This window comes from Paramacrobiotus metropolitanus, unplaced genomic scaffold (assembly GCF_019649055.1).
Source record: "Paramacrobiotus metropolitanus isolate TYO unplaced genomic scaffold, Prichtersi_v1.0 Parri_scaffold0000069, whole genome shotgun sequence".
NCBI lineage: Eukaryota > Metazoa > Tardigrada > Eutardigrada > Parachela > Macrobiotidae > Paramacrobiotus > Paramacrobiotus metropolitanus.
In genome coordinates this window covers 656,354-725,506 of record NW_026570289.1, presented here as the reverse complement: position 1 = coordinate 725,506, position 69,153 = coordinate 656,354, and the positions used below count along the sequence as shown (strand labels likewise).

Sequence of the window (69,153 nt, the reverse complement as noted above, 5' to 3'; positions counted from 1 at the left end):
CACGTTGCCAGTATTCGAGTTTACCCGTGGCCTTTATATCTTTATATCGGGGAATCGTTTCATTTTGGATAACATTTCCACAACCTCATTCTGAACATTTTACACCACCGGAAGTGCTAGTGGCACTCGCAGAGCAGAATTTCGTTAATATCTCCAGCGTCTGAAGCTCATTAAGTGAAGCCTTTTATGAAGGCCTCGTCCCGAATTCAAAGCGAATCTCGTTGCGATACAGCAACTCCACCTCGCGAGGTGGCTTCGCGTACCGTATCTGTAGGCGTGGCCACTGCATACAGCCACCTCGTGCGGTTGAGCAACCGTACCATAGCGAGATTCGCTTTGAATTCGGGACAAGGCCTAAGTACATTTTATAATACCTAGCCGGTTCGATTACAAAGATTTTTAAAAGTCGAACGAACGAACAAATGCCAAGCAGCAAATCTCCACTGCGTAAAGCGATGTTCAGTTGCCTGATGTGGTAAATTCCTCGGCGCAATTTCCGAATCTTCCTAAAAACCGCGAAATGGTGTGTACGTATACCAGCCGATCCCAGCCAGGTGCTTAATGTCTGGTTGCAGGCACCAGTCAACTGGAGGATAAGCCTGTCTGCATGCTTGACGTACACTTGCTGAAAGGCTTGTGTAAATTTTTTAGTAAAATCTCATTCAGGAACTTGTGAGTGTCAGGCTGAGTCTCTCTATCCTCCCAGTAAGCCCGCGGTATTGCGTTCAGAGAGTCCAGACAACAACTATATCAGTCAAAACCCAAATTTGCATTATGTTGCCTATGTGTCATCTATGGAAAACATGCTTACAAAGTTACCACAATATGCGCGCTAGGCTACCTGTTTTTCCATAAACACAGTAGTCTATGGGAACCCGCCGTTTTTACGTGATGACCGCTTGAGCACGATTATTTTGTCAAGCTTAAAACGGACACCTCTTATGACTCTCAATAATTTACTGTAGCCGCTAGATGAAATGGCACCACGTTTAGATCCGGCCGTAGCCTGCCACCTGCTGGATATCGCACCCGCTACGTAGAACATCGAGCAGCGTGTGCGTCGTTATCCGTACACAAGACTCTGTGGTGCCATTTAATCTAGCGGCTACAGTATCTAAAGCGCAGTTTTAAAGGGGCAGTTTTTATAGGGGCAATGAAACCAATCAACACACTGTCTACTAAATCACCGCTTGCCTCGCTTCTGCCACATGTGAAAGTAGCGGTTTCGACAGTTCTGAATTCGTGATAACAGTAACACTAGCAGTGTTCGAAAACAAAAACAAAACGGTGCATGCAACTCAGCATCATGCAAGAAGTTTATAATCTGTTTTATACAACTGTCTCCACTTGGCGCAGCATGGCCGTAAACCTCTAATTCTATGGACACCTTTGATATTGACATTCAACGGAAAAATTCGAGTACCCAGTAGTAATAATAGAGAAAGCTCGTGAAACATCTTATGGCTCTTTTTTGTTCTTCGGATACCTCGACGACTGCAAAGACATCTCCTTGGCGCTCTACAGATTTTGCCAAGGTGACAATCCTGCCGCTATTAAACAGATTGCATAAGGACAACCAGGCGTAATATGACCTTATGAACCACAGTGATTTACCACACCCATAACACGCTGTGCAACCTGCGCGATTTCCAAAGGCATACCGAACCCCTTCCTTTATTTCTTCCCACCTGTTTTTATCCAAAAACACTCCCTTTCTTGTATTCTTACTTCCTCTTTTTGACAGCCGCACGACTACGCAGTCTTCCGTCCCGGTCTTGAGGGCGAGGGGGAAAACAATATATGCACTACTGTCTTATTTCTTCGATCATTCTTTTGCCGTTAATGATTCATCTCTTTCCATTAACGATTAGATGATGAATTGATGATCCGCTATCCATGGACTGGTGCACACTGCGCAGTATCAATCGACTGGTATGCCGTACTGGTGCGCAGTTCATTCACCTAAACTTGATAATGCTCCAGAGTCCATCTCTGTTGGTATGGCCTTTCAATAGTTTAATAGTACATGTAGAACAGTTGCTCAGGCTGATGAGCGAGTTCTCTGTCGAGCAGCCACAAAAGAGGGCAAGAGATGAAATAACCTGTAAATCAACGATTCCCCAAGGCGAGTAACGTTGATGGATGAGCTAAGCTTCTTACTGAATCAGCAAAAGGAGTATAGTTCATAGAAAATTCGAGCTGTTGCTGGCAAGTGTATTTGCAAAACGGTACTTGCATTTGTAAGCAAATGCAAATGCCGTTTTAAATTGACGCAGACAGCTATACGTACTGTACAAGCAGCTCATAAAAATCGACTTGTGCCACAAGAATTTCTTGCATCGTACATGAAACATTTTCTTTCTATCAAGCGTTACCAGAGGCACGAAGAAAGCTGGAAGTTTGTCGCAGTTGGCTGAAAAATCCAAACGCCGGACTTATTCGCTTTTGGAAAACATATACCTTTTCGATCCGCTGGTTATTGAGACACTGGGAGTTTTTGGCCCTGCTTTGAGTGAAATGCTGCATTTAAATGGCCGCAGGATTCGGGACATAACCGGCGAAGCTTCTTTGAGCAGTGTTTTAGTTCAGCTGTCGTCAAGGAAATGCTTCGGCTGTTTTGAGTACATTGCCTTTAACCCGAGAGAGGACGTGGATTTTGGTTGTTTTTTTAATGTCTAATATTTAACTATACGTAGTGTACCAGCGCTTGCAATTATTGTTATCTGGTGGTGGCTAATGGCTATTGCCAATAAAATACATCGAAGTTAACCATCAGGTTATCCTTTGTTCAATAATAATGGGTTAAAACAGTACAGTGTAATCCCTAGACGGCAATGTGCAAATAACAGTCCGAAAAAATTAGTCTTGTCAGCAAGTTTCGCTCAAGGGCATCCCTGACCATGCTGGCTGCACGGGATGACTGCTTAAATCGTACATCTTACATCCATACTTTTCACTCGGCTGATGCCGAAGATTTCCGCAGACCAAAATTGCTGGCATTGACTTGTTAAATTTTGCTATTGACTTATAACTACGAGCACGGCTCAGGTCGTGAATAGCGGTTTTATCGTGAAAGAGTGAAATAGTGCTTTAATTTTGCGCGTAATCACCCAAGATCCTTTGGCTCTCCCGGTACCCTAATTTTATGCCATAATGCGTTCCTTCGTCAATGCACGTCTGAAGCTTGTGAGGTACTGGATGTCATCAGTTTCCTTCTGGAAAGCACTGGCTCAGCCCAGCTTGATCGCAGCCTCAGCTTTCGGCGTTTTCCGCACCAGGGCGAACGACACCAGAACCGGCATCCGCATCTTGTCCTTATTTTGGTCGGCATTCTACATCGTTTTCTTATCGCTGTACGTCGTCACCCGCTTCGCTTACCGTAATCCCGCTCCAGTGCAAAATCTGCAGGATTTCGTGGAAAAAGTGTGTTTGTATTATGTCGTCGATTCACTTTTTTACCTCATCGTGATTCTCTACCTAAACGCTTCAACCAACACCGGTGCCGTTCTGCAGCGAATCCTGCCGCTGATCCATAAAAACGCCGCCATCGCGGATGGTGCGTTGGTACTGGCGATGGTGGCCGTTTTCACAGCTTGTCTATTCGTGCACATAGCGCTGCAGATTCACATTATCGTCGCCGGGAAAATGGTCATCGGGGAAAGCGTCATCGAGTCGCCGGTGTTACTGGCGCTCTCTGTTGACCGCAGCCTACGGTATGAATTAGCGCGGTTTTTGTACATTGTGCTACTTGTTTTCCAGATCGGTATTCATTCCGTTAATCAGTTCCTGGCGTACATTTGCTTCGCAACCGCTGTGACCTTCCGCAGAATGAAAGATGGTCTGCGCTGCGAGAAAACACGAGACGGCGCGCTGCGTGATGTACAGCATTTGCGTTACCAATTTTTGTCTCTGGCTGACCTTTTCGAAATGCCGCTCGCACTGCAGTTTTTGGTGGAGTTCATCTACTGGATTTACGATCTGCTGCTGGTGCGCGGGATGGTTACGACGATGGGACCGGTGTTTGCTGTGTATATGGGTTTTAGTTTGGTTTATGTTACTCTGACGGTGACTGCATCTATCGCGTGTTGCGATCAGGTACAAATTATAAGCCAGTATTTCGTTTCGCTTATGTATTTGGTAACGAAATAAATTAAGTCATTTTATGGCTAAAATATTCTAACTAAATAAATCAAATCAGTCAGTGACAGAACAAGGGACGATAATTTTGATTTGAAGCATGTTGCACAAAAAGCACAAACAGCGCTCAAACAAATTGCTGAGGATTTATTCCCAATCATGCGCGCTGGATGATACCCTATAAAGTATTTTATGACATAATGGGACAGACAGTGTCTTGGGCAAGGAATCCCTTGAGTAGACTTATGTTGTCACCCGGGCTGGGGTTATGCAATACATAATAATCATGGATAAATCAGGCGCGGTTTAAGCAACATGTAAGAGTACAACGTCTAACACCAGCCGGGTGATGGCAACAAATAAGTACAGGAAGTCCTTGCCTAAGCAACGGTCAGCCCTTTATGTACTGTATTGTTTGCTACTGCGATGAAAGTTATTAACAAGGCCCGATTCAAAGCTTTCAGTTTTCTGGAGTCACGCACGAATTATTACAAAAATTCCATCGGGTAATGAAGCGTACATGGCCCATATAAAGGGCAAACGTAAACGCGATACACCGTTCTTGTTTACTCCTGCCATTTCACGCGGCTGGAGTATGAAGAAGTGCCTTTACTTCAGGTTGAAACCTAAGCGCTAATTTAGCCAAAACGTCACACTTCAGTCGGGTGACAGCACCAGCACACGGGACGGCAGAATGCGTTTAATTTTGTCCCTATACACGTGTTAGTCGGCGCGTGAGAATCCTTTTTAAAAAAAGAATAGGTCTTATTTTCTGAACAAACTCACCAAAGTCAGCTTCGGTTTCGCCGATGCAGTTTTAGTTTATAACCAGCTGTTCTAAACTGGCCTGGCGACGGCGCACGGAGAAGGGGTTCTTGAGTTACTTAAACTTGTACCAACCTGTGATGGTTGATGTGGAAAGGGTTCTAACTGACCGCAATTAGTGGAGCGGTTTGAACAGGTGTCACCACAAAGTCTGTGCACGAGAAAGTGTTACACGGAAGTTCATACGTTCGCAGTATGTATGTTCACGCGTTCTTGCTTGCAGTGCACCCCGTGCATGTACTGATTTCCCGTGCACAAGACTCTGCGATGACACTTAAGCCAGTTGCTAAAGCGTATTTATGCAGGCTAAGGGCATGGAGTTAGTGCTTGAAGAGATTTTGGACCAGACGAGCGAGCCGGCGCAGCGGAATGTGCTTTTGTGGGAGCAGCATAAGGTGCGCAATGTCAGCGTGGCGCTGAATCTGGCCGGATGTGTGACGCTGGATCGGCAGTTCGTCTTATCGGTACAAATTGCTTCGAGTCTCTAAAAATGCCACAGTGTTTTACGTCGTGTTTTATGTGTCTGCATAGGTGCTAGGCCTCATGGCTACCTACGTCATTCTGATTTGGGACGATAAGGGCGGTGACGCTTTCCGCGGAGGTTGTGACGTTATCGCCGCCTGCCTTAATAACCACACATACCCGGCAACTTCACCGGTGCTAAAACAGGCTGATGTTACTGGGTAGCAGAACGAAATGGCGGTTCAACTTTCACTTAGTTTCTTAAGGATCTTCAGCCGTACCGTGAACTATCTGTACTTTGGCTCGTTCGATGCCAGAATCAACAAGTACTGTTTCTAAAAAAGAATAGCAATGCCCTTGAGCAATGATGACAACAAACACCGTGTGTAAAATTTTTCGTGTCCCGTCTCGCAAAATCTAGAATCTCGTGGCATTTCTTTCTCTGAATTACTTTTTTGAATACATATTTTCAGCAGGTTGTCAAGGCTGCGAACTGCGAAACCAACGTCGGTACCCAATATTGCGCTACTGATAACTCATTCGCTAATTAGGCAGGGCGATTTGTCTTCACCTCATGATCAGTATAAACAGTTAAGCAAGCATTATAACTGTGCTGTGAACTGTTCGTAAAGAGGCGTTTAACTTCCTTCAGTGTGTCCTCTTTGTGGAATAGTAATGAGCATCACATCACGTGTACATTGATTAGCCGGAAGGCTGAATGAGAATTTTATTGACATTTCACCAAATGATTTTAATGTGACTTTAGCTAGTTCTGCGGAAGACGATTTTGTTACGAGAATCCGACCGGAAAAACAGAGTACATGAACCGGCATGCGGAAGCACAGTCTTGCAAGATGTACTGTAGAGTAACCCTGCACTTGACAGCTTTTTTTACAGCTCAGAGAGACGTACGCTGTACGAGCACATTCACCATTCACATGTGCTGCTTGTGACTAGGCAGGCAGCACATGTGAGTGCAGTGCAGTCGGCTCTGAACCAGGTGAACGTTTGCCAGTACTACAGTGCCGTACAGCTCATATCGTACGAAAAAAGCTGTCAAGTGCAGGGTTACTCTACACTCTACAGTATATATAACACCTCGTTTTACCTATAAACTTCGCAGTATTGCCGCTCCCACAGGGTGATGATATTAATCTCATTAGTAGGGTCAGTGATTGACTTCATATAGGCATAGTTCAGTTAGGTACACCTTTCGCTAGACCTTTTCTGCTTCAACCGGCAGTTCGGTAAATTTACTGGCTGATTAGGAGGGATTGTGACTGTGTCAGGCAGTGTGTAGTGGCCTTGATGCGCTGTTACCCCGTCTTTCGTTCACTTTTCCGGGTTTGAGTGACCCCATTCGGCTTAATCTTACTAACAAACATTGTTCCATATAATAAGCTGTAGTAGTCAATAATGCGCGAACCATAAGCGACCTCGAAGTCGTTATCATTTTGTTACAGTTAGATGTGAAAAGGCATAATTCTGGTTTCACTCAGTGTTTATCGAAATTGTAATTCAGGGTGTTAACCAACGGATGAAATACGGTTTGCACCTTTCATTTAGCCGGACCTAAGGATGAACCAACAATCTGTCCAACAAACTTAAGAAACATAAACTTTATCTAAAAATCTGACGTTTTTGCGCTTGTAATACATCTTGCATTGTTAAAATGCCTGACTGGTCGCTGTCCTTATGGAATGGAACGCAGTGGAATAATCGATCAACCTTCGTCCTTGACAACGCTCATTTTGCAACGTACATGGCGGTATCCTGCCCGGCTTGCCTGTTCACCATTACAGTCTACGTTCTCCTCGTTGCGCTGAACATTCGCCAGCGTTTCTCCCTGTCCGGTCCTCGTTTCCTTTTATCTCACCAATTCCTGACGGAAATGCTAATGGTCGCTGTGCACTGGCCACTCCTTCTGTTGCAGATGTTGTTATCTCGCCACGGAATTTTCACCAGCAACATTTTCTGCCGGCACTTCTACTTCTTCCATGAGATCAGTATGACGACCGCGTTATGGGGACTCTCCGCCTTGGCTTTTAACCGCTTCATCGCCATTATCTACCCGCATCACTACGCTCGCATTGCTCACCGACGATTTCTTGTAGCGCAAGTGTTGTCCTTCTGGATCCTAGGAATCGGGGCCCATCTGCCGTTCTACGTGGACCCGAGCGGCTTCATTGCGGAACCGCCCTGGACATTGTGTAATCGCCCATCAAGGCGGCTGGCTGTTCGACACAGCGGTGACGTTGCGCGTTTACCCCCGTTGGCCGTAGCCGGCATCCTGCATATCTTTGTCCTGTGGCATGTGACTGCTTCCCGGCGGCGCACACAGCGCAATGCAGCAGACGTAGTGGTTACTACAGCGCCGGGTAGTGCCACCTACCGAAAGCGCGTGCTGCTAGCCAAGACGCTCTTCGCTAACTGGATTGTTCACTGCGTGTGTTTTGCATCGCCGCCAATTTTGAAGTCGCTGCTGCCGCAATGGACGTTCAGTCAACCGATGGCGTTGCCGAGGCTGCGTGATATTTTCTTCTCCGGATATTTGTCCACACCGGTACAGTTATTTTTCTCGACTTTCTTCTTTGAAACTATGGCAGTCACAACAACTAAGAATTTACTACTTAAAATTTCGCGCAGGTGCTATTCTACGCAATGAATATGGAATGCCGGGAGGCGGTCAACAGTGTAGTAATGAGTGTACTGATGTGCACTCAGACAGCCTTGGCAAAGCCCAGTGTATCCATGAGCTATTCAAAAAATCGTAGAGACCAAAAGGGAGCAGCCGTCTCTACGTCCGCTGGGAGATGATTAGGACGGTTAATGCAATCGATAGACCATGACTGATGCCAAATTCAGTGATCTATTAACTAAATTATTCTGACATTTTAATATGCCTGGGAAATCGAATTATTCTATCCTTGATTATTATTTGTTAAAACTGTTTCTCATCCGGGAACACATGTTGTTGTTTAAATTAGTGCTCTCTCCATCTACTATCCAGTTATTTAAAGAGAAATATTAGGTTAATTAAAATGCTTCATTATGACGCAAGTAATTAAACCACCCAACCTCTTTAAGCACGCAGAATTTCCACCGGAAATATAGATGATGATCACATACACCAACATGCGGAAACTGGAAGCCAACAGCGCCGGTGTTCGCGGTAACATCCGCCATTCTCATTATGGAGAAAATGCGCAGTCGTTCATGTTGACCCGGTGATGGGGCTGATCACATCAGCATAGCTCCCCAAGGTCGTTCATTCGCCAAACAGAACGCCCTGGTGGGTTCAATTTTCGTTAGACTGTCTGCGTATAAATTACGGTTTCACCGGTGCAACTGCTAGCATAAACAAGGTTTTGCGTTCGGCGTAAGTACTTGGATAGTTGGATTTGTCTCACATTTTGATCACTTTAAGTTTACGGTTTCATATTTTGGTCACCCAGTGCTAAGGTTCCCTAACAACCTAAAACACCAGAAATGAACAGCTTTCATAGTAAAGCTTCGCCCATGAATTTCGAAGCATGGAAAAAATTCCCCTAAGTAAACCAACTGAAGAACAGAAATTGGGCAGGGTGCCATGTATAAGAACCGCTCTTCCACGTTTAATAATTTCAGTAATTTAAAATTCCAACATTATCAATCTGTTCTGATGACTACAGATCATGAAACGCTAATCAAGGAGAACATAGTGCGATCAGCAGCTGTTCATGTAGTATGCCAGAATGGGGGGGGGGGTTCGAAGAAGCACAAACTAATTTACGTTTAAGAAGGGCAAAGTGGCGTTATTACTCGTGGAAAAGTCACACATACAGTACCTTGGGCACTGCATGACTGCATTAACACAGCAACTGTTAATGACGGGTGAATTTATATCGCCGAACTGTAGTGACCTTTGCACAGCCGGATCCGATTAATTTGTAACAGTGTTGCTATGGACAGAAATGTGATTTAACGAAATATTTCTTGAAAATTCCCCAAGCATCCGAAGCATGGCAGCGCAGTCGTCAGGTTTTTCACGGTCAGCCATCTCAGAAAACAACAAAATGTAACTGACAACGGCTCCGGCTGCCTGCAAAATATTGTGAATTTGTGTCACTGAGTTATCAACAAATAACGAAAACGTTTATTTTTATTTACGGTTGTTCAAAATCCACTCACAGCTGCAAGTGACTCCCTTGATACCAAAACACCCCCGATAGTGCTCACGGCCGGATTTCGTTGGTACATGTCTGTGTATGCATGGAACGCTTCATTATGTCCATAGGGAAGCCGTAGGATCAATGACGCCTACGATATAATTATGAACTGATCAGTTCAAGCGATAGCCAAGCAAGGAACGTATACCGGAATGTGACTAAACCATCGTGCTACCGAAGACCACTTACTTGCTCATTAACAAACACCTGCGCACAACCGCTGACTGTTAAGAGGTAGATATTCTCCGCAACCAGTAAAACATGCTCCATCTTAACGGCATGGTTAGCGTTGTAATCAGCTGCCGCTTCGTGGGCGAAATAAACGGTCATCGTTAAGTACTGCAGGAACAAAACGGCATTCACCGGTGACATGATTGAATCGAATTTCCGGACCAAATTCGCTGCCTCCCCGTGTTCTACCAGCAACGAATGAACTTTTTTATCTGACTGTGGTGACTTCAGTTCTTCCTTGAGGTGTTCGGTGATTTTTCGACATAATTTGCCGGCGAGCACAGCAAAAGAAATTTCAAAGCTCAGCAGAAGCGATCGACCAGCATGTTGCATTTGATAGAGGAAACAGTAAAGAACATACAGGAATTTGTATGCACTGAAACTGATGTAAGGCCTCACCAAGGCGTAATCTTCGTAGAAGTCACTTCTCACCACGGAAGGAATTTCGATGCTCACGACATATACTGCCACAAAAGCCACTGCGACGCAAATGTTGGCTGCAATAACAGTGTATAAGTGAAATTTGTCCCGTTTATCAAGAAAAAAGGCACCTTTTGAAGCAACACTCATCGCACACTCTCGAATAGGTTTGCTGGCTCGCCAAAAAATCACGAAACAAAACAATGCAGAACCGATCTCAGACACGTACGTAAGGAAAAACAGAATCGCGGCGCTAAACGAAGTATCAAGATCGAAGTCTTTGTAGATTTCGTTGTAAAAGGAATATATCAAGGCCGCAACTTGTGATGTGCCGAGTACAACCGTTAAAACTTTTCGGGCGCATGAACCGAATGCCGATTCGTGGGGGGAATGGTTGAGGAAACCAAATATCTGCAGCGTAACAAGCCAGAAATTCCAAAGTAGATACATTATAAATTGCAGGAGTTCCTGAACGATTTTGCACGAATGTGCACAGATGCTAATTGACCTTGTACAGTTGTGGCTTTCAGTATGCGCGGTGATGATTCTATGCAATTTCACTTTAGCCAGCTTGGGAGATCCGCATCGGTCAAACTTTTGGCCCTACATATCTCTAGAGAAATTTTGTTATCAAAATAAGCGTGAATTCCATGTAGAAATGTGATTCTGTCTCTCCACCGTGTCTCCACACCCATTACAGCAATACGTCCTGCTCGGCTCTGAGGGAATGCGACAGACATTCTGTGAATCATTGTGGGCACATGGTGCAGGTGGAAAACCAATGCGACTAATATTCTTGACTGATTGCTGATCGCACATCAGCTGATTACATCACTGGACACTTGGCGCAATGGCAGCGCAAACGCACCCTTTTGTGGTTCGCGCTGAGCGAGCAGGTGGATTTGATGTTTTGTCACTCGTTAAACACTTCAGAATTTCCCAAAACCGATTACCTATGGTAGACCCCATAATTTGGGTTGTAAACTTGTAGGTAAACAAAGCAGCTTAGCAGTACGGAAATTGTCTATTGTTTGAAATGTACTTACATATGGCGAAGCGATCAGTTGTTAAAAATTGCTGTATTGGCAATCAAGAATTGTTACGTCTTTCATGGGCTGCGAAAGCCAACCTACGCATCGCCTTCTACTTGATGTCACACTACACTTTGGGTATTTATAATGGTATCTAGATTAGACTGCTAATGCGCTTTTCCCTGTTGAGTTCCTCTACTACAGCTTCTACTGGTGAAAGTAGCAACGTTGCAGATTGCATGAAACACCAATTGTCGATACTTTTCATATCCTGAAACTTATTGCTTGGTTATTATTAACCTACTCGTAGTAAAAGGTCTCATACTCCCTTAATGCGAGCGGTCGGTTGTCTTGTATTTTGCACTTATACGGCATACACGGCACGTGGGATTAGCATGTGAACACTGAAGCTGCAGAATTAGCGGCGGTAATCAAACTCGTATTTTTTAAGATATTCAATACGACAGTACAGTGGTGTGAAGACCTACCAACACGTTTAGACAGTAAACGCATACAGATTACTTCCCTACAAATTTCTTCGCGCAAAATCGCAACTGTTTAGCGGAGGGGAGGGAGCAAGATGAAAAAAGCGGCAAAAGAGGTGAAGGAAATACGGTTTTTAAAAGATGGGAAGGGAATGAAAAAAAAACGGGGGATAATTTTTTTTTGTTCCTGAACAGGAACACACCAAACCGCACCGTTTAAGCACCAGAAAATTGTTTTTTTTGCGCTCTGTGCAATTTTAAAACCAACATTACGTCAGTTTTAGTAAAAGCCGGAAACTGGTTTCGCCCAGTGCGGATCTCGTACGCGTACAGGCTTGGCCGACTCCTATACTCACGCAGTTCAAGACATTTAAGTCCATCATTAAACTCAACACCAAAATTAGTGGTTGATTTCAAAAAAGGAGTGATGATAGCCCGCAAAGGTGAGATGGGCTAAAAGTTGAACTAGCCGGGGATGGGCAGGGCTGAAACTTACTTACACGGTGCAGGTGAAATGGGATAAAACATCAAAAATTTGAAAATCAAGTTTGAGTCCGTTTACTTACAGCGTGATTTGCAGCTACTTTTGCTTCTGTTTACCGGCTTCATTCCTGCTCTCCATCCTGCTCCTAACTGCAAAGCTTGCAAAAGGAAATATCTGTACCATTTTTTATCGAATCTCTAGCAATTTAACCCGTCAATCTGCCCGTTGGCTTTGCGCTTCGCGCGAAGTGGTCATACGGTCGAATTTACCACGTGTGTATAAAGATGTCGTTTCTCCAGACAACTTCTACGAACGTCATCTCGAAACAACCATCCAGAAATTCGGCAAAATTTAAGTATCTTCGGATGGATGAACATTGTCTTCGGACGGACGAACATTCCAAAGTGTGTCTTTGCATGGACAAACATTCCCAAGTGAGAGGACTAGGAGCTTCGCATTCCTTACGGCTTTGGAACGAAATTAAACTTCCCGTGGAGTCGTACTCGAGCATCGTTGCGTTCTGCTCCAGTTTGGACTGTGTCAATTGGACAGCTTTAAACTGGACTAAACGTTTTGTAAATGCTGACCACCATTCTTTACTGTAAATTATTATTTTTTAACTATTCAGAACGAGCGATGTGCCATATCGCTGGTACACCTCCGCGCGTTTAAACATTTGCAGTTTTATTTCACTAATAACTCCCGAACCGGATGTTGCGCGCGCGAACGGATTTCACGCCTACGTATACAAATCCTTTGGTTATAAAATGTAATACAGCAATCCAAAAAAGTATTTAGATGGTCTGAAGGTGCCGATTGAGTCGCGATGGAAAGCTGGTTTGAGCGAGAAATGTGGAAAAAACCGGTACTATTTTCCGTTAACATCCGCAGATTTATTTGATGCCAGACCGATGATCAGAATGACGATGACGGATCAGAAACTAACAAAATGCATAAAAAGAACCAGGAGCGAATAGCCAAAATAAGACTTCAAGGCGGAGGCGATTGTCACCAAGTAGAACTGAGATTGAATCTTAGAGATTCATTTTAAGTAGGGTCTAAAGGTGGTGAGAGGTGGTGGGAAAAGCCACACACAATTATTAATGGTCGCGAAATAATTTCAAAATAACTAAGCAAGGAATTGTAGTGACGGCAAAGTGTCGACGGTAATTTATGTTTTAACAGCTAATTAACGGTAAATGCTTTTCGAACGGCGTTTTTAACGGTAAACTGGGACGGTAAAAGTATTCACTGCGGCAAAGGTAAAGGCAAATTTTGAAAAAGGTAAAGTAAAAAGGCAAGGGGGCGGCAAAGGTAAAGTTGGCCGACCCATTCGCGCTTCGATGGAATGTGTTGCGGTGCTGCTGTATACATTGGAAAAACGAAAGGTCACAGTAACCTGGTCATCAGATCCAGGTATATTTGCAGCTAGCGGAATCAACAAAACACCAGATCGCGGGCTTAGTTTATTAAAAGTCGTTCTGAACAGAAAACACGAAGCAAAACTACAGTAGAGACAGATTAGTAACACAATATAAATAATTACAAGTTGTCAGCACCCATGAATCATAATAAAGGCGATATCAGCAGTTGAAATCCATTGATTTTTATTTTCATTAACAACCACGTAGTAGCTTGTATACTCGTATGTTTTTTAGATGATTACGCATTAATTCGCAGTACGATAATTAGTATTTTTGTTTCCAAAAGTAATTAAACATTGTCATTACTATTATCATTATTGGTCTTATTTTTATTATTATAAAATAGATCCCGTAAGGATTGTCGTTCCAGTCGTTCCGGGTGATGGGTTCATCCCACTGAATTGGCGCATGGTTCTAAAATCCACCAGAACAATGGAAAAGAGCGCACTAAACTGACTGACAATTATTTACCTGTTTTCAATAAGTTTAGCATTTCATGGGCCGAACTTCTGGTTTCCGGCTTAACGAGCAAACATTTTGCAATGCATTCTGCTAGACGCGTCGGAACAGCAGGATCAACATACATAGAGTAGCCTTCCTCCAGCAATAATTTAGCGTATGCCCATGTTGTCATGTTTGCCCCGATTATTTTCAGGTCGGTACCGTCCTGGTCCATTTTGCATAAATACCTATTGCTTTCTCCAATAATACCCTCAGCTAAATCCAAAATAATGCAGCCAAAGCTCCAGATATCCACTTTGCGTCCCAGTATCTGATCTATCGGAAGCGTGAGAACTTTCCGAAGAACCTCTGGAGCCATGTAGTGAAGACTGCCATAGAGATTCTCCGCGTCAGCCGCACAGGAAATATACCGCTGCATAGGTATACTACCGTCTAGGTCGCCAATCACTAACCGATTGGAATGGACCAACACATTTGAAGGTTTCAGATCTCCGTGTATAATGTTGTTGTAATGCAGAAACGATAAACCGTCGGCGATCTCCGTTGCATAACTTATAGCTGCTTGTAATTCCAGCCGTGAATCGTTGTTCCTGTATTGTTTCAATAATTTTGAAAGGTCACCACCATCTGAAAATAACATGACGTTAAAAATTGTACATCAACACAAAAAAATTATTAAGGGCTCGTCCCGAATTCGAAGCGAATCTCGTTTCGATACAGCAACTCCACCTCGCGAGGTGGCTTCGCGTACCGTATCTGTAGGCGTGGCCACTGCATACAGCCACCTCGTGCGGTTGAGCAACCGTACCATAGCGAGATTCGCTTTGAAATCGGGACGAGGCCTAAGTAACAGAACATAAACGATAAATTAGAACAATTCTAAATGTAAACAATACTCACATAAATAAAAATTTGATAATTACAGTATTCATAGAAATAAATTGAGCAATAATTATATTTTCGACAAATTTTTATCTATGAAATTTCGTAACATTTTATTTAACAACAGTTGTGCTTATGATGCATGACGTGATTTGCATCTTACTTTACTTATTTTTATTGTAACAAATAACTCCTTTGAAATATCATAATTTTGATTTTTTTCTTTAATTCAGTTGTAGAAGATTTAAAGCGACAACCTTATGCCTTTTGTACCGCAAAGATGCATGACAATTTGAACTTGTCTTTCGCTGCTAGCGGAGACTACAGCGATTTTATGGTAGCGAACGAGATTCAAATGCGAGAGTTCCGATAGTATTCGCAGTCGTCGGCACCAACTAATCCAGGCTGCTGTATCCTCCATATCTGCTCGTAGCGGGAAAACCTTTACGGCAACGGATGACATTAGTGGTTCAACAGCGCCATCAGTTGTTTTTGCACTGAACACGTTTCCAAAGGCGCCGTTTCCAAGTAGGCCATGGAAGTTGTAACGGCAATGCTTGCGACCATACAAGCACACTTCCTGGTTCCCCATGTTTTGCACTGAGCTCTGAAACAAATTTCAGAAAAAAATTAGCACGTGTTCCGGTGTGCGCACTTAATGTTATTAATATTTATTCCGGCATACAGCATTACTATCTAACTGATTACGTAATTACTTCTTTACTATAAAAAGATTATCTGTGTTGTTGAAATTTTAGTATTTTTATTGCTGTCAAAATTATACCCTATCTGTATTTACTTGTTGATGTACAATTTGAATTTAACAAAACACGAATAAAAAATAAAATATAAAAAAATATAATGAGTAAAAAAATAAATAGAAAAAAAAGGAAACTAGCTTCATACAAAAAGACAAATGCTATTCGGACACTGCAAAGGTTGTACCAAACATGACACCCTGCCTAAGGAAACCATTCCGCTGTAAATGAATTACTGCTTACTAGAAGTTGTATGTAACGCGCTACAAACGGATGTTCGCAGATTTCCAGGTAAACATCGATGGTTTCTTGGCCGAGATCCATGAGCATTTCGTAAGCACTGCGCACCTGATCCGCATCGGCCGCTGCACCTTGCCGTCGCTTATCCATCATATTGTTTCGCACTTTATTACGAATTTCTTCATGATAAACGATGTTATCCCGAAAGATCCGAATCCCTAAATCTTTTATATTGTCCAAATTCGCAATCTTTACGTATACTCTATTCTGCAAGAAATATTTTCGAGGGATTTCTGAGAAAATCAATAGTTTCCGTTAGGGCTCTCGACATCTAAAAGTAACGAACTTACGAGGTATTCAAAAATACCATGAATGATCAAGTTACAATATTTAAAATGGTTCCACGAGGCACTCAGTGCGGCAAGGAATTCGTCTTCCGAAAGCCGAGCAATATTTTCGCGGACCTGTTTAAATCAGCATATTGATTGCCAGAATGCCTCTCTACGAAATAACCTCTCTATTACTGCCTCTCTATGAGAAAGCTTCATGCATTCGAGCAGTGCTACATACCTACCTGTCCGAGATGTTCAGTTATTAGGCTTTGCAGCTGCCCGTACAAATTCTTGCAGTCGCGCAGAAACATTCTCACCATTAACCCCTCAGCAATACGACCCGTTGACACCCGATTACATTCCGTAAACATTGCGTAAACGAGACTATGCTTGCTCATGGCTTCGCGCCCAGTCATGCGCGCACCCTCAGCCAGTAGCAGCTGACGGAGGCGATCCATTAACTGCAAAAAATTGACGTTTTTCTGCTTGTTTTTTCAAAGTTAAACCACCATACTTCTACTGTCGTCTTTCGTGGAACATATTTTTTATTTATACAATACATCGGCTAGTAATACTGAAAGCACTACAAACGCCTTATTTCCACTCGTAGTTGTACGCACCATAGACAAAAAAACTCCGACGTTTTCACGGGCGCAGATGTTATAGATCGCTTACGAAGGCGATCGTAATTTTGATTATCAAAAATTGCTTGTTATTTTATATACATATTATTATATTGTTATACATATTATATATATTTAATGATTCCTACCGCTGGCAGCTCGTTCATCCAAAGATCTTTCTTTGATCTATTTGCGAGGCTCATTGTGAAATACACAGTTTTATAAGGATGCGTTCTGTGATACCACACACAAAAATTAACAAATTTGTAGCCAGCGCTTATGTGATTCCTTTCTGCACGCTCAGCGAACCAGTCAGCCGGGGATCATAGCAATCGGATTTTGTTTTCTGATAAAAGCCATGTGCGAAGTACCACCTGAAACTGGCATAAGTGCTATGTCATAAAACTGTTGCCGAAGCGCAGTCCGCTATAATTTATGCTACATGAAATAGATTTTTCTTGGCCTGCACAGACTGCAAAACGACACATCACACTACTATGATTCATATTTTGCCATGCGGTGCAGAAACAGTCATGCCTTCTTCGAATCGATTGATTCACTCGATTGATTAGTCAGCAATGACAAGCAGCGTATTACAGTTTACTAAATCACGAAGACAACAACAAAATCTGATTTTGCGTGTCTTTGGCACAAACATTCAGTCCGTTTCCTAATTTTTGGTTCCGGCTTATACTGTAGCGATTGTGACTGTATGCGCAGCAGTACACTGTGCAGTGTGACAGCAGTACACTGTGCTTGTTGTACTGCTGCTGCACACTGATCTTAAACCGAAATTTTTATTCTTATTATAAATGCAAAGTAGTTCTACTTTCTTAGCTACAGTCATATCGTTTAACTGGCAGTTGTCGGCACGAGTTTTTCCATGTTGAGGGTTCATTTTGCACTTCAGCACGCAACAGGAATACTTTCACTGCAACGGAGGCAGTTTCCAGCTTGTTAAGACCGATTAGCTACATTTGCCTTGAACTCTCTTCCCAAAGTGCCGCTCCCATGGCAGTCGAATGAATTGTACCGATACTCCTTGTGACTATATAAGCAGACTTCTTTTCTCCCCATGTTTCAAACCGAACTCTGAAATTAATCCCAGATTAAATAAGGAGAAAAAACTTTAAAGTCGTAGCGATATCCGCCTGGAACAATTTTGTAGCGGTTTATATCAAGAAAGGCTAAGTCAATGCTTTACAATTTTTCTAACATTAAGAGAAAATAAACGTAAGCAGGTAGCACCACTTCAGTTAAAGTCAAGCTAGACAACCACTAGTCACTACCCTCGTTTTCATGCATACCAACAACTGGGCACAATGCACAAAGTAAGGGCGTTCGCAATGAAAAAAGCAACGCATGTCTAAAGCAGTTTGAAGGGACTGGGCGTAGCTGCATACCGATGACAATATTTTGTTAGCATGTATACAGTGTTGTATTTACTATTGGTCCCGCGGCTTGGCCTAGACTCCAACTCTGACTCTGACTCTGATTCTGACCACTCAAACTCTGACTCTGACTACTCAAAGTCTGACTCTGACTACTCAAAGTCTGACTCTGACCGCTCAAAGTCTGACTCTGACTCTGAAGGTTTCTTAGGTTTCATAGGTTTCTTAGGATTCTTAGGTTTCTCAGTTTTCTTAGGTTTCTTAGGTTTCTTAGGTTTCTTAGGTTTCTTAGGTTTCTTAGGTTTCTTAGGTTTCTTAGGTTTCTCAAGTTATTCTTAGTTTATTCAGTCAGAGTCAGAGTTTGGACAGTCAGAGTCAGACTTTGAGTAGTCAGGGTCAGAGCTTGAGCGCGGGCCCCGCGGCTTACTTACTTTTTACTTTTCGTCCTGCCGTCGATGTTACCATTTACTTTCCTTTTTACTTTTCATAATCTTCCGGTATTACTATAACTTACTTTTTACTTTTCTGTCGATGCCTTAACTTACTTTTTACTTACTTAGTAATTACTAGTAAAATAGTATTTACTATTCGTGTTAGGCTTTTACATGAACCGCGTACGCAGTAAAGATTTTAATAAATGCAGTCTTTGTTTTCACAGAGCGGTAAATATAAAAATCATTAGTTGAACTCCCATTTTAATAGAACGCAGAAATATGGTACTTCGACTATAGTATTTTTCCGTCGAATTGATTTTGTTTTTCTTAAAGTTACCGTGTTTGACAAATCGACTTATACTTGTAAAATAATGCATGGCACCACGATAGTGAATAAATTAGCAACATTTCATTAATAATCGAACGCATTTACTATACGAGCACGGATTATTATTGATACAGTCCATCCGACAGTCACGTATTAAACTCGAGCATCAAGCGCTTGATAGCGTCAGCGCTGCAGCGAAAATTTAGCGCTGCAGAAGTAAACCTGCATTGCCAAACGTAAATTTCACGAAAATTTGACTGTCACAGAGTTTTGGTACTGTCGGCAGCCTTTTATTTGTTACCTTGGTGAAGTAATCGGCGGCTGCTGTCCCCAGTATTTTTTGTAGGTTCGTTCCAAATTGTTGGCGGCTAGACGACATGTGGTAAAATGCGGAGAAACGCACTCCTGACGCTAGTTTATCCAGGTGGACTAGAATACGAAATGAGTCAGCAGGTAGGAAGATAGCTACAGCGTCTTCGAAACTGAAGTTTCTCCATTCGTGTAGAATGGTTTCCTCATGTTCTAGTGTTTTTCGACGGGCATCCGGTTTTCGATAAAATTCTCCTTGGCTCTCACACATCTATTCCACCACGAATACGAAATAGAACGTCTAGACCAGCACATCAAAGCGACCTTGTAGTCTAACACTGCTTGCCCGTGCTTCTTATGTACGTGTTGCGGAGCTTACTTCCCAGCTGATAGCTCTGCTGGCCCCAATATTCATTTTCTCCATTTCTCCTCCATTCATTTCCTCCATTTTCCTAGTATTCCGGATCCGGATCCGTGCTCCGTAAATGTGACCTGTATGTCATTTAAATTCATTTTTTCAGAGGGAAATAAATCTATGCGTTTTTTTAAAAAAAACGCTGATGACGAAGGCTGTAAGTTTCTACTGCTTAGCTTCCGCTTACAGCATGCACAGAAACGCTGTTAATACCAAAGCTTATACGCTGTTAATACCAAAGCTTCTGAAAAACAAAAATACATAGTTCTGAAAAACTGTGATGTTTTTAATTATTGATTAAGATGTTGTACCACAGGTGAATAAAGAATCAAAATACGTTTGTTGTGCTAATTATGTTGTCTTAATTTGCGCGTGATCTGGTAGCAATGATCTGGCCTGGTAATTCTCGGGTACGCAGTGTATTGTGATCTGTGTGTATCATGTGAGTCAAAGACTGATCGCACCTTCCGGGCCATGCATTTAAGCGCATGTTTGTGTTACGATAGTAGTTCTAATCAGACCTGGGTAAAGATTTGGCTGATGTTTTGTCTGAAGTGGGGCACAACGCTCCGTTGCGCGCCCGTGAAAGATAACGCGAGTTAGTCACCACAACATTCTCAAGCCGAAAGCTAACGGCTGCGCTTATTGGTCCGCTACGTGATCCACAGATGAATTACAAAACGGAGCTTCGAGGCTGCGTTTTCTATTTCACACACACTTTCACCTCCGTTGCTCACCAGGTCAGCATAGCCAACACCGGCCCAACAGAGCTTTATGTACTAGTACACAGTGGTCACCCGTAACATAAGCGTTTTATTTAGCTAATTACAATATTAATGTGATTGAGTATTAATCTGGGTTAGTGATTAGCCCCATTAGCTTAAACGTTGCTATTGGTACTAGACTGATTGCTAATTTAGTAATTACGATTATTACTTAAACCAAGTACTATTATTCCTTGTTACGAATAATATTAGTAAACTATTATTAACACTGTTGTTTAGGTTGCGTTACAGCTTAATTAAGCTTAATTACTTTAATTAATTACGCTGGGTAATTAGTTGAGTTACACTGAGGAATTACATTAATCAGTTAAGTTACCAATTATTTATTATCAAAATTACCATCAAGCATGCGAATTAATATGCGAATGGCTATGCGGTTTTGCATTTGTGTTTATGCAGAACGATTCACTTAGCAGTCAGTGCTAGCGTTTCATCTGCTGATCCACTGCTTATTACTGGTCCAGCGCACTCTCATTTTTTGCAGTGCGTCATCCATAAATGACGCATACTGCTTTCACATTTTATTTCGCGACATCTTTCTCGAGAAGTTTAGCTAAGGATTGATCGGGCCTAGTGATTCATAACCACTGTGTTCATGACTATTGCCTTTAGCAATTCCAGTAAGCTGATTATCTGGTTCTACAACCTAGATGTTCTACCGTGAGAATGCATTGTCTAGCTATATAAGTCACAGCACTGTCTGTGATATACAAGCGTGTACAAGCGTGTGTAACTAACTTAGCACGGTATGCTCAACCCACAATAAACACCTCGAGACCAGACAATAAACACCCCGTTTCATTTGGCTGCACAGAACCTTCTGTTCTCCCTGCTCGGCTTTGATCACGTATGAAGTCACTTTCGTATTATTTACTGCATTATTACAATAATACGTGCATGTGCCATAAATTTTGCACTTGTGGGTACTCGCTCTGAGCTTGTTTTTATCGAGCAGACCTGTATGTACTGGTGCTGCCACAGCATCCACAGTTCACTGAAAGCCTAGAAATACACTTTGCGATCGGTTCCGTTTTGAACCGGTTGCTTTTCAGACCCTGATTAATGTGGTACTAGTGCGAGTGACTTTTGAGCGAACTTATTAAGGGATTTGGCCCGGTACATAGCACCAATTTGTGTACATCACGGGAACTTTCGCTGTCGCGCACTCCCAAACACTTTTTTGCATTGCTTTATGGTATTTTGTAGCCAAAAGAATTGTATACGTAGTTGTGAAATCCGTTTGCGCGCGCAACATCCGGTTGCGGAGTTATGAGGGTAACAAAATTCCAAAAAGTTTAAATGCAACCCGGTGTACCAAAAGTCTCATTATGGACCGATCCCTTTCAAATTTTGCACGTAAATGCACATAATCATGAAGATTGTTTTGGTACGGATCCAGACTTCTGCAATTTTTTTCAAATTTTAAAATGAATTTTAAATATTTTAAAATTCATTTTAAAATTCGAAAAAAATCCTAGAAGTCTGGTTCCGTACCAAAACAATCTTCATGGTTATGTGCATTTACGTGCAAAATTTGAAAGGGATCGGTCCATAATGAGACTTTTGGTACACCGGGTTGCATTTAAACTTTTTGAATTTTGTTACCGTCATAACTCCGCAACCGGATGTTGCGCGCGCAAAAGGATTTCACAACTACGTATACAATTCTTTTGGCTTCAAATACCATAAAGCAATGGAAAAAAGTGTTTGAGGGTGCGCGACAACGAAAGTTCCCCTCAATGTACACGAATTTAGTGCTATGTACCGGGCCAAATCCCTTAAACATGTCAAGCAAATCCGTAACATCGACCGTTCCACGTTGCTCAGTTTGTCGTACTTCAAAGGCGCACAACGAACCAAAAATGTGTTTTTGGTCAAGTATTCGCAACTGACCTGCATAAAAGATTTCGCTGGGAAAAGGCGTTCGAAGTTTCAAAAGAAGGTTTATTTTTATTACCGTATCATTGCTTGGAAAGATCCTTTTATAGAAACCATCTGTACTGTCTATCAAAATCTAAAAAACAAGCAGCGCATGGTAAAATAATTGCCAAGCCATTGAAATAATACAGCAAAGGGTGACAGCTTCGTTTCCAGCCCGGCCATGTTGTCATATATAGATCCTGTTACACTGCAATCCGGATGGAAGGTTTCTCCAAGTTAAGCGCCACGGTGTGCCCCATCTCGTAAAGCCTCAGCACTTCCTTTTGTGCTTTACACTTACTGCACTGATCCTCGTTAACGTTAACATCGGGGACACCGCCGGTCGCATTCAGGCAGGCATCCAATTTGCTTACCACCCTGCTCAAGACAGCCTTCGGCCAGGCGGGCAGCCTTCTCCAGGCTTCCCAGAGGGATCCTACCCAGGAACCGATAGTCGCCCCGTTGTCGTCATACCACGCTAGTTTAAACGGCACAACCGCTTCTCGACCGGTTCCACAGAGGATCTTTTGCAGACAATCCCCCTTATCAACCATCAACATAAGCAGTGGCACGCAGCAGAGATGGATGATGAGGTTTAGTTTACCATCGTTACAGTAGGGTCGACCTGTCAAGAACAGCGGAAAAATAAAGCGGTTAATGCAAGCGTAACTTATTCGCCGTCCACGCACTGGCTTTCTCACTGCGTGATCACGAAGTGCAGTATGTATTTATGTATTTATTTGGTTAAGTGCCTACCTTTACTATTCATTCATTTAATTTTTTTATTTATTTAATTGTTTATTTTATTTCAATATTTGTCTGCGAAACATTTATGTATTTGGATGCGTAAAGATTTTGTTTGAATGTGGGTGTGTAATGAATATTTTACTAGGTTTTTATGCAGAAAATGATTCGTTTAGCAAGAGAAATGTGCTTAGCTTAAAGCAAAGGTCACGCTCTTAACAAGTAAATAATGTTCAGATATAGCTTAAATCTGCATACTATTTTGCTTGTGGTTAGCGCAGTCGTGCCTGCTTCCAGTAAGAAAAATGAATTCCTCCACCTGCTTCTTGTATTGAACAGCGGGAGGCTTGCCGGCACCATGTTACCGGTATGCTATATATAGTATTACCGGACTGCATTCAGCAGCGGGGCACTCAAAACCATACAAATGCAAAATGCAACCACCAACCCTGGCATTTACTCGTAATTTTATTCACGCCTTTGGTTCATTCTTTTATTGAAAGCCTATGGCGATGTACTTCCCTAGTAATACTGTACTGTGTTATGCGTTTTATTCTGAACGAACTGACTATCGTATAGATATAGTACCTGTCATCTCCTGAGGATAGGCAAAGCGGTCGGCAATCATTTCGTAACTCTGATCGGATGCATCTACGCTCTCTATCATCTCCCGAAGGTCCATTTCATCGTAAAGGGGAGAGCAGTTATCCCACAAACGATTCATCGAGTAAAGATTGTACTGGCACATAGCTTCGCCGTAAGTGGTTCCGCAGCACTTGCAATCATCATCTCGTCTGCAGCGCGGCATGTAAAGCGGATTGATTTTTGGCGGGCATTCCGACAAGGTCCGGCTGCACTGAGCAAATAGCGGTAAGCATATAAATTTACTGAGGTTGAAATCCACCATATACGCTAGGCTAAACCGCCTGGAGGCATAGGTCCTCTATTACCGATAAAATTCAGAATCATATTCTTTTCGATATTCTTTTCAAAAAGGATTTACAATCTGGATAGTAAAAGGTATGGTGCAAGGCACTGCAAGGTATATAAGAGCGAAAGTAAACGCGTTCCATCGTTCCTCTGTACTGCTGCCGTCACCCGCCTGGACGTTACGGCAAAACATATGTTTAAATCTGGCGCGGTACATAAGCGCCATGTTCAACCATAACGTCACACTCCAGCCGGGTGACGGCAGCAGTACAGGGAAATGATGGAGCGCTTTTACTTTTACGCCTCCAATGTGTTATACTCGGTTATAGTACATGGAAATAGCGAGTTTACGGTGGCTTTTCAAATTTTAAAAACAATTAATACGAACTCCAACAGTTTTGAAACTGGAAGTACAATTTAATATCGGACAACAAATAGTAGGAAAGCCAATTACTGTGTTTCCGATCCAAATAAATTTAACGGTCGCCCAGTAAAGAAGGTCAACTTTTGATAGCTGGCTCCAACCAAAGAGCAGCACATTCTGTATCCAATTCACGGTACATGGGCTGGACTTACAGTGTACCAAATCTGGAACCGGGCATCTTTCGGATCGCCGACGGGAGTCGTTTTCCAAAAAGCGCAATAATAGTTCGGTCTGGATACGTCGAGAACCTTATTAAATATAGCCTCCGCTGCGATGGAATTGTTCACACACTGTGCAAAAGAGAATTTTGTCAGAATCGAGTTCATTAAAAGTTGACAGCTTTTGATATTCATGTTCAGTTACGTACTTCATAGACGAAGAGGAATCGAGCTTCTGGATCTGCAGCTGTCCAGTTACAGAGCAGCAGGCAGCCTAAAGCGATAACAATGGCTGTAGCACCCGTAAGTAATGGCGGCATTCTGCTTCGATGACAGCGCTACTGCTGAACAATGTAATAACAGTGCTGGTAGAGTGAACAACAGTATTCTGTTTGTAGCAGAATTATATTATGCGAAGAAGTGATGGGAATGCAGACAATGGTCCGTTCCACGTGGCTTAATGATTACATACGTCTGAGACACGGCCATCGTATCAGATTGTGAGCCGGAATGCCGATTCAGCAATCGGCACATTACGCTGTGGCTATTTCCTGTTATTCGGCAGCGCGGTAAAAGATGGGCACTACGCTGAAATGGAGCATGGTACCCGTTTCAAGTGGCTGATTGCATATTTTCCCGAATTTCGAGCATACATTCCAGCGTTACTGCTGGTTGTACGCAGCGTGGCAATCTGAACGGCCCATGCTCAAACTCGGACTTGGACTCGGACTACTAAAACTTGGACTTGGACTTCACTTGGACTCTAAAACTCTGACTTTACTTGGACTCTAGAACTTGGATTTTATGACTTGGACTTGGAATTAGGCGTTTCTTATGTTTCTCATGTCTCCTTACGTTTCTTCATTATTTCTTAGGTTTCTTAGGTTTCTCAGGTCTCTTAGGTTTCTTTAGTGTTCTTAGATTATTCTTAGGTTTCTTAGGTTTCTCAGGTTTGTTAGGTTTCTTGGGTGTTCTTAGGAGTTCTTAGGTTTCTTTGGTGTTCTTATGTTTCTTAGGTTTCTCAGGTTTCCCCGGTTTTTAGGTGTTCTTAGGTTTTATAGGTCTCTTAGGTTTCTTAGGTTCCTAAGGCTTCTTAGGTTCCTCAGGGTTTCTCAGAATACCAAAGAATACCCCGATAACCTAAGAAATGTTAGTAACCTCATAAACCTAAGAACACCCAACAAACCCAAGAAACCTAAGAAAACCAAAGAAGCCTCAGAAACCTAAGAGACCTATGAAGACCAAAGAAACCGAAAAAACCTAAGAAACCTGAGAAACCTGAGAAAACATGAAGAAACGTAAGAAGACATGAGAAACGCCTAAATCCAAGTCTAAGTAATAAAGTCCGAGTTTTAGAGTCCAAGCGAAGTCCGAGTTTAGAGTCCAAGTGAAGTCCAAGTTTTAGAGTCCAAGTGAAGTCCAAGTCCAAGTTTTAGTAGTCCAAGTCCGAGCTTGAGCGCGGGCCAATCTGAACTTGTGACTATTTGAAGTGTCGTAGGATTACCAGATGCTTTGCATGTGGGCAAACTTAATTATGCGTTATTGGATTTATAGCATAGGTAAATAGATTTTTCTTTGACAGTTGCCATGTTACTGGCAATTACTCTGGCTTTGTTTCTGAATTGTGCTCTGTAGATTCCCTGGTTACAGCTTACGGCTTTAAGTTTAATGATTATACGAAGACTCAACTCACACAACCAAATTCATGCTCAGAATACAAGCGATATGTATCTGTAGCTTGTACGCTAACCAGATTACTCACATACCTAATTTTTTTTGTAATCCAAAGAAAATAATAATTTATATGGATCTAACCGGTAGATAAGATCCGAGCCAGTAAATCGACAAAAACAATGAAATCAGGCTGTCAGAATCAAAAGATGCAGAATAATTCCTCAAGTTGGAGTCTGGCTGAACGGTGGCGAGAATATTGGTCGCAACGCAACGCCGAATTTGTAAACGATTTTCGACTAAATCGCGCAGGCTGATATTTGGTTCTCGTGACATTAGTGGGCTGCCTGGCTGAAGTCCAACTGAACGGGTTGCAATGTCAACCGATACACAGAAAATTTCAGGTTCTTTTTGATCTGTGTACAACTTTTAAAAAGAATCACATCTGGCCACGAGTGTTGTTACGAGTGTTTTTGCTATCGACTTAGAGAACTTCAGTCCCGCTCACATCCGCTCACACCAGTGTGTACGTATGCATGCACTCCAACGGGAGCCAGTTGGTGGTGACGTCAGCGCTACTGGGTCAGCGCGACTCTCTTCCGCTACAGTGTCTTTGTTCCGCCCATGAAGGACCTCACCGTCAGCCACGGCGACTCAGCGGTGATGGCCTGCGTGGTGCGCTTCAACTTTCTGCCAGGATACCTAAGCGATCGCATCGTGTGGTACAGAGAACGCGACTGATTGGTAGCCGAGTCCTTCCCGGAGGTGGAGGATGAGATCATGATGCTATCTCGGATGGGGATTAAGTGGGGACGTGAAGTTTGGCATGGATGCACTGTATCGGTCATGAAGTTTGGCATGGATGCACGCCATTACGTCATGAAGATCGAAAGCGTCAGTAGTGAAAATGCCGGTCGTTTTGAATGCTTGCTCCGCATCAACTTTTGTCTAGACGAGTGTATCGCCCAGGAAGTCTACTGATTTAACCAAAGCCAGCATTTAGCTATTGAATCGTACTATCGTAGCGATTCGGCAAGTTGGTGAATCTTTAAGTGTGGCGGTTAGCGGAGCGTGTTTGCACAAATACTGATCAAGGTGTAGAATAAATGGAAATTTGTTATTAAACGTCCTGTATAAAACGCACTTTTTGCGGGCCAGTTTGTATGCCGATGGTCATGAAATATTGCGCACATAGTATGGTTTTACGTTCAGAAAACTAATAAATAACATTATATCTAGTCCGGACCTGTCCGGCATATGGCCGAACGGTATCATTTGAAGAAATGTGAACGTGATTTATGTAAACGGTAGTTATATAACTTCTCTCAAATTGTGTATGGTTGCTGCGTTCAGCCGGTATGCCATCTTTATGGAGTTGCCGAGCTATATCGGCTTGGTAGCGGAAATGATCAGGCGAAATAAATTATCAAGTGCCAACGCGCTATAAACCGCACAGTGTTTGTGGTGCTGTGCGGGTTGTCGCTTGGGTGTTCGGCTCAACGACTGCTTGTACAGACTGTAGGCTGCTTAGACTGTTAGTAGTGTACTATTTACGCACCGAAAAGTCCACGAAAAGTCAACCAATAAACGGAAGCTGCAGCACCGAAGACGGGCACAAGTTCTTAACACGCAGTTAAGCACGGACATAAGCGACAAACACCGCACATTCACTGGAAAGGATGCAATTTGTCGCTTTTGTCTGACTTAGGATTATTATATACGTTTATGTATTTAAGCAAAGTGGACACTGTATCTCTTTTAACATGTGGCCGCCCAGAATTGTATTTTTTTAAAATTTTCAGTACTACTGACCACTGGTCATCTGGATGACCACGTTAGCGTTTGAGAACTGTAGGGATTTTCAAAACCTTTCGTTTAAGCGGTCGTGCTCTGCAGTGCCAACTTTCCGTAATTTTCTGTAACTTTCGCCGTGTTGCCTGCCAAATGGCAGGATGCCCATCCCTGTCAGTTTGGCAGGCTGTCGCCGTGCTTGACCTATGGTCACGAAAATTCCCCAAAAATTGATTTTTCTTAATTGAATTATTTCGTTACGAAACACCAGTTTTCAAATCGCTATTCGCACTCCTTCAGGTAGCTGACTTTGGTGGTCCTCCTAAATGAACAGCGCCACACATTTTGCTGCAAAAACCTGGCTGGATTTTAAAAGCAAGGCTTATTTTTCATACAGTTTCTGTAAAGAAAGCTGTTCATAAAAGCTACTCTGGGGTCTCTTTCGAAACAGAAAGCAGCATACGCGGAGGGAACAAGGCATGTTAGGTAGCGCGTTCGAACAGTCAAGACACTTTGAACACTCGTGTGGCTGCAAATCTGGCTTAACAGTCAACCGCGGAAGGCTGGCAATTCACGTTTAACTTGGCCACTGTCAATCAGGGCACTCATCCACGGTTGACGGTGAGGTGCACGCAGATGCGCAAAATTCCACGGATGGCTGTTAAGTGAACCATGTTGTTGCACACTTGATGCACAGTGTTCAAAGAGTCTTGACTATTCGAACGCGCTACCGAAGATGCTTGTTCCCTCCTCGTACTGAAAACTGATTGGCTTGACACTGTAAAAGCGTGGCAAAAATAATAGCTTTGTTCACAGCGTGGGTATGTAAAAAAAGGCGAATCATTTAGGTTGCGAACCAGGCGGAAACTTCAAGGTTTTTAATCCGTTATTGTATTTGTATGCCCATCTCGTACAGATTCAACACTTCCTCCTGTGCATTACAGCGACCACACTTATCCTCGTTGACACCGGAAACGCGGTTCGTCGCATTCATGCACTTAGCCAGTTTGTCCATCACTCGGTACAAGACAAGTTTCGGCCATGGGCGCAGCCTGTCCCATGCGTCATGGAGCGGTCCCTTCCAGTCACCGATAACGGTCTCGTCGTCCCACGTTCTTTTAAACGCCGCACTCGCTTCTCGACGATGTGCACAGAGGACCTTTTGCATGCACTCTCCCTTATCGGCAACCAACATGAGCGGCGGCACGCAGCAGGGATGGATAATCATGTTCAGTTCGCCGTTGTTACAGAACGGTCGACCTGTCAAGAAAGGCGAAAAGGTAGAACAGACCATCTGCAACACTTTTAATGGTAACTCAGGTAAAGTTTGCGTTTACTTTAGTCAGAGAATAAAGTGGACAAAAAAGGAAATTGAAATCGAAATCGACCTTTAGTTGCGCGAGTACAAAATTCGATATTAGAATCAAAAATGGGCAACTGGAATATGTCGAAGTTGCATAATATATCGCCAGCGGCCCAGCAGTATCTTTTTTGAAAGGAGAAATGCTTGTTTACGCAGTACGATGCATCTGTTTCTTTAGTTCTTCATTGTGCGCTGTCATCTGTTCTGCATCTGTTCTACATTCCAATGATACCATTACCCGAATCCGCCTTAAGGGATTGCACGTAGCAAAAAAATCAATGTTTTAAAGCGTAACTGAAGTGCCAATGTCACGAATACGGACCTTTTGCTAACGTCAGCCGTTAAAGAAAACGATTCACTACTCGGTCGGTCTCCTCGCCTCCCCGCCCACTATTACAGCTAGTGCTGCCTCTCTACTGTGCAAAGGCTCGTGTTTTTTTGCTGGTTACGTTTCATGGTTGAATTAGGATTGCCAGAGCGGCGAAGAAACGTAAAAAATCATTTTTTTACGTTCTGATAATTAGAAAGTTGAGGAAATACCGAACGAAAGGTTTTAAAATAGCGTTTTAGCGAGATGGTCCAATCTTAACTGTCAAATGAAAACTCCGCCTCTCTTATTGCAAACTTCACGGTTGCTGTTGCGAAAGGTTATTGCGATACGCACTGTACAGAAAGATTGCCACTAGCAGTCCCGGTATTTCATTGCGGTATTTCACCGCTACTGCTGAAGCAGTAGGCAATGATCCGTATCATTTTATTTGTGTACCTTCATCCCTGAACGCATAAACCGGTACAATATGAACAGGTACCTGTCGTTTGAGGAGCGCCAAGGCGGTCGGTAAGTTTTCCGTATATCTGCTCGGATTCACTTGCGCTCTCGATCGTCTCCCGCATGTTCATTTCATCGTAAAGAGGAGTGCAAGTATTCGACAAACGATTCAGCGAGAAGTAATCGTACTCGCACATATCTCCCGCGTACGTGGTCGGGCAGCACCTGCACCCACCCTCCAGGTTACAGAGTCCACCGCAAAATTTCGTGTTTTTGCCGCACTGAACAAAGCAAGGAAGAACAGTCAAATCAACCTCTTTTTAATTTTTAATTGTGGTGTGACGGTCGTACTGATACTTCTATGGTACAGAGATTTATTAGTTTATTATGTCATGACGTAAAACATCAGTAAAGTACGTATTTATATGAGTTTGTAAATTAGCTGTTCGATAAAGGGTCGTACCGCTATTGAAAACCAGCTATCAATTTACCACTTCGCGATAAAAGTAGGAGAGAAACGAAAACCGTTACTCGTGCTCCAGAAACACAAACAAAATAATATTAAAAGACAGCTCCCCCATAGCGAACTATCTCTTGTACCGAGTATTTTTGTCAGGTGCATAGGTTGGACTTACCCTATAACACACGTGAGAAAGCCCAGCGCTGATATCAGTGATTTTCCACAGCTCGCAATCTCTGCCGGTCATGTCAAAAAGCTGGTTAACCATATCCTGTGGTGAGGTGGAGGGGTTCACACACTGTGAAATACAGGTTGTGGTCAAAATTAAGATCAGTGACACTTTTGGCACCGTTTGTCTATACAGATACAATGCGGGAATGCTGAATGCGATATGCATATGCCATATGGGGCACTTTTCCCGAGCAAGACTGTATAGAGGAAGTGTTCTTGCTATGACTTGGGTTTATCTGTTACGGAACGCTTGTTTTGTTTTGTTATTCTTCTGCAGATACATGTACATACGTGTAAAGGCATATATAGGTACTCGTGTAATTTACTTACCTTCTAATAGCACTTACTTCGAAGACGAAGAGCAATCGGTCCCACGGATCTGCAGCGGCCCAGTTAAATAACAACAGGCCGTTTACAACGATAACGATGACACGAGACGTTGACATACCACTAAGCAACGCGACTGCCGCATTAATCGTGCTAAAAATAGTGTTCTGTTCGTAGCTGGGCAATTGATCGTAGGCGTGGTGGACATGAAATCAATGTTCTGTTTTACTGGGCTGAAATATCTACGTATAAGACCCTGACTGTCAGCCACAGTACTGATTCAGCAATTTACACAACACATCGTGGCAAGTCTTCATGTTTTTCGGCCAGACAGTAAAGATTGCGTAGCAGACGTAGCACCGAAATGAAGTATTACACCACTTTCAAGTGGCTGATAGCATATTTTTCCGAAATTCGATCATATTTTCCAGCTATCGAGCCTGATTGTGCGCAGCATGGCTTTTGCAAATTGTGCAGTTTTCAAGTGTCATGTTGTTATCAGTCCCTTTGCATATGACGATCTGATTTGACCTAACTATTGTGGCTCACACAGTTTAGATAATTAGCAACAGCCATTACAATGGCAATTGCTCTTGCTGTACTGACAATGAATAAACAGACAGAAACATTCAAACTGCAAACACCAAAAATGCAGAACAGTTCTGTCGAGATTGTCTTTTGCGATTGTCCTCAATGGTGCGCGGAATGCGGCTCACCGGTCAGTGTGTCCTTCTGACGAACTTAACTAACACGGCACGCAAATTTCAGAAGTTTTGTTGTTGTAAGAAATGCAAAGCGGTTCGACGTTTCTCAACAGCCGATCGCTGTCACTCAATAACTGACCCCCAAAATAATCGGTCGACCGCGTACACGGTTTCCCTGATGGGGTAAAACTTTAAACTTGCACCGGAACCGTTTAAAACACCCTTGGGACGCGCTTATTGTCGTTTTTACAGGCATAACTCAAAATGCAGTGCAAATCATCTCAAAATTCAGTCCAGTTTTTCTGCACAGAACTGAGATTTCCCTAAGACATCAGAACTGAAAGTTTAAAGGAACGAATTTTTGGTCTGTAATGGTCTTGTGAAATATATTGGCCATGAATGTTAGGAACGGTTGTGGTCATGAAATGCTGTGGTTGCGAAATGTTGTGATATTTGATAATGATCAGATTGATATACATTGATATACGGGGAATGCAATATAACACCACGTAGAGAAGCTTTATAGAAACTACAGAGTAGTATCTATCGAAAAGACAAGCGACATATTGAAGTATAATTGCTTCGTAGTTAAAATAGTCTGGCAAAAAGTGATAGATGCGATTCCAGCGCGTGATGCTGTTGACAGAATCGGCTGAGTTCATGCGTCTTGCGGAAACTTCCTCCACTTATCTATAACTTCACTGTATGTCCCATCTCATACAATCTCATCACTGCTTTTTGTGCTTTACACCGAGCACACTGATCCTCGCCAACAACGGAGACACGGCCCGTCACATTCACGCACTCATCCAGCTGACCGATCGCTCTGTTCAGCACAAATTTCGGCCATGGGCGCAGTCTGTCCCAGGCGTCAATTAGTGGTCCCGTCCAGGAGCCGATAGTTGCGCCGTCGCTGTCTTTCCATGCTACTTTAAACGGCGCAACCGCTTCTCGACGGGTTCCACAAAAGACTTTTTGCAAGCATTCTCCCTTATCGATCACCAACATAAGAGGCGGCACGCAGCAGGGATGAATGATTAGGTTCATTTGACCATCGTTACAGTACGTTCGACCTGAAAAGAACGGCAGGAGATTAACACAATCCAACTGACAAAAATTATGTGAGGAAAGCCGGAGTTCATCTTGATCAAACGATCAAACCACCATTAACACGAACTATAAAAAGATAACCGCTATTAAAACGGACACCTAAACGTAAAACTACTCCTATCCGCTTAGTGGAATAATATTAGTTAAAGGAATATCGTTTTTAACAATGATTAAATAGTAAGTATTCTTTTATTCACATTTTTTGAATGAATGGACAATATACGCGTTGTCTAACCTGTCAGTTGAATGTGGTCGGTAACCATGTCATAAATCTGCTCGGATTCGTCTACGCTCTCGATCGTCTCCCGCATGTTCATTTCATAGTAATTCGGTGTACAAGAATTCCACAAACGACTCATCGAGAACAGATCGTACTCGCACATAGCTGCTGCATACGTGGTGTGCGTCCCGCAGCAGCATTTATTCGCCAGTTCGCAGCGTGGCGAGGGCTCGTTTGGGCACTCGGAAAACTTCCGAGCGCACTGATCAAAATAAAGAACAACACTAAAATCGGCTATGCTTTGATTCCACAATAAGCTTTCATAACTGTACACACTTGAGCGGCAAAAATAACTGAGAAATGAGAAAAAAGAAACGTTAACGCTTTTCTAGCAAACAAGATAACCTTGTAAAGGTTACGTCGACCAAAGCGCAGTACATCTTGTATCTGACTCACGTTGCGCAGGTTAAAACTCACTTTTTATTACTCGCCACTTACCTGGTAATAAACTTGGTACCGGAGATCATTCGGATTGCCAGGCTCAATGGTTTTCCAAAAATCGCATTGCCGATGAGATAGCTCAAAAATCTGGTTGAACATGGCCTTCGGTGGAATGGAAGGGTTCGCACACTGTGCAAGACAGGAGGCGGTCAGATTCAAGTAGATTGATGCCCATCGTCTTTGCTTACCTCAAACACGAAGGTCATACGGTCGTCATCGCTTGCAGCTGCCCAGTCACATAACAGCAGGCTATTTAAAGCGATGGCGATGGCGATATTACCAGTTAAAATTTTTAGCATTCTCCGATTGCAGCGTTACTACTGAAAAACGCAACAGTAATAACAGTATTGATTAATGTTATCAACGGTATTCTGTATCTGTACGGTATTCTGTATCTATTGTGATGGGCATAAAAACATTTGCTCAAAACAACGTTCCGTTCGACAGGGTTTAAATATGCATGAGACCGGAGTCATCGTGTCTGATTGTTATCTAGAATGCCGATTCAGCGACCAGCACAACACATCGCGGCCAGTCTTCCTGTTATTCGGAAAGACGGTGTGCGATGTGCATTACGCTGAAAAGAAGAATGGTATGGGCTTCAAGTGGCTGGTTGCATATTTTCCCGAATCTCACTCACAGTTTCCAGCTTTCGGGCTAGATTGTGCGCAGCGTGGCGTTTTAAACGCAGCGTATGCGTATCTGAAGTGCTAAAATTTTTCAAACTGCTTGAAGTACTGTCTAGCAAGTCGTGTATAACCGGCAAAACGTGCATACGAAAAACTTTATCTATGACACTCTAAGCTCCTCTAATAAAATATTTTGTGACTGACGAGTCACTTTGTTTCATCATTTAATTCATTTCTGAGATCGGTACGTAGGGCATCGTGGTAATACTAACGGATAACCGTTCGTGTAAGATTAAGATATATAATATACTGTATACGTGTTACATGTATGTACATACGCCCTCGTAATTTTGTCGTTCCTCGAAGTTTACAGTGAAGAGTTGAAGTATCCATGATTCGCTGAACGTATTTTCGGGGGACGCGTGCACGGATTTGTAAAATATTGAATAAGAAATTTTTTTAACGAGTAGGTATTAGTCAATCACTATTAATTTTCTGGCGTTCTCCACGCAATATTGCTCAGAAAAATGTTTTTTTTTTGCTGGGCGCACGTAACTGAACTGCGTGGTGAGTTTTATTACAGAATAACCAGTTATTAACGAGTAATAACGATTGAGCTTGTACTGTGGTTTAGTTTTACTACCGTATCTGCAAACAAGTCCTTTCTAAAAACAGGTTTCATTTGAAAAGGATGCAGCGCATTGCAAAACAACTGCCGAGCAATGAAAAGCGCGTGGCAAAGGATGGCCTCTTTTCAGCCAGGGCGTGTCATCGTATCTTTAGACAGAATCCGCGAAACTGGGTACACCGCCTCCATGTTTACCACACCGCTATTTTGTACCCCATCTCGTGCAGTCCCACCGTTCCCACCTGTGCTTTACACCGACCGCACTGATCCTCGTTACCGCTGGTCATATTCATGCAGGCATCCAGCTTGTTCCTCACTCTGTTCAGGACAGATTTCTGCCATGTGGACAGCCTGTCCCAGGCGTCGCGGAGCAGCCCCGTCCACGGACCGATAGTGGTGTCATCTTCCCCCGCTAATTTGAACGCCGCACCCACTTCTCGACGGCTTCCGCAGAGGACCTTTTGCTTACACTCCGCCTTTTCGACTACCAGCATGAGCGGCGCCACGCAGCAGGGATGGATGATCATGTTTAGTGCGCCGTCGTTACAGTACGGTCGGTCTGTTACTAAAAGCGGAAAATTAGGATAGACCGGCTGACAATTGTTTTAATGGCAAAGTCTGTGCTCGCATAATCGCATTGATCACACCATAAAACGGTCAAAAAGCGAAAAGCAGCCAGTCGGTTCCACACCTTAAAATGTACAGTGGCTTGCATTGGCAGACCGGAGCGAGTCTGAGGCGAAATTACACTTTATGACACTATCACATTTTATAATAATTATGACATTTGTTAACTTCTTGCACAAGCTCTTGCCTGCGCAATGCACGATGCCTCTATTTCGCTTGCTGTGTATTATGTGAACTTAAAATCACTCATATTACATTATTTTGTTTTAAAATGTAAATGAATTAGTAATATTTTTTCGTGGTTCCTGGGCGGACATGCAGTGGTACAGATACCTGACGTTTGAGGAGTGGGAAGTGGGTCGGTAGTCACTTGGAAAGCATGGTCGGATTCGTCTACTTGCTCGATCGGTTCTCGCATGTTCATTTCATCAAAGAGGGGTGTACAGCTAAACAAGCGTTTCATGGAATACAGATCGTACTGGCACATAGCTCCAGCAAAGGTGGACCTGCAGCAGCTGCATTCGCTCTGCAGATCGCAGCGCGGCCAAGGCGCCACGGTACGGCAGTTGGCCCCCTTCTCCCTGCACTGGAAAAATTATGGGAAAAATATGAACAGCATCTAAAATCCACCATGGGCTTTCCGAATTGTCTATTAAATTTTATAAATCTCGTTTGAAAAATTGTTTTATCTTCGTACTTCTAATAGTCATATAATATTATATGTTTAGACGTCGTTACTGTACCACCAAAGCGCCATGTATCTCGCATCTACTGTACTCAGCGTACTCGTATGCATGAAGTGTTAATAAACGGCTTACCGTGTAATAAATTTGGTACCGGGGATCATTCGGATTTGTAGGTTCATTGATTTTCCAGAAATCACAATGGTGGTTAGATATCCTAACAACCTCATTAAACATAGCCTTCGGAGGAGTGGAAGGGTTCGCACACTAAGCAAAAGGGTATGATGTCAGGATTACTTATATCAACAATTATCGTCTTTGGAAGTTTACTTACTTCAAAAACGAAAGTGAAATCGTTGATTGCGGCTACCCGGTTACATAACCACAAGCCATTTAAAAGCATTACAGCGGATATGACGCCAGATAGAAAAGTTGACATTCTATGATTACAGCGCTACAACTGAACAACGCATCAGAAGTCTTAATATTCTTTGCAACATTATTCTATCTGTAGCAACATTAAGTACGAAGACGTGATGGGCATCCGTTCAACTTGTTTTAAATATGACTGAGACCGAATCATCGTACTAGACTGCTAGCCGGAATGCCGATTCAGCAATCAGTACAACACATCGCTGCCGGTCTTCCTGTTATTCGGTTAAACGGTAAAACATGAGGATAAGCTTCCAAACGCCTAAATGATATTTATTGCTACGTACTCATTTCAAGTGGCTGATTGCATATTTTCCCGAATTTCGCTCATACTTTCCAGCTTTTTAGCCTGATTGTGTAAAGCTTGGCAATTTAAACTTGTGTCTGTTTCAAGTGTCGTATTATTTAATCACGTCTCATGCGACAAACATGACTACGTCTATGTATTATGGTCCACAACATTGGATTTTTATTTCGCACAGCCATATGAATGGCATTTATGCTAGCTTTATCAGAAATTTTAGAATCACTTGCGCGAGCTTGCGGCTTCAAAAATGCAGATACAACCAGAGTTCATGTACCAGTACACTTATAATGAATTTATTTATATTATTATAAATAATTATCGCGATGGATGCAATCTTCTTTTGGCGCTCTTCTGAAAGCTTTACTTACAGCATCATTTGCCGTTCAAAAATGCTGTGCCAGAACTTTACCGGGGCGCCACAGTATCAATTCAGTTTTGAACTGAAGGCTGAAGTTGTGCTTCGTGGTTAACCTGCGCACGCGGTAGTGTTTTGCCCGTACAGGCATACATGATACATGTAGGAAATGTGAAAACGGGCGCGGTTTTGTCTTCGAAACCTGTATGTAAAGGGTAAAATTCGATGTATGTATGTCCCGATTCAGCTTGGCGCAATTGGATATGCATAAACACATTACCATGCAGGCCTGGTGAGATAATGATCAGTTAATCCATCGTAAACAATAAGTTTTGTCCGTGTTACTCTCATCTCAAGTCGACTAATTCCTATAATTATGTTTCACAGCTTCCAGGGACATGTGACATTCTATAGAGCAGTGATTCGTCTTAAGATCGTAACAACTCCCAAACTAATCGGCTTTACCACGAAATCTAATAGCTCGACTATGTCATGCAGTCTCTTGGATGCTAAAATTTTTTTGTCTCGGTTTGCCGAATTACATAAAATGAGAAAATTTTCCGGATTTACCGTTAGCCCCAATTGCTAGAAAGGCACGTTTAATTTCCGAATAAAGACGCCGATCACCTGAACAATAAAGACCGATTAATTGTTCCCTGCGGCTGCAGACTAGTGCTTTCGAAGTTGCAGTACTTCTTGCCATTGAGACCGTTATAACTATACTCTGAGGACTCCATCTAGAGAAATTGTGCTGGTTTCAGAGATTGCAGCGCATGCTTGAAGGACTGTTTCTATCGTCGTATGCAATCTAAATTCGTTTATGGTCGATGATTTTGAGGGAGTGTAAGTCTGTAACGGATCTCAGTTGGTTTTGGAACCAAATTAATCTGCAGAGAAAGAAAAGCGCGATGTTGCTGTTGGATGTGGTTTGATTTCTGGTCACTGCTGTTAATGTAATACAAGCTACCGGGCGGCAGCAAATATCAACTTCGGTTTGCACTTCGGATCTTTGCCAACGAGTTGGTATGTTCCAAAGCTGAAAATTAAATAACAGAATTAAGTACAATTTTTTGAAAAAAATCTCAAAAACAATTTCTTGCATTGCTATATTTTACACTGAATTTTTCAATGAAAATCCATCATGACAGTCGTTGTGAGTTCCACGATGACGTAAGCTTTCAACAATTATTCGTGATTTTTTTAGCCCATGAAATCGTCTCCAGCATGGATGTAACCGTCAATCCGTGCGTGGATTTCTACGCTTACGCATGCAACCGCTGGAATAGCAGCAAAAATGTGGCGTTCGATGTGCTACCACCCAAGATTTCCAAAAAACTTCAAGGTACGTGCGACAACGTGTGCACTGACCGGTGTCATTAACCATTCGTACTGAATTTCCACCCGGCTCAACAATAACGGATTCGGGTAACAATCTGCCAACCAGAGTTATTAATTTTATAATGCCCAATTTCTCACATTTCTTTCCGAAACAGACTAACTAATTTCTTTAAAATTATTTCATCCGGGAAACGTCCTTTTATTATATCAGAAATGGTGTCAACATGGTACAGGCGCTGGATGAGTCATACACTCAGCACACCCAATGCACCATGGTAAATCAGACCGCCGTTTCGTTCAGCCACCTCGTCGCAGAATGCATTTTGTTGGAACTTTCGTTTTCTTGAGAACTCTTTGACAGTGAAAATTACACCAATCCCACGGAAAAAAAAGCGATGGACATTTACGACCAGTGCATGAGCCAGCCGCTTGGTAATTAAACTTTCTGTAAAGGCGCCCTGCACTTGCATTTGAAAGATGTTTCGTATGGCGTGAGCTGTTTCTACACCCTAGTTAAGGGCAGTGGTTAAGGGCACTACACCCTAGTTAAGGGCACCCTAGTTACTCTACTGTCTCTTTGTTGCATACTTGCAACATATAATTTCATGTTTCCCGCGTTATCTTTAAAAGCGCTTCGGTAAGAAAATAGTATAACAACGATTTACATCTGATTCGACCGAAACGTTTCTAATGATGAAAACGCACAAGTTTGACCATTATCTATTTTATCATCAGATTGGCCACTCGAAAGCAGCAACCTTGTGCGCCTTGTTAACGATTTGTTAGGTGGATGGTCACTGTTGAATGACCATCCTAACGTGTCTGATTTTCATCTGGACGACGTTCTCGTGCGCCTGCAACAGAACGATATTTCGACCTTCTGCCATCTTTCCGTAGAAAGAAACGATTTCTCCAGCGACGAGAATATCCTATACTTGAGGGCACCTGGTCGGCTCATGATGCAGTGGGGAGTGGGTGCATTGGTCAACTTCACATATCCCGCTGCACGCAATGCAACTGCGCAGTTAAGAAGCAGATGGACGTCGGTTGTGCAGCGCTTACTGAAAGCAGTCAACGCAAGCGTCCACTGGTCCATTGTCGAAAAGCGACTGGAGAAAGCTCTCATGTTGGATGTTATGCTGACGACGGTGCGACTTAGGTTTTGTAAATCTACTTCGAAATGTACTTTAACGGTTTCCTCAGCGGTTTCTTTATTCTTAAAGTATTCCCGTTTTGCTTTTATTTTTATTTTACAAAACATTCTGTTTTATTTCATTTGCTATCAACCTCCAGATATTTTCATTTGCTGCTTACTTATTTCTTCCAGATTTTCATTTCGTTCATGCTGGTTTTTTTTTCCCAAAACCCTTTAATTTTTTAGGGGACAGCGGAAACTATGGACTTTTGGAAGCGCTTATCCTTTGGTGATCTTTCTAGACCACCCTTCCGTTCGAAATTTCTGGCTGGCTTTTTTGGCGCTGTTTAACGCCATGCTTAAAGCATCTTCAGTAGAATTTCAAGCCACGACCGCTACGAAGTTCGGGACACCGGTTTCAAAGTATCTCCTCAAGCTGGATCAGACGATAGCGCAGCTGGAATCGGATGGTAACGCGGGACGGACGGTAGTGGCTGACTGGCTGTGGTGGATTGCTGTCGATCATTATCTCAATGTATATCGAGGGACGAACGACTGCGTGCGCCTGGCAAAAGCAGCCATGCCGTTAGCCTTGTCGGGAATGTTCTTTAAAACATTCATCTCGAGCAAAGCCGTCGAAAAGGTCAAGCACAGAAATTATTACGAAATGATTTTCCTCGAGAAATTATTTTAGCAGAATTTGGTGCAAAAGCGAATAGCTTCGGAAATGAACGCTAAAATATTTAAAGGTTATTTGCGTTCAACAGGCAAAACTGCTCATATCCGACATTGCCAACGGAGTCCGCGATGCAGTGCTCCTCAAGACGGTCTGGATGGACCAGCAAACTTAGGAAGCCGGCATGGATAAGCTGAATCATACAGTGCGGATGATCGGTTATCCCGAGGAGTTTTTGCACCATTGGACACTCACCGATGACCTCTACGCAAAGGCTAGTAAATTTTGGCGCCCCGGCAGGTTTTATAAAAAACTATTGCAGGAAACTAAGGATCCACTCAACAAAATTTTTTTCATTGTGAGCTTCGAAAACGAGACACGGCCGCTAATAGAAATTATGTAATAGAACGCAAACGTTTCGAATGCGAAGCACATCGGTGCAATAATAAACTGTGTACAAGCGGCTACAATTAATATAAATGCACTTGCGTGATAGGCTGATAGCTATAACTATTATGTTGCAGATACAAGCGAAGTTGTCATTCTACGACACACTTCGCACCATCGATCAAAGCAACAGTTGGATCAACCTGCAGAAGCTCTCCCGCCACAACGCCCGCAATGATCCTTATCTTATACCCGATATGACCACTGTATTCGCCAAGACGTTCTCGGAATGCAACTATATTGGTACAGATGCGTTGCTGGCTTGATTAATCTTAATTTTGTTTAAACTAAAGTACGCACATCTTTGACAAGGTTATTTCTGGTCCACTCATAAAAAGCGTTTTCCAGATTTTGTGGTTTAGGAATTAACTAAGACTTCGAAATGGCTATTTTAATGCAGTCTTTGTGTCAAAATAATGAAAATATCTCTTTTATTATTTTTTGGTACACTAGGGTTAAATGTAGATGCGGCAATTAGTCATTCTGCTGCATCTACGCCGCCACATGTTGTGGCGGCGGCGTAGATGCAGCATCCACAACAGCCTAAAATCTGATTGTCACGAAGTTTTCGAGTTTTTTTACGAAGTTACCCTTTATGGTTTCCCGGTCTCTAAAGTTTTTTAGAAAATTTGATGAAGCCGTATATCAGAAACAAAGCTTTTTTGATGTAACAGTTGGCAAATTAGCCAAAGAGCTATTTAGCCGCGCAAACTGCCGCAGAATAGTTTACTGAGTATTCAGCAGCAGTGGCGGTCAAATAGCCACAGGGCTATTCGGACCTCTGTTGCTGTACCGCGACAAAATAGCCCTAGCCGTAAAAAAGTTTTTGCTTTTTGCGTAAAGCTTTTATATTTTTCCTTTTTGTATATCTGACCATTTCGTTCTTGTCTGTTGTTTTTCCTTTTTGTTTTCCGTTATTACTTTCGTTATTACCTTCTCCTTTCGGACGTAAAATGCTAATAAACAGGAACATGATAGTTGTTTTGCAGCTATTTCGGCGGCGTGCTTACAAGAACCAATGTTCTACGCAAGCAACATGGACATTGTTAACTACGCTCGCATGGGTTTCATCATGGGCCACGAATTCACCCATGTTCTGGATATTGGAGGCAAGCAAAGATTCTTTAAAGAAATCGTTTTATCTTATACGCAGCTGGATTTGTCGTGTTTAGGGAAAGAATTTGGGGTAGACGGCAAACCGTTTAACTGGTGGACGAATGCGACACAAAACAACTATAACGCGAGAAATTTTACTTTAGTGGATTTTTACAATGACATCAGCGCAAAAGACGACAGCGTTGTATGGACGGCAAACTCTCCTCGAGAACGCTGCCGACAACGGCGGATTCCGCGCTGCTTACTCGGTTCTTATTTTTATTGTATATAGGTCTAATATACGGCTCGCAAAAAACCGTTTTTCTGCAGGCTTTTCGTAATTTTATGCGCCGCACGGGATATCACATCAAACTCCAAGGTGTAGAAGCGCTGAATGAGAAGCAGTTGTTCTGGTTAATCGGGGCTCAGGTAACACCTCTGGTGACGGTTAGGACGGGACACAGCTACAGCGCGAGTCGTTTTTAGACTTGGTGCACCCGTAATCCCGCATCTGGCGACGCAGATCACGCACCGTTACGAGTACGTGTGATGGGAGCTTACATGAATAGCGCGGATTTCGGTGCGGCTTACAACTGTCCGGTGGGATCTCCGATGAACCCGCGGATTAAAGCGTGGTAGAGGTGGTTTGAGGTTTTCAGATGGTTTAATAGTTTGATAAGGAAATTATTGCTGTACTATGCTGAGAGGTTATAGAATCCGATGATTCTTATAAATCGGCAGAGGCTACTTTCCATGTACTTACGAGTGCAGGTACAAACAGATAACAAAAACAGTTAACAAAATTTAACTGGTTTCACAGTACTTTGACACGGATTAGGCAGCACCACCAGAATCAGCAATAATTTGTCTGCGTTTACCTTGCTCCAGTTATTTGCTTCCTGTTGTAGCATTGACATTTTACAGGTGCGTCTTCTATCGGTTATTAACTAAAAATAAAATGGTTGTAAACTATCTAAAGTGGTTGCAAATTTTCAAATTGCAACCATGTGCACATCCTTAGTGTACTACACACATTGATCATCTGCTGGCTGCGGCGATTAGCCTGCGAAAAAAAACGTGAGTGCCAGACGCAAAGGTTATCATTACATAAGGTTACCGCAACTGTTTTATTTACAGTACTATTACGTTGAATGAGATTTTAACATACTCCGCTGTACGAAAAATTAGCCAACTGGATGACCCGAGACAACAGGATTCTATAACAGATTAGTAAATCAGACGCAACATAAAAACTAACGGAACACTCCATTAAAATTTTCAGCGTTTTTTAGTCGTTGGTTTACTCCTTGGGCGCCGGTCCTTCTCTTCTAGCCAAAGCCTTACCGCAGGACGCACATCAAACTCAGCAAGGGGCGGCATGTTAACGTTAACCTGGACGTATAAGTATTTTCGCTGAGTTTTGTCACTCACGGTAGAGCGCAACGAGTCTTTTGGAAAGGTTGGACGCCGATATCAGACGCTCAACGTCAAACGAATGCGGGGTTGCTGCAACAACGCGTGCCAATGACGTACTTCACGTGTGCCATTCTGGATGCGACGCGCAAACACTGAGCGCTTCTCGTTTTCCGATCCCAGGAAACTTGTGCGCCAATTCGCGGTAAGATGCTGCTAATTCTTCTAAAGCGAGATCCGGTGCAACGCGAGCATGCGTTGCCGTCAACAAGGGGCTCGGAATGTCAACATTGAATTTTTGCAATGGAGCCACGTCGCTCACCAGAAGCGAATCGATCTCCATCCGCTCTTCCAAGAAATTTATTAGACTCTGCACAATTTCATTGCGTACAGCCGTAAAATTTCTCGCGTCAGGAACACGCAGGTTTGTCCTTCTGTTTCTCCTCATGCGACGTACTCGTGAACCATAACGGTTACCGACTTACCGTTATGGCTCACGAGTACGAAAAGCGCCCGGAGCTCGTTCGCGTTCGCTGGCCTGTTCATGTCCAACAATTTCTTGCTGCGATCACATAAAATGTGGCTGCGTCGGTTGTCGACCACAAATCCGAGGTCTTCCACGGATTCCAGCATGAAAGTACACTTGACTTGTTTCAAAGTCAGCGCGTATTCTACCAACCGTGGTAAAATTCTTTCCAGGTAACGGAGGTGCTCTTTTTCGGTTCGGCCAGTGATAACGATACCATCCAGGTACATGGCCACGCCCTCGCACCCTGCAGGATTTTCTCCATCTGCTGGAAGCTGGGCGTTTGTGCATAAGGAAGAGGCGTTTGTGCATGCTGATAACGACCATATGTTTGTTTTCGTATTCCAGCTCCACCTGGGCATGCGCTTCCGCCAAATCTAGCATAATAAACCTTTGCGTCCGTTCAGTTTGACACAAACGTAACAATTCAAAAACTAGTCGCCATTTTCCCGAAATTAATCAGCTCCGCCATTTAATTCCCGAAATATTACTTAAACATAATATTATACAGTCTCATGCATGCTAAATCTTTAACGGTAACGGTTTGTCGAATTACATAAGTAATAATTTCCCGGATTTGCCGCTAGTCATATTTTATACAAACGGCGCGTTTTATTCAGAGACTCTAACCAACTTAATAATCATCGCCTTGGGCTGCAAAAGAGTGCTTTGTAATTTCAGTACCGGCCATTGAAACCGTTATATTCTCCGGAAAATTCGTCTCGAGCAGCTGTGCTGGTTTTTCAGATTGCAGCGGATTTATCGAGGACTGTTTCTTTCTTTTATACAAAATACTTAGTTTCGTTGATGGCAAACGAGCTTCAGAGTAACGCATTTTGTTTTGGAAGTCAATTACCTATTAGCGGAAGCCGGACATAAGCGCGCGATGTTACTTTTAGTTGTGGTTGCACTTCTGGTCACTGCTGCTGTTATAATACAGGCTACCGGAGGGCAGCAGATATTTACTCCCGTTTGCACGACGGATCTGTGCCATCAAGTTGGTATGTATCACGGCTGCCAACTGAATATCAACTACAAAAACTCTGTCCGGAAAGAAGAGCACGGAAATATGTAGCTTTCTACGTAGCAGATAGTTACATTAAATTTCCGAAGAAAATTGCATCTTGACTGTTGTAACTGTTAAGTCAGTTTTGCGATACGACGATGTTAAGCCAGTTTTGCGATTTTAATGAGTTAGTGTTTTTCTTAGCCCGTGAAATTGTCTCCAGTATGGATGAAACCGTTGATCCGTGCGTGGATTTTTACGCCTACGCATGCAACCGGTGGAATAGCAGCAATGGTCTGGCAAACGCCGTAATCATTCCAAAGATTTCCAAACAAATTCAAGGTACAGAGAACGTGCGGCAATTATTGCTGACAGTCTGTCAGCAATAATTGCCAGTGACAGATATTCAGTAAGCGTCAGCAATAAAATTATTTTGCATGCTGCCTTTTAAACCTGGCACATTGCTAACCGGTTTCGTAAAAAATCAACAACAAAAATTATGTATCACATGTATAATTCCCACCAGAGATTACAGCCTGGCTCTCACTCTATACGCATTCCATCCATTGTCTAAATAAGTGTGCATTATTACATATTTTGTGTACAGTGGAACCTCCCGACCCTGAACACTCTCGGTACGCAGTCTCTTGTTCAGGGTTCAGAGGTGTTCATGATTCGGAGGTACTGCCCCTAGGGGCGGAGACCTTCTTAGGGGGCCCCCTAGCTTTATATCAGTTATAGATATAATATAGTAGCAATCTATAATGTACTATTTGTATCATGTTTTGATGATCAGTTCGATACAGCTTAAGACAACAGGTTAAAAACGACAATTAGAATTAAAAAGATAAATTTTAATATTCGTCGGCCGAAAATGATCGAGAATATACTTTTTCTTATCAGAATAAGGAGCGGTTATCTTGTCCGCGACGTGTTTTTTGCCGTGCTGTTCATATAAAAACTAAAAATTTGTCCACAAAGTAAAATACTAAACGGCAGACGAATAGTTACGATTAATAATACTTAAACTCCATGAGCGCTTGATCTTCCGGATGTTTTGCTGAACTGCTCTGTTCAAGTCGTGGAGGTCTAATTTACTAAGAAGACACACTACGGTACGTAACAGAGTGTTCACGGTTCAGAGTTCAGAGGTGTTCAGGGTTCAGAGGTCCCCCCTAATGTTATACATTACGAGAAGCGCCGGTACGAAAAAAGCTGTTCAAGATTCGGAGGTGTTCAGCGTTCGGGGGTGTTCAGAGTAGGAGGTTCCACTGTACATAGTTTAAACCGGTGTCGTGCGTTTTGAGCAACCCAAATGCGCAGAAATAAAAAGCTGGTAACCCATCCAAAAAATTTTGTTGGCTCTGCGAAAAGAAAATTCCATTGAAATTTATAATACTTGCTAAAATCTTTGACTCCTTTAAAACAATTATGTATCTACTTCGCGCCTTGCGCGAAGAGGGCTCCGCGCCTTGCTCTTTGCTGTAGTTCAACATCGAGGTCATTCCATCAGTGTTGTCAAGATAATCAAAAATGTCAAGAAAAATTTACTTCCATTCGAAGTACTTGAGTGGACTCCGCGAAATTTGAATCTAGATTTAAGTAGAGCCTTTTCTCGCTGTGGTTTTAAAGTTTTCAAACCACATTGACACAAAAAGAATTATAAAATCATCACCGACCGTTAGATCCTCGTATGTGACCGACAAAAATGTCCCCAGGGACATTTTTGCCGTGTCCCCTCTGCCGCCATCTCCAAAACGGTAACCCTTTTGTCAGAGTGGTGACATGGAGGACTACAACGAAAAGCTGATTTTCAGGTCAGTCGGTGACTTTTGAAAACTGGTACCAGCGTTACCTCAGCTTTATCAGTCTCACAAATTGAGGGACATCAGTCGCCGAAAGGACATAAATGCCGGGATGGACTTTGTTACGAGTACATTACATAAGTACTATACGTACACTATATCTATAATTACTATCTCCTTATATGTACTGTATCCTTTTATGTACTTCTGTTACACTTACTTTAGTTCCACCTACAATGTTCTATTTATACAGTTTCTTACCAGCAGCTCGGTATAAAACCGGCTTGCTACTGTATCTTTCTTTAGCTTTACATCAGGCTCAACTAGCTAATAACATCTGGCTTATTTCTATCAATAAAGCTACTTTACATCCGCGTATTCCACCTTAGAAAAAGCACGTAACAACTTGGTGGCTCCAGGTTTTGTTGGTTATTTTGCCTAACTAACACGAGTGCCCATGACCTTTATTTTTCCACCTATATTAATTAATTCATTTTATGCCCCTGACCTTTCCTAAAGTTCTATACTGTGAAGAGCTGTTATTTCGTTTATCAGTGTATCCCTATGACCTTTATTTCACCGATGAGTTTATCGATACCAGGGAGGAGAAAGGATCACATATTGCGTAAATCCGGCATTCTTTGTATAATTTCAGCGTATGCTTGTGCTGTATGCCGCCACCCAGGATGATTCTAATATACTGCGTGCAACCGTGTCCTTGGTAAATATCGCAAGGGTTTTTAATGCTGGGAAATTCTGTCTAACAAAAAATCTCTTTAAAAAAAAAAATATTAGCAGCATTATTATGTTCTTCACCTTTGTTCAAAAAGAAATTACTGCTGCCTAAATATGGCAAATCATTATTCGCTATCTTTCCTTTACTTTCTTTGCGTTATCTGCAGCACTAAAATAATTTATTCGAACCTCGTTACATCGTCCGTAAATCACATTTTGTATTACGGAATTCTGTGCACCGTGTTTATCTTATTTTATTAACATCTGCAATTTTTCGATAATTAATTAAACCGTTGTGCAGCTACTATAATTCATTCGATTTATTCCTAATTTCTGTTAATGCGCAACATCAATATTCCGCAAGGAGGAAGAGGCAGCATGAGAAGCGAGTAAACACTCGTAAATACCATATCTACCGTCTTTAATTGGAATTTACGAGACCAAATTAATTAACATTATTATTATCGCTTCGAATATGATTATCGATCGTCGAGTTCTTTGATATCGTTTTCCTTACGTTCTTTCCAAGTACTGTTGAAGTGATCTGTATTTCTTCCATTTCTTATTATCTGTTTTTGTCAGCACAGCATGCATAATTTACTTTAAATTTTATTACAGTAATAGTACAGCATTGTCTCTGTACTTAAGAGGCAGATATGCCGCATACGTTTTTCTATACGAAAAATTATTTATAAATATTTTCCTTATGTCTTTAGCAATTGCTATCCCAAGCAGCTATCGGTCTCCTATACCGCACTGCAGTTTATTTACTTATTATTGTCAATAAAAATATTTCTTACCGGTACCGAGCCAACCGCATATTGCATTTGAAACGTTCCTCTATAAATTCTGCGCATCAGTACGACGTCTTTTAAAATTTACTATACTATACTGGCCAAAGCGGTGCTGACTGATTGAAGTTTGTAATCCGTCGACGAAGATGAATATTAAAAACAGATCGCTCGCGCAGTCCAAGTGAAGCAGTATCCACTATACGTGAAGGCTGTCAGTCTGTTACTATCTTGCTCTTTATTCCCTTGCGCTCTCTGCTCTTATATGCCGCCGCATCACATCATCTCTGAATTCAGTTTATTTGAGGCCGTCCCTTTATGCTCAGCGCAGTGCGTGGGACCACTGTGCCTGTGTATATGCCTCCTGTAATACTGATCGAAACGCTTCCTTATATGGTAACCGGCATCCTCATTCTCTGAAGCTGTAACGTGCGTTAGAGTCGTACGAAGTTAAGCGATCCTCCTTCTGAAAACATTCTGAAAAAATTTCTCTCTTTCCTTTAAAATCAGATTTGATATATATTTATCTGGCCAATCCACAAATTTTGAGAGATTTTAAAGCAATTGCCAACAGTGCACCGTCAGTCAAAGTTGCATTCACTAGTGCACCCTTATACGCGTAAATTATAGCACAATTTCCTGATGCTGCTAGTATTTAAATCTTTTCAAGTCAACAAGTTTGAGCTCGTTTACTTTTTCCGTTTTGATTTTAGCGCGCATGACAGCACAGTACTGTTATAACCTTTTCAATTTAACATACGAAAGTTTAAATTCGCTCGGTAAATATACCGATAAAATAATATCTGTTTTCATTTTTTCGGTTTATTTTCTAACATGCCGCCAGTTAATTTGGATAGCCCGCCTTTGATCTACTGCACTGCTAATTACGAATATATTCATCTAAATCTGTGCATCGAAAGCCGAGACATAACAATTTGTCACGATATCGACACTCTGAACGTCGAACAGTTCAATACCATTTTTAATTGTTGCGAATGTGGTTTTACCAACGCGTCTCGAATGACGACTTATCAGCATGTGTTCATTCACCACGTATTAACGTTAATACTGCCAGCACGACTGGTTCGCCCAATCGCCGCACGTTATTCCCCTGAGGCGATCCAAAGAGCAAATGAAAATTTCGCCCGAACTTATCAAGAAAACCAGGATGGAACCTGAACAGTGAGAAACCATGAAACAGAAGCCAAAATTGGACCACCCGTTATACCGGATCAGAACTCTTGCCCTAACCGAAGTCCGCCTACAACGCAATGGACTCCCACGTATTCAGCATTAATTTTTACCTTTCTTTTTATTCTTGATCTTTTATTACTAATTAAAATCGAGGACGATTTTGTTTTAAGGAGGGAATGTTACGAGTACATTACATAAGTACTATACGTACACTATATCTATAATTACTATCTCCTTATATGTACTGTATCCTTTTATGTACTTCTGTTACACTTACTTTAGTTCCACCTACAATGTTCTATTTATACAGTTTCTTACCAGCAGCTCGGTATAAAACCGGCTTGCTACTGTATCTTTCTTTAGCTTTACATCAGGCTCAACTAGCTAATAACATCTGGCTTATTTCTATCAATAAAGCTACTTTACATCCGCGTATTCCACCTTAGAAAAAGCACGTAACAACTTTATTGCAAAAAAAAATTACAAGTGTCCGGAATGGGGGACATTATTGCCGGTCACACTCGTATCGCATTGTATTTTAATTCTCCTTTCTCGCTAACCCAAGCTCTTACCGAGCATGGTATAAAGGCACGAACCCACAAGAAATATTTTTTAAGCATATTGCTAGCAAAATGACTCGTCGCCTTCGCCCTTCTTGCGAGAATTTGCGCGAGGCTGCCATTAAACGTTATATGTAAGTAGTTTTACTACGTGTAAAACAGTTCGATATTACTGATGTACTTCTAGCTAGCCCTATTTGTAGCACCAAGGATTGTGTATAGCAAAGTACAGCAAATCATGCTTTTATTTTGAAGGGACTTTTACTTTATTTAGAACTATTCGACAGTGGTAACTACACCAATCCCACGGAAAAAAAAGCAAGGGACATATACAACCAGTGCATCAACCAAAAGCATGGTATTCAAAGCCCTGCACTTGAAAGTTAAAGCACTCATTGGTTTACATTTAATTCGAGCAAAAGCCCTTAAATAATGCAAAAACGCGTTTTCTGTGTCGACTATTATCTGTTTCTGTCAACAGAGCGACCATTCGACGACCGTACTCTCCTTAGCGCTGTTGACGACTTGTTAGGAGGATGGTCGTTATTAAAAGAATATCCCAACGTGTCCACGTTTCGTCTGGACGAAGCTCTCGTCCGCCTGCAACAGAACGACATTGGGACCTTTAGCGATCTTTACGTGAATACAAACGAATTTTCTAGCAACGAAAATATCGTGTTCTTTAACATGCCTGGTCGCCTTTGGGTCCACTGGGGACTGGAGGCAGTGGTCACCACTCCACGCAATGCAACTGCGCAGTTGATAAGCAAGTGGGCGCCGATCGTGCATCGATTGCTGAAAAAAGCCAATACAAGTGTCCAGTGGTCTGCGGTTGAAAAGCGATTGGAGAAAGCCCTCGAATTAGATGTTATGCTGGCGACGGTAGGATCTCTATTCCAAAACTGCTTTTTCATCCGCCGTTTGTCTGGGACCTATTGTTAACGACGTAGTCTGATTGCTGTTCCTGATTCCCTTTTGCAGTAACATTTCAAAAATATATTTATTAATTGTTTTCCTATTTTTTCGTACATTTGTTTGTTTTCTTCATTGAATTTCTCGTCTGATTTCAATTTTTTACAACTTTTTATTTTCTTTCGGTTTTCTTTATTATTTCAGCTGACATTCTGCTTTTTTCGGTTATCTTATTCTTTCGTTTCATCAGCTTTCACTGGTTGCTTGTTTGCTTTATTTTCTAAAAGTTTTAGAATTTTTGATTATTTAGATGCCAACAGATCCTGTGGACTTTCTGAGGGGCTCTACGTTTGGTGATCTTAGTAGACGGCCATACCGTTCGCGATTTATTACAAGCTTTTTAACTCTTTTCAACGCCATGCTGGAAGCATCTTCGGTGAAATTTCGAGCCACATCCGCAACGCAGTTCGCAATCCCGATTTTACAGTATCTCCTCAAACTGGATCGAACGATGGCGCAGCTGGAACGGGACGGGGATGCGGGACTGGTGACAATTGCTGATTGGTTGTGGTGGATCGCCGTCTATCACTATCACCTTATATATCGAGGGACGGGCACCTGCGCGGGACTTGTTAAGGCAGCCATGCCTTTGGCTGTCTCGGGAATGTTTTTCAGAACATACATACCGTCTGAAGCCATCCAAAAGGTCAACCGCGAATCGATTTTATTACGAAATTAAATTTCTCAGGTTATGATTTCTGTGAAATGTGGCATCCTAGCTAAAAGCCAGAAAGCCGAATTAATTAACGCTATTTGCGTGCAACAGGCAGAAGTGCTTACATCCGAAATTGCCTCCGCGGTTCGCGACGCCGTCCTCCTTAAAACGGCCTGGATGGACCGGGCAACGCAAGAAGCCGCCATGGATAAGCTAAATCATACGCTGCGGAACGTAGGTTATCCCCAAGGGTTCATGGACAACTGGAAACTCCTCGATGACCTCTACACAAAGGCAAGTTATTCTTGACGCATTGCCAAGCCTTAAAAAAAGGTTTCTAATGTCAGAATATTGCAAAACAGTAAGCTAAGGTCACCTCGGTATTCGTGTTGTTACAAGGCCATCTCAAAACGGAGTCACGGCTGTACATGAGAAGTATTTCGCGCTATGGCTCAAGCTTGCCTCTGTTACTTTTCCCACATACTCTGTACTGCCCTGACTGGGCATTATATTGGCTTGGACGGCGACATAATTATGAGCCGAATATAAAAAGGTATAATTACCAATTTACTATGAAATTTACCAGTGCGACTGCTAACCAAAACATCTTGGCGGTCGAAAAAGCTTTGAGTGGTGGAGTATTGCATGCTAAAAAAGTACTGTATCCCCTTAGTATGATCTTTGTTTAGATATGAGCTTCAAAAGCAGTAATAATGTCACGCTATCGCTATAGTTTTCGATGCTGTACAGAGGCGTACAAAAGCTTGTCATCGTCCGCTAAAATTGCATTTACCAACGCTGCGATGTAGAGTAGCAGGCTGGCGGTAATCATGAGGGCTGAAGAAATTGTGCCATGCCCAAGGGCCAAGACGGCGTGTGGCACCGATAGTCTCAAAAGCAAAGGAACAAAATCGTACTCTATTGGCTAAGTATTCATATGTACTTCCGGCGCTTTCCTTCTTCTGTTTTCTTGGCTGCGTATCAGGCCTTGGTAGTGCTACTGATGACGGCAACAGTGTCCACGCATGTTACTTCCCAAGCCAATCGTCGTCGTATATCTGTGTACTCCATCGCCGGTCATCTACGTCATTGGTCCCTTGCGGTTCGAGCACCACAGGCGTAATAGCGCTGACCAGGCTTCTCCGAATCACCTCGTTCGATGAGGAATCCGTGTAAAGCGTCCTCTTTTCGCATAAAAGTCCATGGAGGACAGATTCGTCCCAGGGGATACGACTTTCATACACACAATTTTCCCATCCACAGATCAGTACACTGTAACACATATCAATTTTTCCCCAAACAAATTTCTGTAGACAGATGTAGTGGCTGACCGGGTAAAACGGGATCGTCTCTTAGATCCGACTCAAAGCTGGCTGGTTTGACTTAATCAAAGTGGCTAGTGGCTGACTGCGCTGAAATGCATTGAAACAAATCCTATCATATCTGCAGGTTCAAGTGAAAACCTCGTTCTACGACACACTGCGAACAATCGATCAAAGCAACAGTTGGATAAACCTGCAAAAACTCTCCCGCACCAACGTTCGTAGTGATCCTTTTCGATCGGCCGATCTGACCACGGTATCCGCCAGGTTGTACTCGGACAGCAATTACATTGGTATCTGGCCACCTTGTAAATTTGTAACATTGCTTTTAATAAAGTAATTTTTTCTGCGGTTGTTCCTGGTCGATTTGTGGAAGGCTTATGTACCGAATTTGTCATTAACGAATTTTGCTGACACTATTTATTTTGTTTTTTGAAGAAAGTATTTTTACGTTTTTCTCTATGTACATAGTATGTGCATATCGCTCATTTGCTTTAGATTTTTTTGCTTTCTGATTTTCCATTTATTATTAATCAATGCTGCTTTGTGCGTCGAAAGTTATTTCGTGAGCACCTAACAGAGATCGCTGGCCGGGTTTGCAGTTATTCCGCAAGCCGCATTACAGCCACCCATGTTCTACGCAAGCAACTTGGACATTTTTAACTACGCACGTTTGGGTTTTGTAATTGGCCACGAATTTACCCATGTTTTAGATAGGCAAGTATGGATTTCTCTAGAGAAAAATATGTATTCTAAATACATAATTACGCATGTCTTGTTCAGGGAAAGAATACGGGAAAGACGGCAAACTGTTTAACTGGTGGACGAATGCAACACACAACAATTACAACGCTCGAAAGTTCACATTGGTAGATTTCTACAACAATATCAGCAGGAAGAACGACAGCGTCGATAGCCGAGAAACTCTCATCGAGAACACTGCCGACAATGGCGGATACCGCGCTGCTTACTTGGTTTTCATTTTTAGTATTTTCATCAGTAGTGTATGGTACGCAAAGGATGATTTTTCTGCAGGCATTCCATAATTTTATGCAACACACGGGATACCGCATCAAACTGCCGGGCTTAGAAGCATTAAACGAGGAGCAACTGTTCTGGTTAATAGGAGCTCAGGTGACATTTGTTAATGCTTAGAATCGGGCACAGCTAGAGAGGGAGTTGTTTCTAGACATGGTGCATCCGTCATCAAGAATTTGCCGACGCAACGCACGCACCGTTCCGATTCCGTGTGATGGGACCGTACATGAATAGCGCGGATTTTAGTGCGTCTTACAACTGTCCCCTTGGATCCCCGATGAACCCACGGGATAAGGCGTGGTAGATAAGGTTTTATCTTTGGAAATGGTTTCAATTTTAGTAAAAAAATTCTTGTTAGTGTGCTAAGGTGACAAGTGATAAAATCAGAAAATCATTTAAACCGGAAAATGCTGCTAATCATGTAGAAACCATTGCAGGTACATACCAACAATAGATCTTATTAGCTCAGAATTCACGGTAACTGAACTGCGATTTGGTTACAGTATCGAAATTAGCAATAACAAGCGCGTTTACCACTCACTACAGTATTCATTAACTCTGTTTAATAAATATAGAATTGATAACCATTAAAGGTTCTTTTTTTCAGAAGTTCCTTGATCCGAAATGGTTGTGAAACATCTTGCCAAATACGAAGTGCAAGCAAGCATGTGCACTTCAGTGGTATACTACATACAAGCCTAGCGACAATTGAAAATGTAAAGGTAGAGGTGGACGATATCAGCGCGACGGTGGCGCTTGAATGATGGCCACTACACTAAGTTTACCGCAATGTGTAAGGGCGCACCGCAGTGAAATTAGCCCTTACTGCAACGATCGTTTTCTAACTTAACTTCCACCACACAGTTCTTAATAAAATATCTGGCGTACACCAAGGCACCAGCCAGCCAACTGCGTGTTACTCGTGAGTCGTATTGCATATCGCTCACAGTACGGATTCAAGCGTAACCCGTAAATTTGTAATGTTCGTTGCTTGCTTTGAATGCAATGAGAATACGGCGTTCAATTCTCGCTCTCCCTGTAGTGTTTGCGGTATTCTTGCTCTCCCTGTAGTGTGTTATACGTAAAGAACGTACTTAATAGATTGCCTTGCAGCAGGATACTCTAGCGATACTCGTACAATAAAATACATATGATATTGAAAAAAGCGACACTAAGCGTAAAACAATACTAAAGCCATGGTAATCAATTAGCTATTGCCTAAATATAGGTACTAAATAGACTTGGAAAAGCGGTACGCTGCTGTAATTTTGCGGAACAGTACTCCGCGGTACTGTAATTTTATTAGTAGAATGTGGTTCTTGGAAATTAAATCACTCTCTTTGGCACAGCTTTGCCGAATGGTTCCTGTGAATAAGTTCTCAGTTACGGACTTCACTCCGGAAAAAAACTACTGAGAAAACTGGCCATAATAAGCCAAATACTGGTTTTTAACATTTTTGGTATAGACATGTTACCAGGAAATGATCGATATTAACACATCCGGCTTGCCGGCACTTCTACTTTCTATTCCTGATCGAATTTAACTCGTGCGATTGCTTCCAGGCAAATGTTTGGCGCACAGTCGCGCTCCGAGTAGTGATGTACGGCAATACATATATGACACGTAGTTTCTATAAGCAGTATGAAGGTACAGCAACAAAGCGGAGGAGTTTTCGTTGTGCTGGTGTTTTCGAACAACGATCTGCAGCTCGCGCTACTTCATACCGATAACCCCGCTGTATTTATGTACTGTTGCAGTATTACAACGCAAGCAACGCAAAAATGCTTTTTTTCATTCTTTGGCCGTTCATCTGTGCTTTTCTGGCTGTACCAAAGAAATCCGTGGCTTCCATAAACGGTAAGTACAATTATTGCAACAATTAACAAGAAGTAAGTTTGTGCTTCAGACTGCAACAAGTTCATATTACAGTTACTGTCCTTTTAAATATGTGCTACTCAGTAAGTTTCTGGTTGTTACAACGTCCTAATGATAACCCCATTTTAAGTAGACCCAAAATTCAAACCCGAACGCCCATGTTTTCAGCGTGGAGCTTTAGTTGCAGTTAAACCGCTAAGGGACGCAGCACAGCCTGTCTACTTTCCGATTGATGCTTCTGTATCCATAACGGCTGTAGGTGGTCGGCCGGAAATTGTGATGGAGACAGTAGACGAGTCAGTCATATTTCTGGAGGCAAAGCAAGTGTGATATAACGTTCTCAGATTCAATTTTTACTACCTTTATCAATAAAAAGTGAGCTTTCTTTAAATATGAAAAATTATGTATTATCGAAATATCAATAAAATTATTCATCATAAAATTAGCCATAAGAGCTTGTAGTACCACTATACTTTGCACAATTTTCGGCAATCTGAGTGTTTGGAAATTGGTAATCACTATAGTGAGTGGACGATTGTTGGTGCTTAGTAAAATTTTGCTGAATACTTTGCAGTGCAACTTCTAAAGATGATTCAGTTGTTAACGGAGATGTTTCAGCCGGGAAACGCGTTAACGTCCGAGCTTTGGTTGGAGGTGCGCATAACGTAGTGTCGTGTTGTTTCGTTACGATTATATTGTACTTGTGGCTACAGGTACACACTATTTAATCCACGCGAAGCTGTCACAGAACAGACAGAATATCGTGCGTTCCTATGAAACAATGACCTGTAAGTTTGTTTCATCTCTCACTGCAGTTAAAATTGAAGATTACCCGTCTGGTAAAACGATAAGTTTTCCAGAACCCAAAATAACTATTTTGATAGATCCTTTTCCTCCGGTTGATATTTCTACCAGCGAAAACATGACAACCACGGAGAGCATCATGTTGGGATGGTCCACACCATTTAACACTCGCATTCAAGGCTACCAGATTCTGTATCAAGGCTACGATGTCGGTGGCATCCCGGCTCCACTGGATCTGAAAATGATCAACGTTTCCAACGCGGTCGCTACGAGCTTCAATGTGACAGGATTAGAACCAAGCAAAACGTATTCATTCCGAATGAGAAGTTTTGTGGAAAATGTTTCAAGTGTGGAGACTCCAGCTTCCTTGTACTGCACCCGTAAGAATATGTCGATTAGCCGGCCGTACTGCATTTTTCAAAGTGAATATAAACAAACAAAAATCACGCATTGATAACTATTAGGTTAAAACTGCATTTCCGAAATGTTCGTTTGACAAGGCACGTTAACGGGGTTCAGCACCCCGCAATTGCTTCTTTACAGTAGAGTATTGTGTTGGTGCATTGGGAACCTGGTAACACGTCAGTTCCCCGGCCTTCGATTCGGTTGACCCACAGACAGATCATTTGGCGGTCGCATAACGCATCTCAGCATGCAGTTAACCGGTGTTGTTGCAGGCCCACTCCAACCCAGCTTCACGGTGGAACCTTTGCCGGGCAAGCTAATGTTGCAACTTCAGAGACCGTCTAATAGCACAAAATATTTCCGGGTGAAGCTTCTGAACCTGGATGTCAAAGATCATCCAGTGCGCGAAATCATCATTCTCAGTGACTCAATGGTTGTCAACCGTTCCATTGACATTGAGTATGAGGGAGCGACGTACGAAGTTCGTGTGGCTGCCGTTGCTTGCGACCTCTTCAGCGAGGAAGTGTCGCAGATTGTCCATTCGCGTAAGTTTATAGTAACTGCCTTCTTGTTGATAGGGAGACAACACAACAGTAGACCCTGTAAGGACTTGCCACTTGATTCCCCTCTGGCCTTTCTTTGCTCGGGCAGTGAGGCCTACTGAGGCCGTACTCGTATGGTCGTTTAATTGAAACACTATGATAAGTGAATGAGCGATGGTCGTTTAAGTGAAAGTGGGCCGGGCACACTTTCACTTAAACGACCATATGGGTTGGAAACTACGGCGCCATTGACCTGATTTCGAAAAGGGTGGAACAACACTGTCAGTTAGTACTACTTGTTTGATAACTACACTGTACAAGCCGTCCGGATGATGAGCACGATAGAGAACAGCGAAAAATGTAAATTCATGGATTACGCCAAACAAGATACTACGCAACACCACGCCAAACTGTTCAACCACGTAACATGCCTTTGGCTGGCTGGTGGCCTGGTGCACGCCATATATTTCAATGCAAATAATCGTAGTTGCCTGGCGGAAGGTGGCCAGAAAACGGTCGGTGCAGTAAGGGACAATCTAACTGCGGAGCGCATTTACGCATTGTGGCAAACGTAGTGTAGTGGCCATCGTGCTAAGCGCTAACATCGCCCTTAATACATATGCGTTAGCTGTACCTTTACGTGCTCATTATCCGGACGGGCTTGTACTTCAGCATATTTTGCTCACTTTAAATACGAGTACTCTGAAGTATACGTTTTCATACATATACTAGAAATGTGGTTCAGGTGTTAAAATGCCCTCTGAAACAAAGTTACAGGAACGAAATTTCGAAGTTAGTTAGTTAGTTAGTTTTAAATTTCGAAGCATATTTTGCGTATTTCATATATACAATTCCATAAAAACAAGAATATACCACAACGCACAACAGGGGCTTAACCGGGTGCAACGCATAGAGCCTTATCTCCACATATACAATTTTCAGCAATTTACAATTTCCAAGAATTTCGATTTGTGCTGATAATTATAGTGCAGCAAAGTCGAGTCAATAAGGAAGTCGTGCGGTCTACAGATATTCATTTCGCGCGCTGCTGGAGGCGATGCCGGTGAAAATATTAAATAATTATATAAAAATACTCAAGTAAAGTGGGCGAATTATGCTCATTAAGAACTGAACTAAAACAATGTATATACAGCATATGTGAAGTACGGTAAAGTTACAATAATCCCCACGATATGACGCTATCGATGACTTAATTCAGTTCTGAATTTTTTTCGTAATCAGAAAATGTAGACCATCGAGTGATAACTCGGTCTTCACAAATGTGGAATATAGGTGTACTCAAAGAGGAAACGCACAATCCTGAAGCTTGTCGCCAGTACATCCGTCCTACTCCTTCCCGTTTCTCAGAGTAGACTGCCGCTGCATTACGGAAGAATCAAATGAAGATTTAAGAACCTAATTAAACTAAGGAAAAAACTAAGAAATTAAGAAAAACTAAGAAACTATTAAAAACTAAGAAGTCGAAGAAAACCTGCGCACTGGCGATAGCCTATAGTTACAGTGTGATGCATTCTTTGGGAATCCACCGCATCTTCCACATTCGTCAGGAGTGAGTTTGTAGTTTCTACCTCAAAAAATTAACGTCCAGCACAACGTTCGTACTCGGCATTAAATACTATGTCTAAAAAAGCGTATTATTAAAAATGTTTAAAAAAGCGTATTATCAATACCGTAATAAGTACGTTATACAGACAGCGAAACCACTTTACTAGCCTTTTATACGATTTGAACTCAACACTTTTGTTACGAACTATAGAAGTCATGTGAGAATTCACCGTGGTACATGATTTCCTAATTGGCTTTTTCCCGTAGTGCCACCAGCTGTAACGTTTTACTGGCCTCCCGTCGGATGTACCCCAACCTCCATCAGATTTGTTGTTAGCGACGACTGGAAATTCAAACGTGGCCTTTTCACACGATTCGTATTCGCGACGCAAGGAATTCCACCCAAATATATTTTGCCGAAAGATTATGACAGGCGTGTTGTGGAGTTAACTGGTCTCATTCCTGGGACAATTCATGAAATCCTCGGATGGACGGAACAAGGGGATGTGCAGAGTGAAAAGCGGTCTATGACAGTGCAGTTAAAGCCAAACAATGTTGTCGTGCTTCATGTTACCAATACCACCAGCAACGGTATTAATTTTTCTTGGGAGCCCCGCGTCGGGTTGCTCGAAGACTATTCGTTTGGTCACAACCAACCGTTTGGCAAAGAAGTACAAGCGCATCCAGGCTCTTGCTTTCCGGTGCGGCATACTAAATAAACGTACTGCAGTGGTTGGTACCCAATATATTCCACGTTTGATAAAATGTTGTGAAACCCTGAAAGTTCGTGACATCCAGAGCTAGAATACTGCAGTTCTAAACATATTTCGATTAGTTTTATATACCAAAATCACGGATACCGGCATCATTTTTGCTGTTTCGAGATATAACCTTTGTCGCCAGTAGTGTGGGCATCGAGCACCGTGTTTGGTAGCAGACCAGCATGATCCAGGCTGGAGAGTGTCAATAAAGTACTGCAGTCATTATATCATATAGCAGTCGTTTTAAATCGACGAACTATCGCCTAGGTGACGGTATGGCATTCTGTTGTTAGCGCTAAATTTTTCCTCGAACCAATCGTTGTCGTTTCTCCAAGACAGCTGATATACTCCATCCGGCCGCCGGTCGTCCACGTTGTTTGTCCCTCGCGGTTCCGGTACCACTGGCGTATTAGCGCTGACCGGGCTTCCTCGAATAACTTTGTTCGTTGACGATTGTCGTATGAAGTATCTTGTCCTCTTTTAGCTTAAAAGTCCATGGTAGCCACATTTACCCCCGGGCAAAGGTCAGTCGTACGTATACAGTTCTATCCTGTACACAGATCAGTAAACAGATCAACTTTTCCTTAAACAAGCTGCTGTAGGCTGTAGATGACCGTAGTGACTGAACGGGTAAAACGGCTTTTACGTATTTTATCCGACTCAAAAATCAGTAGATTCGACCTGATCAACTAGCTAGTGACTGACAGCACTGCATTTGAAACGAATGCTATAATATCTGCAGGTTCAAGTGAATATCTCTTTCTACGACAAACTGTGCACTATCGATCAACGCAGCAGATGGATAAACCTGCAAAAACTCTCCCACGCCAACGCTCGTAGTTATCCTTCTTGTTCGGCTGATCTGACCGAGCGGACCCTGGTATCCGTCAGGTTGTACTCGGACAGCAATTATACTGGTAACTGGCAAGCTTGTAAAGTTTTAAAGTTGTAAACGTTGTAAACTTGTAAAGTTTTAAACGTTGTTTTTGATAAATTCATTCTTCTTCGTTACGGTGCGTCAAGGATGCGGCTTCTGGTCTGGGAACTGTTGGTTGTTCAAAACAGCTAGAAGATTTGTTTTTTTTGTTCTAGCTATCGGATATTTGAGTTTTAGGTTTGAAAGGCGTTTGCTTGTATCATGATACTTATTAAATTTAAAGTGAAAAAAATTTATTCTTTCAGCGGTTGTTCATGTTTTTCAATTGAAATTTCCTCGTTGGGCTTTTTAGGGAAGTTTTTTAGAGTTTATACTTTGAAATTAGTGAGCGAAGTTTTTAATAAGCATGCTATTGATTTCTAGTAATTTTATTTGTCACGAAATTTTAACACCAGGTGATCGCGGCAAGTCTCGATTGCTATCCGGCAAGACAGTAAAACAGAAACATTATACTGGAATTAGTGGAATGTGATATGGTACTAGTTTCAAGTGGCTGATTGCATATTTTCCCAAATTTCGCTTATGCTTTCCCGTTTAGCGGGGTGGCAAATTGAAACATGTGCCTATTTCAAGTGCCATTTTATTACCAAAGACTTTGCGTGTGGCCAAAAGATACAATATACATATAAATAATTGTTTTATCGACAACAGCCAGTACTTCTATACATAATGACATGCCTGCGCTGGTTTACACTAATAAAAATGATCGAATTTAAACATTAAAAAAGCATCCAAAATCGTTATAGCCACTCGTGGCCTTCGAACGTGCAGGAAGTGTACCAAAAACAGCTGCAGCATTTCCACAGATTAAAGCTAAACTGAATCGTTGCCTTAGAAAGGCGGTAGATCGAGGTTCGCCGGTAACTTCACGGATCTTTCTGCCGCCGAAACGGATCAGCTCGGCAAAAGGCATTACGAAAGTCCCGAACGTCTCGACTGCCAGCGGGTAAAAACAGATATCCCATTTCTTCATTAAAATCGTATGTCCGACGCTGGCTTGCTTCGGCCAGTTGCGCTACACTTCCCGCTTTCTTCGAGCTGGCATGCACATGAGACAGCGCCACAGTATCCCAGCAAGTCGCGTCCCACACAAGCGCTTTACCATCCGGCACAGGCATCAAGGTTATGCCGTCTGGCCGCTTGTTATTACGTGCATACAATCCCACCGGTTAGCTTTGGCAAGGATAACCCGCAATCTCCAAGCCCCGTTTAACTTCGTTGTTCAGCTCGACGTGCCGCGACCATCTACCTTTACTGCTTGAGCAGGACAGTCCATGGTGGCCGTTAATCTCCACATGGCTCCCACAATTCACGCAGTCGTGTTCCTCTACAACAGGTAGCCCAAAACGTCGAGCGACGCCCACTCTAACTTCCTCGTCTCGCAGGAATGTACGCAGATTAGGTTCTGGTAGGGCATTTAACTAAGCGCCAGAGTCGCGGTGCAGGGCAGCCAGTAATACAGCCTTTTCCGTTTTTTTCGTGGCAGCTAACCTCAACGAGGATACGACACGGTCTATCGGTGGTCGATCCCATGTCCACTAGAACTTTCTGTTCTCTTCGGCTGGTGGCTCGCAAAGGGTGTACTCCGTCCACTGCTGTACTACAGGATCCAGGAGCGCCGCCGTCGCGGGCTGGTAGATTTCCGAGACTAACGCAATCACCGAATACGCCGATGCCGAAAAGGCAGGAAAGACAAGCGATTCAGTAGTTCGCAGCCCCAGTCCACCATCCCTAACTGGCAAGGTAATCTGGCTTCACTGCAGAACTGTGGCTCGTATATTCAGCATGGATTGCATGGCGGCGCGCACACATTCGTCCATAGTTTTCATAAGCGCCATGTGCTCGTAGCATCTCGATGTGCGGAAGCCGTATAACAACTTGGGAATCAACAAGCAGTTTTTCAACAGGTGCAGGCTAAAATGCGCTGGTATTTCGTTAAGGCGGCCAAGAAAAACTTTCAGCTGAGCACACTTGCTTTGTAGGAACGTGACACACGATGCTGGTGTCAAGGGAGCACCCAGGAGAACAAAATCCCCTTCACTAATGACGCACATCTCGGGCCATACATTCAACACACGTTGTGTAGCGTGCTGGTGGTTTGCAGAAAATTGTCTTACTGCATAAACTTCACATTTATTTAAGTTCAGCTCCAGCCCCATTCTGGAACCACGAAATATTATTGAACGCACTGCCATTATCACTTTCTCCGCCGGTCCAGCGAGTGTGACATCGTCCAAAAAACCAACTGCAACCTCGCACGGTAAGCCGTCATAAAGTGGTAGAGTGGCCAGGGTGTATCCAAAAGGGCCATTCGGATCTCCCAGTTGTACTCCCGTCTCTGACGAAAGTTGCAATTCACCACAGGACAGACGGGACGAATGGCGATAACATTGCCAAAAATACTGGTAGTAAGCTGGGAATTTAGAACGTATGGCAGCAAGGAGGACATCACGGCGCAGTGTGTTAAAGGCATTTCGGAAATCCAGTTTAACGATCACCTTTGCGTCCGTGTGTACCGCTTCCGCGAAGTTCCTAACTGCATGCACCGCCGCTTCCGCTCCTCCTCGGATCCCAAAACCAACTTGAGAAGGGCGGAACATCGCGGCGGCTTCGTCAGCGCATCGTTCACCCACGATCTTAGGCCACACTCTTCTGATAGTTTCACCGACAGCTATTGGCCACAAGCCGCCGTCCTTCTTACATAACGGCACAAGGTTCGCTCCAAAGATGTATGGCCTGATGGCTTATGGTACTTCTTTTTGGAGCGCCCTGGTAGACAAGTCTGCAAACGCGACACATAGCTCACTCAAAGTGTCATCCTTACGGCCAAGGAGATCTTTAAGGTCAAAAACCCCTCCAGCAGATCCAGGCGGGAAGCTGAAAACAGCTGACATAAGTTCGGCCGGAGAAACTGCTGGAGTTCGAATGGAATCGTCAGGTGGCGGTGGGAACTGACAATCATCTGGTGCGGGTGGATGCTTATCGCGAAGTGACTCCACTGTGCGGGCATTGATATCTGCAAGCTTGTCATCCGCTAGCAACGCTCTGATGGCTCCTTTAACATTGCCATCTTTGCATCATAGATGATACCTGGGCGCGCAGTCTGTCGGGTCTCGCACCTTCGTTCGTGGCCTGCTCGCGGAGGGGGGTCGTCTGGCGCTTGTCCAAGGACAGATCAGCGAGGCTCTTCCTAATAATTGTAACAAGAGAGTCTTTCCGTAGAGACTTCGCTGGGAGGAGCGAGAGAGCAGTAGGCGCAAAAAGCAACAAAGCAGTCCAACTGGCTGAATCGTTGTTTCGGCGCAGTCGCGGACTAGATCAGTCAAAAATCCGGGCACACTGCCGTCGCACCGCCTTTGGGATTCCTTTAGGGATATTAGTAGCGCTCCTCTTCAATAAAAGCCTGCAGGGGATGCTTCGGTGGATCGCTTGGTTACGATGGTGGGGACAGGTTGGACAGAGAACCGGAGGTCTGCTTGCGGGAAAATGCTCGCACATGCAGTTACAAACCCGCGCCTTGCGTAAATAATCTTGGGCAGTGAGGGCATGGCTGATGGCGTACCATCGTGAACAGAACATAGAAATGGAAGAAGGCCCACCTAGAGTGTCCTGACGAGGGCAGGATACACCAGAGGATCAGTCTGCCGCGAGCAGCATCCCATTTTGTGGCACTTTCCCGCTCCGTGATATGGCTCGATGAACTACCAGCAGCAACACTGGGAAACTCCTGAACGATTCCGCATTAAGAATTGCTATTTGCCTGCGCCTGGGAACACCGATCGTTACTCCGCACCGATGCATTTGCGGTGAATGAGTGGATGCTCGAGGCTACCATGGCTTGAGCTGTCAGAAAAGCCGGGGCCGGAAGTCAAGACACAGCAATTTAAACGCCACGCTGAAAGTAGCATTCGCCTCAGCCATCATTGAGACAGAACTCGAGCCCCTGGGAATATCGCGAATCAACGGCATAGGCCCTGACGGAGTCACTTTAGTACCAGGGCAACGAGCCAATATGTTAACATGGGATGTCACTTGTGTGTGTACGATGGCGCTTTCACATATTATTGCAGCAACATCCACCGAAGCTGGCGCAGTAGCTGCACAGGCCGAACGGAAAAAAACCGTTAAGTACCAGACATCATCCAGGACTACCTGTTCCGTGCGGTGGGTGTGAAGACAGTGGGACCACTCGGACCGGAAGCATCCCGGCTGCTCAGCAAAGTAGGCAGGATCATATGGCATGAAACGAGATACGTGCAACGGAGTATCTGCGCCAGAGGTTCGGCATCGAAATTCAACGTGGAAATGCGGCATCCATCCTGGGAACGACACCAGTCTCGGATAATTTAAATCTAAAAGTCATCTACCTTTCTGCCAGAGGCCATCAACCTCTCTCTAAAGGTCATCAACTTTTTGCTGAAGCTCCTCCGTGTTTTAAGAGAAGTCGTGCACATGTTTCGCTAAAATCGTACCTTGCTCTGGCAAAATTGTATTGTAATTTCGTTACAAAGCATTATTAATTTGGTAGTTCGTTTCGGTAAATTGCCATCTCGTTTTGCTGAAGACGCAAAGCGCATGTAAGGCTGTTATGCTGCTTTGACTCTGTACGACTACTGGGCGTACCAGTAGGCAGCAGCATGGTTGACGTTTTCAACCGGCAGGAAGGTAGATTGCAGGATGGTAGATGTTCCATGAAATGGCGTCCACTTTCCTGCTGAAGCCAGGCAGAATGGTGGACGACTCATCCACGAATCTGTCAGAGCGCTTCCACCTTTTTGCCAAATCATTCTCGGATTCAACTGATATAACAATTACGCCATTGTGTGCATTAAAACCTGTTGCGAGATCAGTGCATGCCGCATCTGCTCCGCCCAAAAGGTGGACACAGTTCTGTCTATCGCTCTACCTGTGAATTTATAATTGCTGTTCTAGTCGTTTTTCCGTAACCTAATTGAATTGTTTATTTTTGGAATTAAAGTTGAACGTTAACCACCGAAATATTCTAGCAGTTAATCAGTGCCAGTCAACTATTCAAAGGACTAATTTGCTACTAGCAAATAATTATCTACTCGCACTTCTCATTGGCTAACGTTCAATTTTAATTCCCGAAATAAACATTTTATTTGGAATACAGAAAAACAACTAAATTGGCATATAAACTGTACAGTAAGAGCGATAAAGTTATGTATCTGCGCCCACCTTTCTGCTGGACCAGTGACGGCATGCATTGATCGCACAATGAGGCTGAATGCACACAATGCCAGTATTGATGGATCCCTTGAAGCCGACACTGACTCGACAGTCAGATGGACGCATCCGGCAGATTGGTAAATGCGATTTTTTGTACGTCGTCTTTTCTTCGGTCGGCCTTGCTGCCGATTACAGACGTTGAATGAAGGTCGTCAACCTTTTTCTAAAGGTCACCAACCTTTTTCTAAAGTTCATTGACCTTTCTGTAATGGTCACCCATCTACCGAATTGCATCCACCAAATCGCAGAAGCCACACACAGGCCCGTAGCGAGGTCCGACGGATGGGGGGTGCGCAAACTAGCTGCGTCGGTTGCGCCCGTTTTTAAGTTCGGTCTGCGCCTACTGCGCCCGTAAATTTCAGTCTGCGCCCGTTGCGCCCCCCTTATCCCTTGGACTTCGCCACGACCCTGCTACTTGGAGCAGCAGATCAAATTCTACCGTGTGCCGTATTCCCAGATTTACAAATCTTTACACGTATTCAACACACAGCACCGCGCATGCGCCAGGGGAGCACCGGTATCGGCGCCCGCTGCGCCCTTAAAAAATCTTTTGAATTTTGCGCCCGCGCGCCCGTGCGGGCGCAAAATATTAGCGTTTTCCGGATACGGATATTAGCGTTTTCCGTTTACAGGCCCAACAAAAGCGGATTGCATGTGACCGGCAAAAATGTCCCCCCTGTCCCCCCGGACATTTTTGCCGTGTCCCCCCTGCCACCACCTCCAAAACGGTAACTCTTTGGCCACAATGGTGACATGGGGGACCTACAACGGAAAGCTGATTTTCAGGTCAATCGGTGACCTTTGAAAAACTGCCACCAGCGTTACCACAGCGTTAACACAGCGTTACCAGTCAAAAACAACTGAGGGATATTATTCACCGAAGAGACACTATTGCCGGAACGAAATTAGTGTTGTCCGGCATGGGAACATTATTGCCGAAACGAAATTAGTGTTGTCCGGCATGAAGGACATTATTGCCGGAACGAAATTACTGGTGTCCGGCATGGGGGACATTATTGCCGAAACGAAATTAGTGTTGTCCGGCATGGGGGACGTTATTGCCGGAACGAAATTACAGGTGTCCGGCATGGGGGACATCATTGCCGGAACGAAATTACAGGTGTCCGGCATGGGGACATTATTGCCGGAACGAAATTACAGGTGTCCGGCATGGGGACATTATTGCCGGAACGAAATTACAGGTGTCCGGCATGGGGACATTATTGCCGGAACGAAATTACAGGTGTCCGGCATGGGGGACATTATTGCCGAAACGAAATTAGTGTTGTCCGGCATGGGGGACATTATTGCCGAAACGAAATTAGTGTTGTCCGGCATGAAGGACATTATTGCCGGAACGAAATTTCTGGTGTCCGGCATGGGGGACATTATTGCCGAAACGAAATTAGTGTTGTCCGGCATGGGGGAAATTATTGCCGAAACGAAATTAGTGTTGTCCGGCATGAAGGACATTATTGCCGGAACGAAATTTCTGGTGTCCGGCATGGGGGACATTATTGCCGAAACGAAATTAGTGTTGTCCGGCATGGGGGACATTATTGCCGAAACGAAATTAGTGTTGTCCGGCATGAAGGACATTATTGCCGGAACGAAATTAATGGTGTCCGGCATGGGGGACATTATTGCCGGAACGAAATTAGTGTTGTCCGGCATGAAGGACATTATTGCCGGAACGAAATTTCTTGTGACCGGCATGGGGGACATTATTGCCGAAACGAAATTAGTGTTGTCCGGCATGGGGGACATTATTGCCGGAACGAAATTACAGGTGTCCGGCATGGGGGACATTATTGCCGAAACGAAAATAGTGTTGTCCGGCATGAAGGACATTATTGCCGGAACGAAATTACTGGTGTCCGGCATGGGGGACATTATTGCCGAAACGAAATTAGTGTTGTCCGGCATGAAGGACATTATTGCCGGAACGAAATTAATTTACAGTTACGGTATGTGAAGAGGGTCTTTACAAAGTGGTTGCCAAATAGCACATCTGTAAGATTTTATCTAAATTTTTGTGATATGGATGGTTTATGTTGGATTTTTATTTCTGTTTATCTCGAATAGCTAGGGTTTTTGTCTGATCAGCGATTAAACTAAACTGGAAAATCAAAATGTTGCTGTCGGTCATGAAGTGTTACGGTTGTGAAAAGTTGTGGTCATGAAACGTTACGGTAAGAAATGTGGGTTGTGAAATGTTACGTTGTGAAATCTCAAGTTATGAAATGTCGTGTAACGGTACAACCACTGCAAGCCGCAAGTTGTAAGCCCGCTTCAGCAGAAAGTAATAATTTCTAATGCGTAAATGCAGTGCGGTGGCATCCGCGAACTGAAAGAGTCCTCTGCAAGATCTGATAAACATAACTGAACTGATAAAGCACAACAAAACGTAACAGTTGAAGCAGAATAACGGCAAAGTATCTTGAAAGCTTACAAAAATTAAAAAAGGCCGAAAAAAGGGCTTCAGTCAACTTTATTAATGTGTGACAAGACTGTCAAAAAAGGAGCACCGGCAGTTTGTGTACACGCAAGAGGTTTCGAATTTTCATTTGCCTGTAGTATGTATCAAAGCGCTTTGAAACTGCGCAATTTACCTCAGAAAAGTCAAGGTGGAAGTTATAGCAACAGCAATCGAA

The 69,153-nt window shown here is 43.0% G+C and overlaps 7 protein-coding genes across 11 annotated transcripts; 3 read left to right on the top strand and 4 right to left on the bottom strand.

Moving 5' to 3' along the window:
- Positions 1–13,743: 13,743 nt before the first annotated feature.
- Positions 13,744–20,247, bottom strand: LOC129594521 (serine/threonine-protein kinase Sgk3-like). Of its 4 annotated transcripts, none has more exons than XM_055491225.1 (10): positions 20,069–20,247; positions 19,846–19,958; positions 19,459–19,767; positions 17,154–18,096; positions 16,624–16,842; positions 16,400–16,513; positions 16,053–16,316; positions 15,325–15,658; positions 14,179–14,796; positions 13,744–14,121 (listed from the first exon to the last, which is right to left on the bottom strand). In XM_055491225.1, exons 4-10 carry the CDS (start codon positions 17,205–17,207, stop codon positions 14,096–14,098), a joined length of 1,629 nt encoding a protein of 542 aa, XP_055347200.1. In that variant the 5' UTR covers positions 17,208–18,096; positions 19,459–19,767; positions 19,846–19,958; positions 20,069–20,247; the 3' UTR covers positions 13,744–14,095. The 4 variants fall into 4 exon arrangements, with proteins under 4 accessions (XP_055347200.1, XP_055347201.1, XP_055347203.1 ...); XM_055491226.1 differs by having other exon boundaries at positions 19,459–19,737; XM_055491228.1 differs by having other exon boundaries at positions 19,459–19,586.
- Positions 20,248–29,190: 8,943 nt separating this feature from the next.
- Positions 29,191–31,646, bottom strand: LOC129594567 (uncharacterized). The gene is made up of 4 exons (XM_055491298.1): positions 31,475–31,646; positions 31,072–31,194; positions 30,477–30,717; positions 29,191–29,564 (listed from the first exon to the last, which is right to left on the bottom strand). The coding sequence occupies exons 1-4, from the start codon at positions 31,571–31,573 to the stop codon at positions 29,191–29,193; spliced, it is 837 nt and encodes a 278-aa protein (XP_055347273.1). The 5' UTR covers positions 31,574–31,646.
- Positions 31,647–32,649: 1,003 nt separating this feature from the next.
- LOC129594591 (uncharacterized) lies at positions 32,650–34,505 on the bottom strand. Its single transcript, XM_055491331.1, has 4 exons — positions 34,178–34,505; positions 33,987–34,118; positions 33,504–33,750; positions 32,650–33,231 (listed from the first exon to the last, which is right to left on the bottom strand). The coding sequence occupies exons 1-4, from the start codon at positions 34,286–34,288 to the stop codon at positions 32,849–32,851; spliced, it is 873 nt and encodes a 290-aa protein (XP_055347306.1). The 5' UTR covers positions 34,289–34,505; the 3' UTR covers positions 32,650–32,848.
- A 791-nt stretch (positions 34,506–35,296) lies between these two features.
- On the bottom strand, positions 35,297–37,040 carry LOC129594594 (uncharacterized). Its single transcript, XM_055491333.1, has 4 exons — positions 36,891–37,040; positions 36,692–36,823; positions 36,207–36,459; positions 35,297–35,811 (listed from the first exon to the last, which is right to left on the bottom strand). The coding sequence occupies exons 1-4, from the start codon at positions 36,993–36,995 to the stop codon at positions 35,438–35,440; spliced, it is 864 nt and encodes a 287-aa protein (XP_055347308.1). The 5' UTR covers positions 36,996–37,040; the 3' UTR covers positions 35,297–35,437.
- Positions 37,041–39,796: 2,756 nt separating this feature from the next.
- On the top strand, positions 39,797–42,966 carry LOC129594595 (endothelin-converting enzyme homolog). The gene is made up of 6 exons (XM_055491334.1): positions 39,797–40,136; positions 40,370–40,766; positions 40,891–41,077; positions 41,324–41,489; positions 42,236–42,355; positions 42,419–42,966. The coding sequence occupies exons 3-6, from the start codon at positions 41,057–41,059 to the stop codon at positions 42,631–42,633; spliced, it is 522 nt and encodes a 173-aa protein (XP_055347309.1). The 5' UTR covers positions 39,797–40,136; positions 40,370–40,766; positions 40,891–41,056; the 3' UTR covers positions 42,634–42,966.
- A 7,837-nt stretch (positions 42,967–50,803) lies between these two features.
- On the top strand, positions 50,804–52,425 carry LOC129594565 (neprilysin-2-like). Its single transcript, XM_055491297.1, has 3 exons — positions 50,804–51,253; positions 51,594–51,989; positions 52,110–52,425. Exons 1-3 carry the CDS (start codon positions 50,804–50,806, stop codon positions 52,305–52,307), a joined length of 1,044 nt encoding a protein of 347 aa, XP_055347272.1. The 3' UTR covers positions 52,308–52,425.
- A 3,582-nt stretch (positions 52,426–56,007) lies between these two features.
- On the top strand, positions 56,008–60,499 carry LOC129594587 (tyrosine-protein phosphatase 10D-like). 2 transcript variants are annotated; one of them, XM_055491326.1, is made up of 7 exons: positions 56,008–56,216; positions 56,422–56,554; positions 56,809–56,888; positions 56,948–57,022; positions 57,119–57,418; positions 57,716–57,988; positions 59,819–60,499. In XM_055491326.1, the coding sequence occupies exons 1-7, from the start codon at positions 56,141–56,143 to the stop codon at positions 60,268–60,270; spliced, it is 1,389 nt and encodes a 462-aa protein (XP_055347301.1). In that variant the 5' UTR covers positions 56,008–56,140; the 3' UTR covers positions 60,271–60,499. The 2 variants fall into 2 exon arrangements, with proteins under 2 accessions (XP_055347301.1, XP_055347300.1); XM_055491325.1 differs by having other exon boundaries at positions 56,416–56,554.
- The last annotated feature ends 8,654 nt before the right edge of the window (positions 60,500–69,153 follow it).

Bases quoted from the DNA above. Each gene is read 5' to 3' on its own strand.
- LOC129594521 (XM_055491227.1), bottom strand. From the start codon at position 17,207: ATGAGCCTCGCAAATAGATCAAAGAAAGATCTTTGGATGAACGAGCTG. The intron at 16,843-17,153 runs GTAGGAATCATT...AATTTTTTGCAG, and splicing joins GGATGAACGAGCTGCCAGCG to TTAATGGATCGCCTCCGTCA. The intron at 14,797-15,324 runs GTACAAAAGGCA...TGTTATTTTCAG, and splicing joins AATTGTCATGCATCTTTGCG to ATGGTGGTGACCTTTCAAAA.
- LOC129594567 (XM_055491298.1), bottom strand. From the start codon at position 31,573: ATGTCAACGTCTCGTGTCATCGTTATCGTTGTAAACGGCCTGTTGTTA. The intron at 30,718-31,071 runs GTAAGTCCAACC...TGCTTTGTTCAG, and splicing joins TTTCTCACGTGTGTTATAGG to TGCGGCAAAAACACGAAATT. The intron at 29,565-30,476 runs GTACCTGTTCAT...CTTTCTTGACAG, and splicing joins TGGCGCTCCTCAAACGACAG to GTCGACCGTTCTGTAACAAC.
- LOC129594591 (XM_055491331.1), bottom strand. From the start codon at position 34,288: ATGCTAAAAATTTTAACTGGTAATATCGCCATCGCCATCGCTTTAAAT. The intron at 33,751-33,986 runs GTAAGTGGCGAG...TATTTTGATCAG, and splicing joins GGTACCAAGTTTATTACCAG to TGCGCTCGGAAGTTTTCCGA. The intron at 33,232-33,503 runs GTTAGACAACGC...CGTTCTTTTCAG, and splicing joins CGACCACATTCAACTGACAG to GTCGAACGTACTGTAACGAT.
- LOC129594594 (XM_055491333.1), bottom strand. From the start codon at position 36,995: ATGTCAACTTTTCTATCTGGCGTCATATCCGCTGTAATGCTTTTAAAT. The intron at 36,824-36,890 runs GTAAGTAAACTT...CCTTTTGCTTAG, and splicing joins ATTTCACTTTCGTTTTTGAA to TGTGCGAACCCTTCCACTCC. The intron at 35,812-36,206 runs GTATCTGTACCA...TTCCGCTTTTAG, and splicing joins TCCCACTCCTCAAACGTCAG to TAACAGACCGACCGTACTGT.
- LOC129594595 (XM_055491334.1), top strand. From the start codon at position 41,057: ATGACCTCTACGCAAAGGCTA. The intron at 41,490-42,235 runs GTACAGATGCGT...GTTGTTTTGCAG, and splicing joins CTCGGAATGCAACTATATTG to CTATTTCGGCGGCGTGCTTA. The intron at 42,356-42,418 runs GCAAGCAAAGAT...TGTCGTGTTTAG, and splicing joins CCATGTTCTGGATATTGGAG to GGAAAGAATTTGGGGTAGAC.
- LOC129594565 (XM_055491297.1), top strand. From the start codon at position 50,804: ATGCAAAAACGCGTTTTCTGTGTCGACTATTATCTGTTTCTGTCAACA. The intron at 51,254-51,593 runs GTAGGATCTCTA...TTGATTATTTAG, and splicing joins TAGATGTTATGCTGGCGACG to ATGCCAACAGATCCTGTGGA. The intron at 51,990-52,109 runs GTCAACCGCGAA...TGCGTGCAACAG, and splicing joins CGTCTGAAGCCATCCAAAAG to GCAGAAGTGCTTACATCCGA.
- LOC129594587 (XM_055491325.1), top strand. From the start codon at position 56,141: ATGCTTTTTTTCATTCTTTGGCCGTTCATCTGTGCTTTTCTGGCTGTA. The intron at 56,889-56,947 runs GTGCGCATAACG...TTGTGGCTACAG, and splicing joins CGTCCGAGCTTTGGTTGGAG to GTACACACTATTTAATCCAC. The intron at 57,023-57,118 runs GTAAGTTTGTTT...CTATTTTGATAG, and splicing joins TTCCTATGAAACAATGACCT to ATCCTTTTCCTCCGGTTGAT.